Source organism: Lissotriton vulgaris, chromosome 6, assembly GCF_964263255.1.
Source record: "Lissotriton vulgaris chromosome 6, aLisVul1.2, whole genome shotgun sequence".
Taxonomy (NCBI): domain Eukaryota; kingdom Metazoa; phylum Chordata; class Amphibia; order Caudata; family Salamandridae; genus Lissotriton; species Lissotriton vulgaris.
In genome coordinates, this window is record NC_141694.1 from 1,129,721,815 (window position 1) to 1,129,793,903 (window position 72,089).

A 72,089-nucleotide genomic window follows, 5' to 3' on the forward strand; every position below is an offset into this window, starting at 1 on the left:
CGATCATTTTTCGAGGGTTTGTTAGGGCGGACGAGGTCACCACCGTCTATAGTCATAGTACATCTTGGGGGCAACGATTTGGTGACCACTGGTAGACGACTTCTTCTTGAGGCAATGCTTTCCACTGTAAGTTGGTTAGCGAGGAGAGTTCCAGGGTGCACAATTGCATGGTCCCATATGATCCCACGGAAAGTGTGGCGGGGGGCTCTTTCGGTTTCTGCTCTGAATCATTCAGTAAGGAAAATTAATAATAAAGTGAGTAGATTGTTCCGTTCAAGTACACTGCATTCTATTTCGCATGGTTGTATTAAAGGGGACAGTATGTATTTGGGGGATGGTGTTCATTTGTCCCGGGTGGGGAACGAGTTACTCATAGGAGATATGATAGCTTGGCTAAGGACTTTATGACATGACCTTTAGGCAGGAGTGTTGTGGGGGGTCCAGATAGCCGGTCAACTATCCGGCCTGTGGCGGTAAGGTCATGATCGGTGAGCAGTAATTGGAAGATCCCTATGGGTGGGCGTCACCCATTACGGATGGGAGCGCTCGAGGGAGGTGGCCATTGGCCCCTCAACGGGGAGGCGGTCCCTTCTAAGGATGGGCCGCCGAAAGGAAAGGAAAGGCGGTCAAGGCCCCTTCCTGGGTAGGAGGGGCTACAGCCCCCTCCTGGGGAATTTCCCGGGGCCAGGACATCTGCGACGGCAGATGTGGTAAGTTGTGTGGGGTTTGGGAGGGGGTCTACGCTACCTTCTAGATACCTCACACGAGTCCTCGGACGACCGTTAAATGGCGTCGAGTTTATTGGGGCCCCCGTCAAGTCAAGGGAAATCGGTAAATGCACTTGAGGTACGCCTCTGTGCGGTCGCCCCTCACAAGTGAGGGGGATATGTCTGGGTTAGGGATCTTGACACCGGTTACGACCTTGCCGTTGGCCCTTAAACGTTAGGATGTACAATTTCAATTTAAAGTTTTGTAGGATGTTAGTTCGGCTAGGAGAACCTCTGTATTAGAGTATATGTTAAGGTTAGCCAAACATCGCAAATGTGGAAATGAAATTGTACATTAATATGAAACTGTTATTTTTAACGTTTTAATTTTGTTTCATATTTTAATAAATACGGCCGGGAGGGTCACTCCCTCCCGTCTTCCAAAAGTTCAGAACGTTTCCGGTTTCCCATCCTTGGGGATTGTGTTGAGAGGGGGTGGCGGGTATCTCAGCCATATGGAAAGGGGCGACCATTCCGTCCCCCCGAACGTATGGCGGAGTACCACGATCCCCCCGGGAAGCCATCTTGGGCGGGAGGCGAGTCTCGGCTGGTATGCCCGAAGCGGCGTAGCCGGGGCGCGCCTTTTCCCGACCTGGAGTGGGCTGGCCTAGACACTGACGCGGCCGGCCACGCCCTTCGGGGCAGGCAGGGGCGGGTTTACGCCCGCCCTGAAGACGGATAAAAGGAGCAACAAGCCAAGAAAGCATCCTCTTGTTCCTGTGCTCTGAAGCTGCACCTCCTCGCTGCATGTGAGCTCGAGACGGAACGAAGAGCCAATTTTGACCCACCCACCAGCCCCTGAGGACAGCAAGTGGTTTTGAATAAAGTTTGATGTGATAACTCTAATTTTTGCAGGTTGTGATGATCATCGTGATACCTTTTTGAATATGCAATAAAGAATGAATAAATTGTAGTCTGTTTTGCAAATAAAGTAATTATGCACTAGTGTTGACCAGTAATCATGCCTTTTTATAAGTCGTAATTGTTACTGTCTTTAGTAATTTAGTCATTTAGTAATTTAGTTAGAATTGTCGTATTTATTTTGGTCGGGCGGTAAGGTCATGATCGGTGAGCAGTAATTGGAAGATCCCTATGGGTGGGTGTCACCCATTACGGATGGGAGCGCTCGAGGGAGGTGGCCATTGGCCCCTCAACGGGGAGGCGGTCCCTTCTAAGGATGGGCCGCCGAAAGGAAAGGAAAGGCGGTCAAGGCCCCTTCCTGGGTAGGAGGGGCTACAGCCCCCTCCTGGGGAATTTCCCGGGGCCAGGACATCTGCGACGGCAGATGTGGTAAGTTGTGTGGGGTTTGGGAGGGGGTCTACGCTACCTTCTAGATACCTCACACGAGTCCTCGGACGACCGTTAAATGGCGTCGAGTTTATTGGGGCCCCCGTCAAGTCAAGGGAAATTGGTAAATGCACTTGAGGTACGCCTCTGTGCGGTCGCCCCTCACAAGTGAGGGGGATATGTCTGGGTTAGGGATCTTGACACCGGTTACGACCTTGCCGTTGGCCCTTAAACGTTAGGATGTACAATTTCAATTTAAAGTTTTGTAGGATGTTAGTTCGGCTAAGAGAACCTCTGTATTAGAGTATATGTTAAGGTTAGCCAAACATCGCAAATGTGGAAATGAAATTGTACATTAATATGAAACTGTTATTTTTAACATTTTAATTTTGTTTCATATTTTAATAAATACGGCCGGGAGGGTCACTCCCTCCCGTCTTCCAAAAGTTCAGAACGTTTCCGGTTTCCCATCCTTGGGGATTGTGTTGAGAGGGGGTGGCGGGTATCTCAGCCATATAGACATTATGTATCACTCATATAGCTACTCACCAACACATGCAGCCACTTATACAGAAAGTGAGAGACTGATACAGAAATGTATATATTTAAACATTATCACTAACCCATGTATTCATTAAGATACACTTAATCAGTCAGTTATACAATCTATTTTTCACCAAAAAGCAGCCATTTATACACTTATATACCCATTTGTGGAATGGTGTGGCTCACTGGTTAGAGGCGGCAGACCTGGAATCAGAGGTCGGCCCAGGACCAGGGTTCGATTCCCGACACGGCACGGTCTTGAGCAATGGTCAGCAGTCTTGATAATTCTCGCCTCGGTGACTACTTCAACCATGGGTCCCACTCAGCAACTCTGGGCAATAGCTTGCTTAATCTCTACTAACGGCCCCATCAGCGCCGGGGATGCTTGTCTTCACCTTGGAGATGCCCAGGAGGGACCATCTCACAGGGAAAGCCAGGATGGGTTCCCCAGCGGTATACAGCGCCGGGACGCCCCTTTGCTGAGGCAGCTGTGCGCTTTACAAGTATACAACATTTAACATTTAACATTTCTTCTTCCATCAACCTTCAGATATACATATATAAAACATATTTAATTTTCAGAAAAAAACCCATTTACTGGATGATGTCATGAGTGATTTAATTTGAGATGTCACTGACCATGTGATGAGTGATGTAATATGTGACGTCATCAGCAGAGCATTGCGGGCGCGCGAGTGATAGTTAGCTGAACTAGTTATAACGGGGGAATTTCAATGATTTTATATGAGTGAAATGTCCAGCTAACTATAACATGTGTCAAACCTATGTTTTTTTCTGTGAATTTCAAAGGTTTTGTAAATGCTACTTCCTAACTATAACGTGTGTAAAACCTATGGTTTTTTCAGTGAATATATATATATATTCACAGAAAAAACCATAGGTTATATACCATATATAGTTAGGAATTTGCATTTACAAAACCTTGAAAATTCAATGAAAAAACCATAGGTTATAGACCATATATAGTTAGGGATTAGCATTTAAAAAACCTTATTTTATTTGCACAAAACCATTGAAATTCCATATATAGTTAGTTGCACTAACTGTATATCGCGGACCCGCAATCCACTGCAAATGATGTCACATATTACATCATTCATGACATGGTCAGTGACATCACTGATGACATCACTGATGACATCTCAAATGACATCACTGATGACATCACTGATGACAACACCCAGTGACTGTATGTTTCTGTAAAGTTAAAATATGTCTTACATATTGAAGAATGAGTGGATGTATAAGTGTCTGGATGAAGGATTTAGTAGGTGCATGACTGACTGTATGAGAGAATGATTAAATGTGTCTCACTGAGTGCATGGGTTAGTGATTAAAGTGTCTTAATTTGGCAATCATTATTTCTGTTGTTCTGTAAACTGCTGCATGTTTAAATCAGTAGCTATATCAGAAACTATATGGGTTATTGAATGGTTGCCCAAGTATTTGTATGGGAGACTGAGTATGTGTGTGGGTGGCTGGGAGGTGTATAACTCTGTGTATAGATGTGTGAGCAGTTGATTCCCTAGGTGTATGGGTTCAAAAGTGCATGTAGAAACAGCTGTATGGACAGTTGACTGTGTGCATGAGTATATTGGTGAGTGAATGGATATCTCAGTGCTACATTTCAAAGTAAGTACATATGTAAAACACACTCCATGTGAGAGTTGACATATATAAATAACTGAACATAAGAGCCAGTGAATGTGAGAGTGGCTGTATGAATCATTGTGAACTTGTATCAAGGATTGTATAAGAGAGTAAATATGTGTTAGTATATGTTTGAATAAGTAAGGTGTGTATAACTGTATAGTTGAGGAAATAGAGATGTGATTGATTCTTTGCATGACTGACTATGTGTGTGAGTAACTCCATGGATGTGTGACAGTCAGTGAGTACCTGTTTACACTGAGTGTATCTAAGGTTATATTAGAGTCTGAAGATGTATTATCACATAAATGATATCATCAGTGATGTCATCAGTAATGTCAAATGAGATGTCAGTGATGTCATCAGTGATGTCATTTGAGATGTCATCAGTGATGTCATCAGTGATGTCATTTGAGATGTCATCAGTGATGTCATCAGTGATGTCACTGACCATGTCATGAATGATGTAATATGTGACATCATTAGCAGTGGATTGCGGGTCCGCGATATATAGTTAGTGCAACTAACTATATATGGAATTTCAATGGTTTTGTGCAAATAAAATAAGGTTTTTTAAATGCTAATCCCTAACTATATATGGTCTATAACCTATGGTTTTTTCATTGAATTTTCAAGGTTTTGTAAATGCAAATTCCTAACTATATATGGTCTATAACCTATGGTTTTTTCTGTGAATTTCATTGGTTTTTTAAAAGCTAATATCTATAGCTGTAAAATATATTCTTTATTAAGTGACGTATCATGTAGCCCGTGAGACGCCTCATGATGCATCGCATAACCGTGACGTATCGTCTCTGCAGCGCAAACCAAACCCAAAACGTAAGCGCGCCAGAACACGCTTAAAGATATATATATATTTTTTTAACCTTAATTAGACAAAATCCACACGTGCACATATCACAAACGTTCAAAAAACACAATATGTCGGACTCCCGTTACGCTGCCGGTTAGCTGCCCGGTTAACCTACCAGGAAACACCTTTACCGCGAAAAATCGCAATTTTTTTTTCTTTTGCCCCGCAGGGAACTTTAATAGCCCCCTCATCAATCCTAGGGTTTCAGGAGGGGTCTGCCTTACCCCTTTCATTCATTCACACCTTTTTTTTCTACCTCTTGTCTCTCGATCCCACAGAGAGACAAGATGGCGGCCGCTCCAGACTGTTTACAATGATAACAGCCAATCAGCTTCTCCTCAGACTCCCGTTACACTGCCGGTTAGCTTCCCGGTTAGCTGCCCGGTTCGCGTACCAAGACGCGTCTCTACGGTGAAAAAATCGTATTTTTTTTTTTTGGCCCCGCGTGGCTTTATAATATCCCCCTCATCAATCCTAGGGGGTCAGAAGGGGTCTACCTTGCCCTCTTTCCTTCATTTCCCCCTTTGTTTTGGCCTCCTCTTGTCTCTCGATCCTACTGAGAGACAAGATGGCGGCCGCTCCGGACTGTTTACAATGTTGACAGCCAATCAGCTACTCCTCAGACTCCCGTTACACTGCCGGTTAGCTTCCCGGTTAGCTGCCCGGTTCGCGTACCAAGACGCGTCTCTACGGCGAAAAAATCGGAATATTTTTTTTTTTTTTTTGGGCCCCGCGTGGCTCTATAATAACCCCCTCATCAATCCTAGGGGGTCAGAAGGGGTCTACCTTGCCCCCTTTCCTTTATTTCCCCGTTTGTTTTGGCCTCCTCTTGTCTCTCGATCCTACCGAGAGACAAGATGGCGGCCGCTCCGGACTGTTTAGAATGTTGACAGACACCGGAGAGCCAATCAGCTTCGCATCGCAAAGTTCCGTTACGCGAAAAGTACGCGAACCGGAGCGCTGCCCGGAGCGCTGTTACAGATATATATCTTATTTTAAACGTTAATTTCTCAAAATCCACTGAAGCACATATATTGAGACCTAGCAAAGGCACATCGGGCTAACAGTCCCTACAATTTTGCCAAGTTTCGTGCAAATCCATTGAGCCGTTCGAGCTAAAAGTGAGGCCAACCGCCCTATGGAAAAATGAATGGGAAAAACGCGTTTTGGGACCCCCCTTTTTTCTCGGCCCCCCCCTTGACGGCCCCCCCCAAATTTTCAGGGGCTGCTCAGAAACAAAATGTGCCATTTTCCTGAAAATTTCAGCCAATTCCGTCCACAAACGCCAAAGTTATTAGACATAGAATTTTCAAAAGTTCCATAGAGAAAAAATCCTAACTAAATATACCTACTGGCTATCGCCAGTAGGTAATATATATATATATATATATATATATATATATATATATATATATATATATATACCTGTTATAGTTTGGAATTAGCATTTAAAAAACCTTGGAAATTCACAGAAAAACCAAAGGTTTCAGGGCTGTTATAGTTAGATGGACATTTCACTCGTACAAAGCCAATGAAATTCCTCCGTTATAGTTAGTTCTACTGAACTATTACTTGCGCGCCCGCAATCTACTGCTGATGATGTGACATATTACATCCTTCATGACATGGTCAGTGACATCACTGATGACGTCACTGATCACATCTCAAATGACATCACTGATGACATCACTGATGACATCATCCACGTGACAGTCTGATACACCTTATCACCAAGTAGTATAACCTTTATTCACTATAAAATAAAAAGTACAATTTTTTAAACCATTGACACACCAAAAAAGTTTCTAAAAACCCACTCAGTGATTCCTAGGTCTACACACACATCTAAACACTCATCTATAAATTGACTCATACATGATGTTACAAATTAATAGAACATTTACATTACATTTTATTATACAGATAGTAACTTCTACTTAGTGTCTTATAAAATCACCATTATAAGTGTACAGTCATCCATACAGTCATTTACACAATCACTGACTCTTATGTATAGTTTTTTATATACAACAAATGTCACATACACTGCCTTTTATTTTTTCTACTTTGTTGCACATGTATCACTAAGAGATATATTTGCTCATCAACACAGTCATAAACATACTCACTCACCCAAACAACTGTTTCCACATGCACTCTAAACCTCTTATACCTAGTGAATCAACTATTCATACATCTTTGCATATTCACACAACCCCACCCAACCGCACACACATTCACTGTCCCATACAAATACTTACCTAACTAATCACTAATATCTAATATCCTTTTTATGTAGCTAGTAATCAACTGATGCATCAGTTTACACAACTACTGACAGAGTGATACAGATATTCACAGTTTAGTCACTATCTAATATATTTAGTAAGACACTATAAATTAGTCACTTAACCAGTCAATCACACTGCTACTAAATCCTCCATGTAGATATTTATATGTCCACTCATTCTTCAGTGCAGATTGCTATACATATATAATACATATTTAAATATAAAACCAAACCTCATTCACTGGATGATGTCATCAGTGATGTCATTTGAGATGTCATCAGTGATGTCACTGGCAATGTCATGAATGCCCGATAAATAGATAGATAGATAGATAGATAGATAGATAGATAGATAGATAGATAGATAGATAGATAGATAGATAGATAGATAGATAGATAGATAGATAGATAGATAGCCTAACAGCTAGAGCGGTCAACCTCAACACTGGGGAACCAGGTTCAAGTCTCAGCAAGGACAGTCAGTATCCTGTGGTTCACGTAATCTTCTGTGCCTAACAAAAAATGTATGTGTCCCTCTGCAACACAACTGGTACTCATTTAAAGTGCTCTGATACCTACATGCCAAGTTTACGCTATATAATACCCTCCCAAAAAAATAGATAGATATGATTTGCAATGGGTGCAGAGTACTACAAAAAGAAGCTAAAGAGTTTGAAGGAAAACGTATGATGGGCCCAGCATGGCATCATACAAGAAAGCTATGAAAAGGTAGCAATACATGATAAGAGAAGCAAGAGTCTCTTATTTCAGTGCTAAAATAGAAAATGCCCCCAATTATTTAAAGGAGTTATTGGAAGAGGTGTGGCACCGCAGCTAGGGTGACTCCAGAATCTGGGGATCATGGTTCGATCCCTGGCACCGGCGACAGGTCAGCCCAGCACCATGTGACTCTGGCCAATAGCTTGCTTAATCTTCCCGATGGCCCCCAGCGCCTAGAGACCCTTACGGGTGATTGTGCGCTATACAAATGTGGATTATTTTTATTATTATTGAAAGTGGTACGCCGCCTAATGAAACCAGACAAGAGCCAAACTGGACCCCTGCTTCAGAGGATCACTGCAACATGCTTGCAAACTTTTTTTTTAGGAAAAGTGAATAACATTCTTCTCTTGCTACCTAAAGACGCCACTTTTAACTTAACCACTAGTGCCACAAACCCGGCAAGAATCAAACTGCTGACCTTCCAGTCAATTACCAAGGTGGCCACCCAGAAGATTCTTAGAAGTATAAAATCAGGGTCACTGCTAGACACAGTCCACCCTGATAAACTCAGAAAAGGAGGGAATACTATTCTGTCCAGACTAAAGGACATTTTTAACTAATCACAGCAAAGTAGTTAGGCCTCTTCTGAAAAAGCTATCAGCAGATCCCCTTTGTGCGGGGAACTATCATCCAATCTCCCTTCTTCCAGGGCTTAGCAAGATGCTCAAGAAGTATGTTAATAATCACCTGTCCTCTTTTCTGAAGACACATGCCATCTTACACCCAAATAAAACAGGGTTCAGGCCTAGCAGCAGCGGAGAAACTGCTCTACTAGCTGCCACTGAAGAACTAAAAGTAATCTTCGACCAAGGTGGCTCAGGAGGCATGATTTTGCTGGACCTGAGTGTGGTCTTTGACACTGTGTCACACCCTGTCCTAATTCAAAGGGTAGAAGCGGCAGGAATTGCAGGAATTGAAGGAGCCACTCTTAAATGGCTAGCTGCATTTCTTGAATACAGGAGTTTTCAGGCTCATGATAAATTGTTTCAAACTATACATAATCACAGTGGTGGAGATAGTGCAAGTGTATGGTCTTGCACTAGTATCCCACACAGATCACACATAGTTAGTCCTCTCACTCACTTCGGACACTAACAATACCTCCAATCAATTAAACACCTGTCTGAAACAGTTAACAAACTGGAGGCTCGCCAGCTGTTTGAAACTGAACTAGGAAAAAACTGAGGTTATTGTTGTATGTAACAACCCCTTCCACTAAATGGAACTTAACTGGCCTGGTTGCCTCAGCCGATTTCCTTCCCCTTCCTCCACAGTTAAAAGCCTCAGATTTTGGATCGATGATAGGTTATCCTTGAAGATTCATGCCAAGAAACTTGCTGCATGCTGTTTTGGAATTATCAGAACACTGATAAAACTGCTAAGTTGGATAACTGCCCCACTGCATAGAGTGGTTGTGCAAGGACTGGGCAACTCACGTCTGGACTACGTTAACTCCCTCTACCTCAGCCCCAAATATGTGACCAGGCCACTTAAAGTAGTCCCAGAATGCTGCTATGCAGGTTCTCCACAAAATTCCTCAGCAATATTCAGCTGCACCAGCATTTGCAGCCTTGCACTTGTTACCGATTTGAAAGAGAATCCATTTCAAAACACTCTTTCTGGTCCATCATGCAATTCACAAGAACGTCCCCAGCTAATTCAGCATCTGGTGACTCCTTATACTCTGAGAATACCATTAATCTCCGAGGGTCTCAAACTTCTGCAGTTACCAAGGATCAAGAGAGGAAGATGCAAAGGAATTTCCTTTTTCTATCTGGCACCCGAGCTCTGGAATGCTCTTATAGTGTATATTAGACTTAACCAATCTGAACTTAGCTATAAAAGCAGTTAAAGCCCTTCCTAATCTAGTTCCTTTCACGTCATGCAAGCAGTACTGTCGGCTAATGTTTGTTACCAGCACTGGGATGCCTATTGGGTAGACATGCGCTCCATAAATACCTAATAATAGAAAAGGATAGTGTTGAAATTGTCATCCTTAGGGTGGTCTTCCCCCATCTTTTTTCCGGCTTACCTCTACTTTTTGCTGTATCTTTTTGTTGTCCTTAGGGCTCTGAGCACTGCTCACCAGTGCTAAAGTGCATGTGCTTCTCCTCTAAAACATGGTAACACTGATATATACCTGATTGGCATATTTAGTTTACCTATAAGTTCTGAAGGAAATGGCCCTTCGGAGCAACCCAGGTTACTTACAACCACCTGCTATGCCTTCCCAAAAATGATGAGTCGGTCAGACAGTAGAGAATACAAACATACATTTATTAGCAATTACTCTGCAGAGGAGTCCAATCTGACCTGCACCCTAAGATGTCTGCCGAGGGACTAGCTCCCCAACACTCTACAACACATAATGAATCTTCCCAGAAGCCTCCAACCACGCCCAAGTGGTTACTGGCCTGGGCCAAACATGAACAAAGAGGGCACAGAGGAATGAGCTACCACTTGCCAGATGGGTACATGTTATCAGCAACTCAAGGTTACCGCGCTGAGCCTCCGCGTCACCTAACGTGGGAGCAGATCTACGCACTCAGATAGGTATACGAGGGCAAAATCGCCCATTCATTAGTAAGTCGAGAAACAGCCTTGAACTGGAAGAGAAAATAATAATGAAATACAGTGTTCTGCTGTGGTAATTAATACGAAATGAGGCTGTTGCAATGTAGCTTGTGCATCCTCCCTATGTTTGCCCCTGCTCTACTGCTTGGCCCTGAAGATGTCATCGGAATGTCGTCTATTTAGCCACACACTGCTAACCTAATATAGCATAAAACCAGTGCCATGCAGGAATGGGAGTTCCTTGTAAAGTGGCATACCATATGCCCAGGGCCTGTAATGTAAATGCTACTAGTCAACCCGCGGCACTGATTGTGCCACCCACAAAAGTAGCCTTTGAAACTTGTCTCAGGCCGGCCATTGTAAGGCGTGTGTGTGAAGTTTACTGTCACTTCAACTTGGAATGTAAAAACACTTACTAAGCCTTAAACTAGCTTTTTATTACACATTGGTCACCCCTAAGGTAGGCCCTAGGTAGCCCTATGGGGAGGTAGCTGTGTAACTAAAAGGTTGGACGTATACTTATATGTTTTACATGTCCTGGTAGTGACAAACAGCTAAACTTGTTTTTCACTACTATGAGACCTACTCCTTTTACAGGCTAGCACTGGGAATTCCTTAAAACACTTTTAAGCTGCAATTCTTGACTTAAATGGAGTAGCTAAATCATGAATGGTAATGATAAACACTCTTTAGTGGTAAAGTTGGATGTGACATTATTATTTTAGAAATGCCACTTTTCGAAAGTGGACATTTCTCTGCTTTAAACTTTGCTCTGTGTGCCTGCAGCCTGTCCCCAGTACATGTCTGAGATGCGTGAGAGCTAAACGTTGTGCATTCCCTCTGGTCAGCCACAAACAGAGGAAGGTGAGGCTCAACTGCATTCTCAGCACTCATCTACATTCATCTTCATTCTGATGGGGCTTTCTGGGCAGGGAGGATTGTAAGGAGCTGACACTTACACTTATATAGATAGTATCCTGTCCACGCACAAGACACTGATTCACAGTTAGCTTGGCAGACAGGACAGGGTTTAGTGGGATCGTTGTGCACTTAAGAGAGATCCTTTGAAGTCACCTCGCACATCAAATGCACTTTTGAGTATAAGTACTGAGGCCCTGAACCTACCAAATCATAACAATACTGGACGTGAGAAGAACTCAGCTGGAGCAAATAATGCTGTGCTGTAAGGATTGCCACTTTGCTAACTGTTCTGAGGAACTTCTTATCTGCTTTGCGGAGCTGTCCTGCTGCCTGCTGCCCGCTGACCTCTGGCCTGCCGAGGACAAGGACTGGACCCATCTCACTTGAATCCAGAGTGACTCCATGGGCTTTTGGGCTTCTCTCCTTTTTTCTGAAGTCCCAGGGATACAAAAGTCTTGCAATCTTGTGGGTGCTGCTGAACTCTGCCATCTGTGAGTCTTAACCTTGCTTGAGGTGCACCTCCAGTGCTAGGCCTCAGAAGTGGATTATTTAGCTGATTTCTGCAAAACCATCACATCACCCCAACTGCGTGAGAAATTCTGCCACATCGCCCTTCAATGCCGACGCAGAGGCTGCTTGATGTCAGAGGATCCACAGCCTGTGTGGTCTAATGATGACGTTGTTAGCGGCTCAACAGTGACGCATTGCATTCACTTCAATGGACCTTGACAAAGATGTTACACCCATTTGCGCGGCTCACCAATGACTCAGTTGGATCTAAACGTCAATACTTGATCCAGCCAAGGTATTTCTTCAGTAGGACCAGCCTGGGTCCTGTAGCTGGCCTGGCCTCCATTGCAGTCAGCCTGAACTTTGTATTGGTACCAGTCCCTCTCGATCTCAACTAATCTTTTGACCGTTAGTGATTTCTAAGCACTATTTTTGCATTTATTCTTTAGAAATTCATATCTCGACTTCTACTGATTTGATTTTTTGTCATCTTGGTTTTGTTTTACTCAGATAAATATTCTGTATTTTTCTGAACCTGTGTGGAGTCTTTCTGTGGTGTTTTTTCATTGTGTCACTGTGTGTGTTGCACACATTCTTCACACATTCCCTCTTAAATTAAGCCTGCCTGCTCCGTGTCAAGTTATAAAAGGGTGAGCACAAGTTAATTGAAAGTGTATATCTAGCTTACCCTGACTAGTATTGTGGTCCCTACTTGGATATGGTGTAAATCTCTGCTAACATTAGAGACCAAGTTCTCACAAATAAGTGTTATTATGTATAGCCACAAATAAAAGAACACAAGAAGGCACTCCATGAGGTAATACTCCTTTATTCAAACAAAGGAGCATTACCTCTTAAGTGCTGTAATTACTCGAAATTATGTGAAATCCAAATATTTTATTTAGTACTATTTTAGAGAGAATTGCATCAATTTTTGACATGAGGATGCATTTCGTGGCAAGAATAAGTTAAAAAACAAACAAAAGCAGTGCAAAGAACAGCTGCTCGTATTTTGTTATTCCCATGCATCACAGTAAAGTTTTACCACACATGGTGCATTTGTAGTAAATGTTTAACACACATGACACACAATTATGTAAAGCAGCATAAAGGCATAGTTTTATTGTAACAATTGCAATATGAAATTTCCGAAATTAGATGTATAACACAATGTATACAGATATACATCAATGATGTCACTGAGGGCCCAATTATGATGTTGGGTGGATCGCCACCGACAGGCCGTCGGTGGCGGTCCATCTGACATCAAAGGCTGTGTTCTGACCACCACATAATGATGCGGTCGGTCAGAGTGCAGTGAGCGGAGAGTCCAACCAACGCCTCCGACAGGCTCAAGGAGACCATCAGAGCATTTATGCCCAGATGCATCAACCTTTTTAGGAAGTGCAAACGGTGCGATTCGCATAAATCGGCCTTTTGCACTTCCTAAATTGGTTACTGGGATGCATCAAGCATTTTTTGGAAATCGCTTTTTTTGCGAGTTCCAAAAAATGCGATTGCTGTTAAGGAATCGCACATTTGTGATTCCTTAACAGCAATGCATCATCCCCAAAACATTTGCGATTTCCAAAATTGCAAATGCAAATTAACACGAAGTTGAACTTCGTGGTAATTTGCAAAAATGTTTAAAAACGCATGAAAATGCATTTTTTAAACGTGTACGTTACAGGCACACATGTCCTTAGGACATGTGTGTATGTAACTCACATGTAAAAGTGCATTTCATGAGTGCAGGGGGGGGTCCTTTGGACCCCCCTCTCCACCCTTGAAAGGCTTTGATGCATTCCGAATTGAAATTGCGAATTCGCAATTCCCATTCATTCCTATGGGCATTTCAGCCCATAGGAATGAATGGGAATATCGGATTCGCTATTTGGAACTCGCAATTTTATTGGAATTCGGTAAAAATTGCGATTTTTACCGAATTCCAATAAAATTGCGAATTTAATGATGCATTGCCATTTGCGAATCCTTAATTGCGATTCCTTATTTTTCGCAATTAAGGAATCGCAAATGACAACGTTGATGCATCTAGGGGTTTTTGTGGCGTATTCCATACACTGGGGCAGTGCCTACGGAGGAACCGCTTAGGGATTACGCTTTTCCCCTCTGTCTTTATATAGTGGTCCGACCGCCATGTAAAGGCAGATGTAATGGGACTTTGGGGCATTCTCAATGGGCCCAGGGGGGTACATGTGGTACCCCTCATACATCCATACACCATGTGCCAGTCACCACATGATGTCTTGCACATGGGGTATCTATGTTAAAAAACATGCCGGCTTGTGCTGCAAACTTTTTCGGATTTGATCCAAGCATGGTTGGCGCCCATAGAAACCTATATACCCAAGATATTTCTGAAAACTAGACACTAAGAACCTGATTACCAATTTGGGAGTGTGGCGACGAGTCTGCCCTACCTCTGCATTGCCAAAACAGTGATTGGGCCATCCGCCAGTTATGGAGTTTCCTCCTGTCTGGCAAGCTTTTTTTTGCATTTCCACTGGGGTGCATGTAAAAATGGGCACCACAATGGGAACGCCAAAAAAGGTTCCTGCACAGCATGGACTGGAAAGTCCATACTGTGCAGGACCTGGTGTGCATGCACACAAGGGGGCACATGTTGTGCCCGCATGCGCATCCACATGGTGTGAGGCACCAGTTTCCTCTCCTCAGTTTTCATGGAGAAGGAACTGTTATGAAAACCATGCAGAGAGGAATCTTTTAATATGCTTGTCAGGACTGCGGCAGTCTTGCAAAGCATATTACAGCTTCTACACCAACTCCGGGGAATGGCATTTTCCTGGTAGCTGTGGTGGAGCAATGGCAGTCTGAAAACCCTAATTGCAATTGGGAGGTCAGGACACCGCCACCGCCATGGCCCCCGGAAAATGACTGTCCGTGGACGGACAGAGTCGTAATCAAGCCCTAACTGCCTACCAGGGTTCTATAACTTTCATGAATCCAGCTATGCTTTCTCACAGAGAAAGGCATGTAAATATCAAAGTGTTGCTCTAACCACTAATTTTTTTTAACTTCCATGGAAAATTTCCAGGATATGCTGGGATCCTCAAAATTCTTTTTATTCAGTAATCCAATTTTTTCTTTGAAATATCCTCACTCTGGTGATGTTGGTAACTGCAGTATTTAGGCCTGGGATTGCTTGGAAACTTTCATCTCCAGACATGTCTGAAAACAAGATAGTCAGGGGGAGTCCGTGGTTGTGTGGTACACGTGGATTCCACTAAGTTTTCTTATGCACAATTGGTTGTGGGTGGCCCTATTGTCTGTGACAGGAAATGACTCAAAAGGCAACATGAAAAAACCAAGAATTTTCCCATGAAATTAACTGGTTCTGGTATTCTGAGTAGCTGCAGTATATGGACGTGGGCTGGACTGGCGTCCATGGCACCCTAATAACCCTAGACACTAGGGGGAGTCCATGTTTGTGTGGTTTTCATGGATCTCACCAGGTTTTCTTGCCCAAACTATTTTGCTATTGCCAATATGTGGCTAAAATCACAGATTGTTCTAATATTTCTGTGAGGTAAAGTTCCAGAATCTGTTGGAATCAAAATAGTTGTACCTACCGGCCTTCCCACATTTCTACCAATAAACATGGTACCAAACTGGAGTTCTTGTTAATGTTAATGTTAATGTTAATAGGTATTTGTGAGCGCTCGTACGCCCGGGGGCTTCATGGCGCTATAGAAAGGAACGAATGCAACAGTCACAGAAGAGGAGGAGCAGCTCAGCAATAAGCCTGAGTGAAAAGCCAGGTTTTCAGGGAATGTCTGAAACTGAGGATGTTGTCATTCAGTTTCAGATGAAGGGGAAGGGAATTCCAAAAACCAGCTGCAAGATGGTCAAAGCAGCTGCCTCCCAGACGTTTCCTCTTATAAGGTGGGACAGTCAGAAGGGATTTATGGATAGACCGGAGGTTGCGGGAAGGAGTGTATTTCTTAAACATGTCTCTGATGAACAGGGGGCCAGAGTCGTGCAGAGATCTGAAAAGAATACACCCTGTTTTAAAAGCCACGCGCTGCTCCACGGGCAGCCAGTGTAGCTGTTTCAAGCCAGATCTAACGGACTGCCTCTTAGAGAGGTTCAGGAGGAGTCTAGCAGCCTGGTTCTGGACCAGCTGAAGGCGTTTTAGCTCTCCAGCTTGAATGCCAAAATAGAGACTGTTGGAAAAATCTAGTCTGGACAGAACCAGGGAGATGACAATCTGAGTTAGGGCAGCTGGGGAGAAGAAGCTTGCGATTTTCTTGATTTTCTTCAGCTGGAAAAAACTAGCTGAGACAACTGCTCCTACTTGTTTTTTAAGAGAGAGGTCCTCGCTGATATATATCCCCAAACTCTTGACTGAGGAGGACTTGGATGGGGGGGCTCCCATGCTGGAAGGCCAAAAGCTAGGGTTCCAACTAAGAGCACTCTGCCCTGGCAGGACCAATTTGGTCTTGCCAGGGTTAAGTTTCAAATGACTGCAGTTCATCCAGTTTAAAATGTGGGACATAGTATTTTGAAATTCAACCACAGCGTCCTTGGTGTTTAAAGGAAAGATGAGCTGCAAATCATCAGCATAGTTGAAAATTGTCACCCTGGCCCTCCTAAGGGAGTGCAGAAGGGGACGTAAATATAAATTGAAAAGCAGGGGGGATAGCGACGAGCCCTGCGGGACTCCGCAGGTAGAAGGTATGGTGGGGGCAGTGTAAGGTCCCAGTCTGACAGCCTGAGTGCGCCCAGTAATAAATGAGCGAATCCAGCTCAGTGCCGGGCCCCTGAGACCTGCCTGCTCGACACGGTCGACCAAGATGTTGTAGTCGACCGTGTCGAAAGCAGCCGAGAGGTCCAATAGCACCAGAGCCTGATGTATTCCCTCATCCGCATTCCGTCTCAGAGTGTTCTGCACCGAAAGAATGACCGCCTCGGTAGAATGACATGGGCGGAAGCCAGCCTGGTTCGGTGCAAGATACTCTGATTCTTCCAAAAATTTGGAGATGCTGTTACAGACATGAGCCTCCAAAAGTTTGGCACAGTAGGGCAGCAGGGATATAGGCCTGTAATTTTGCAGGTCCTGCGGGTTAGCTCCTGCTTTTTTGAGTAAGGGAATCAGAAGGGCTTTTTTAAAGTTTTCGGGGACTTTACCCTGGGTGAGCGTGCCATTCAATAAAGATAGTATACCCTCAGGAATACTGGTTCCTATTTCTTTCAAAATAAAAGGGGGGCAGATGTCATCAGGGGAGCCTGATTTAACTTTGGCAAGGAGTTTGGGTAGCATAGTGCTGTCAACAGGGGGGAGCGAACTTAGGGTCGCAGTATTGTAGAAAGTATCAGTCAGTAGGAGCGGTGATTGAGTGATGGGGATGCTTTGTTTAATTATGCTAATTTTGTCAGAAAAAAATGAGTTCAGGGAATTGCAGAGCTCCTGAGTAGGAGCTACCGGGAGAGACGTTCTATCGCTAGCACTTAGGTTCTCGACAATGTTAAACAACTCTTTGGATTTGTTGTGGGCATTAAGGATCTTTTTTGAGAAATAGTCAGTTTTATGTTCCTGGATGAGTTTTTGGTAGTCCTTACGTGTTTTACAGTAATTAGCTCTATCTGCTTCTAGGTAGGCTGTTCGCCACTTGCGCTCCATTTGACGGACTTCTAATTTAAGGTTTTTCAAAAGAGGTGTAAACCACCTATGAGCGTCATTGGGGCGAGAGCGGGGGAAGTTGGTACAAGGAGCATAAGCATCAGCTGCCTGAAGTAACCACCTAGAAAATGCTGCTTCCATTTCTTCAGTATCCTGATCTAAAAGAGGACATGAAGATGCTAATGTGCCAATGAAAGCAGAAATATCAACGTTCTTCCAGATTCTAGTTTTGCCTCCTGTCTGAATCGGGTGTTTCCTACTGTTTTCGAGGGTTAAGGTAAATTTGATCATGAAATGGTCAGACCAAATACAAGGCATGATGGAATTAATAGTCAGAGGAATGTTCTGAGACCAAATTTGGTCGAGACTATGCCCTTTTACATGAGTAGGGAGGTGAATCTGTTGAATGAGATTCATGTCTAGGAGGGCATCTTTCAGAGCAGCTGCCTGAGCATCTAACTCGGCCGAATCCAGCCAAAAATTAAGATCGCCTAGCAGCACAATTTTTTTGTAGGAAATTATTAAGGGAGCAAGCTGTTCTGCTAAGGCTGCCGCAAAACTAGGCATGTTTTGAGGGGGGCGATATATGAGAATCATAAGTAGAGTGCCGCTACTGTTGTCCATTTTGATAATCAAATTATCTGAACATGTGAGGTCCAAGGACGGTAAAAGGGAGAATTTGTGGGACTTGCGAATAATCGCAGCGACCCCCCCGCCCCTTTTGTCAGCGGGTCTGTCCGCATGTAAGATGTAGTAGTCGGAAGGAACCGCTGCCAGTATATCGGGTAGGGAGTCAGCATTCAGCCAAGTCTCCGTGAGAAATAAAATGTCAGGCAGCTCAGTTTGTAGATAAAGAAAAATGTCCAAATGGTGCTTAACCATGGACCTGGTATTAAGATATGAACATTTAAAATCAATGTTTAGGTTGGGAAAGGGTGGAGAACAATTTAGAGGGCTTGGCTTTAAAGTTTTAGCGATGGTGAACTCTGGTCGCAAAATACCATGTGTAGCGGCGCGTTTTAGAACATAGGCAGGAGGGGCGAGTCCCGCACTAATAGAGGGTCTAAGTAACAGTAACTCAGAAGAGGAGTATTTCTGTATTTGACATGGGGTTGTGGCCCCGAGCCCCGGTCTGCCGCGGACGGGTGCAGACGGGCTTGACTTGTGCGCGACTTCGGCGCGCATTCGTCGCGCCCGCTGCGCTCCTGTATACACATTGGTTATAAAGCCTGCCTCCCGGGAGGACTAGACCGCTAGATCCGGTCCAGCCCCACCTAAGATGGCGGCTCGCCTCACCCTCCACACAAACGGCACAAGCCGCGATGGACCAGGGCGGGTATCAAGTGTGCAATCACTACAGTCGGTAAGCAAAGTGAAAATAACGCCTGTGATAGAAAATCCCCCTAAATCCAACATGAAAATATCAATATTTCTTCTTTTGAAATTACTGATTGTATTTCAGTTTATGTGAGGTAAAGTTCCAGAACCTGTTGGGATTAACACATTCCTACCTTTCAGTGTTCTCACACTTCTACTGATAAAAACAGTACCTCACTGAAATGATGAGGCCTATTATCTAGTAGACTCCAGGGCTGTGTGGTCTACCTGGATTCCACTAAATTGTCTTACCAAGAATGCCCTATAAACTTCAAAAATTGGTTACATCACAAATATTCCATGAATTTCTGATCAACTAGTTAAATCTCGGGCCATGTGAAGTCAATGTGGTGTCAATGAGGTCTTTACATGGTTATAATTTTAGTCCATTAATAGAATTTCCATTAGTCCCATCAACATATGGGGGGCTGGGTTTTAATCAGGAGACTTCTAGGAACACCGTGGTAAGATTTTGACAACTGGCTGAAGTGAGCAAGCGTTCTATTGCATCAATATAGGAACAATAGTGCTTCTTGACTCATACTTCGCAATTCGCAGGACAGTCTGTAGGAAAAACATTGTAGGTATCCACACGCAAGCTACACAATCCTGAATTCCGCTGGGTCTGTAGATTTCAAAAGTTCAAAGGGTTGGCAGCCTTCCCTGGATGCAAGGTGAAATGTTGCAGCCATTCCCCATAGAAAGAGAGGGCAATTGGTGTTTTAGCCATATTTTTAGCAATTATATTGCATTCTTTGGTAAGAAAAGATAGAGGTATCCACACAAGCGACACAACTCGAGATTCCCAGTGGTCTGTAGACTTTGAAAATTTTGACGTTTGGTAGGATTCCCTGGTTGTCAAATAACCTTCAGCCTGAAAACCGCAGATATTCCGAATGGCAAGTAAAGTGATAGGAAATCTGGATTTCCCTGAAAAGAGTTGTAACAGATGAGCTTGAAAGAAGTAGTAAATCTCACATTCCCCCTCACTAGGGCTAAAAATACTGTCTACTGCCTCGGGGACGGGTCTGGTGACAAGATGAGTAGTCAATCACTCCACCCATTCCTTTTCTCACTTTTTAGTGTAGTCTGATGAGACTTTAGAATGCGTGGATGGGCAAATTATGGTGTTTAAACCCTATGCACCCATCCCAAAGGAGGAATAGGGTGTCAGAAAGTTCAATAGTCTATCATGGAAAATAAGTGTGAAACGGAATGACTGTGGGACTTGCCTAATCTCGGCCTTCCACCCCAAGAACCAGTCATCAGAGTATCTTATGGCCCCATGGGACAGAAAGACCACTAGATCATAGGAATTAGTATAAAAATAGGAGAGGTGTGGGGTGTTGACCTGCCTTGGTATCTAGCACTAACACTGACTCCAAATACTCATTCTGCCTCAGGGAGGCAGAATGAGGGCATTTACTCACTCTCTGCTAGGCCTCTGACTTGCCAGTAGGGTGTCATTACCACTCTGGTATAAGGCCCCAACGGGTTGTTTGGGTTCCCTGGGGAGAGTGATTTGCTGCCTTTATTGTGTTTGCACTTGATATTTATCCTTTCCACACTCTGGAGATAGTGCAGTCGACAGGATTAACAGCAAATCAAATAGGTAGCGCATGAAGAAAAGTTACATAAAACATCAGAAGTATAAAACAAAACTTTCCACCAATGTGTCGATAGATTTAGCTATTTGTCCGTAGGCCTCTGTTGGAATAGGATAGCAGGGTGGGTGTGCAGCATTGTGGGGATGCTAAGGCCCTGATTTAAAGGTGTCTCATAACAGAACATCCACCTATTTTCCAATTCAGTGCTAGATAAAAAAAAGAATAGAAAGTCTACTAGAGGAATTTCCTTCACCATACTATTCATACGGTTGAGTAAATCCCTACAATAATTTTCCTCCTTATTTAGCATTTTCTCTATGCATTAGTGTATTTTTCATTACCATTCAACTCAAAATGCTGGTCCAAGTTCTGGAACTATTTTTTAGGGGACTATTTCTTGTACCCAATGCATTAGAATTACATCAGTCTTTTTTCTTTGCTTTTTTATTCTGTACTGTGCCTTGCAGCCACCTCCTACTTGTGCAACGGGTAACACTAATCTCCTTTTTTCTTTATTCTTCAGCAACTCTTCATTTGAGCTAGTGGTTGCACGTGGTTGGCACTGACGCTCATTTTTGGGACTTGGGCTTGTTTTTAATCATCAGGCTTTGACCGAAGTCAAGATAGAAAATAGGAGAAAAGGGAGAAAGAAAGACGATGGAGAAGATAGGAAGACAGTGACAAAAATATAGGCAGCAAGAATGAAAAAAGAATACGCAAAAGTGAGATAAAGAGAAGGGACATGTAGATTAGTGGTAGAATGGCGAATGAGGTGGACTATGCATCTTTAGTTCAAGGCATTCTATTGGTTGCCGGTTTACTCAGCTGATTTCTGCCTCTACATGTACAATTTCAGGACAATAATTATAAGGACAAATATTTACCCATAGGTTATTCAATTCACTGTGAAAGATTCAAGACTTTTAGCACATTTTTGGGATGCTCAGTGAGAAGAGAGTCGGGGGTATGATGAAGTTCAGCACCGTATGGAAGGGTTCTTTTTTATGCACAGACCAACCGTGAATGATGTCTGATAAGGTATTTCATTTGAAGACTTGGTTGTGAGATTCTGTTTGACCACTGGCATCTGAAAAGATTGAGGACCTGTCGACAATGCCAATATTGCTGGGTATAAACTTGGAGGCAATCACTATGTTGTTTTCAGGGACATCTTAAGGATTTGGGTGCCCTGGACCAAACATAATTTGGGGCCCCCTGCTCACAACAACACTCAATTTATTATCCATTTTCAGCTAATTCACACCCCCAGCAACTATTGTCTGATCATTAACAGCTCTCTTTTTTGCCCTCCATACCTTTAAGGGGTCCCCAGTCCTTCAAGTGGGCAATATTCAATGCAAAGCATTTTAATACTTGAGATATTAATGACCTGGGAGCCCATTTTCATGTTGTGCAGGTGGCCCCATAATTTTTGCTTCAGGCCACTGTCTGGGTCTTTCCTGAAGGCTTAGTGATGGGCTCCTAAAAAGGTGGGGGCCATGGGCCAGTGCCTCCTCTGCCCATGCCTTTAAACGTCTCTGGGTGTTATGGCCACCAGCTAAGAAACTGGAGAAGATCAGAGCTGGTGGAAGCGGGTGTAGCTTGATGTGAAGAGAGAGATGTGAATTAAAATTAGTACATCAAGCTCTAGACAGACCCCCCCAGGATTTTGTGGCATGGATTAGCAAATTTGTTGGCACAAATATGGAAATTTTACTGAGCAAATGTGAAAATGGTGCAGCATTTTTGAGGCATTTTATTTTGCTATTCTGCATAAAATAATGCCTCCTGGGCCCACCATGTGCCCCATGGGTGGTGGGCCACAGGTTTAATTACAAAATATTGACCCCAGGGCCCTCTGCGTGCCTGATTTCCCCTATGATCACGTTCCACTCCCTGCCTCCTGGCCCCCACCCCTCTGCTGACATCATTGCAGCCCTGGGCCACACCTCAGACCATACTTGTTGGCCCCTCGGAAAAGGTTTGTGAGTACGTGTGTAACCGGGGGTGGTGTAGTAACTGTGGGGGTGGGATGAGAAGGGAATTAGGTAAGTAAGATGGGGCATGAGAGGGTTGGATCCCGATAGGCAGGTATGTCTCATGTGCTTCAAACGGGCAGGGAAACTGAAAAAGAAGCTGTCTGGTGTGCACATGGCTTGTGCAACCTGTGGCCCTGCACCCGCTGGCAAACTTAAACCAGCCAGTTCTGGAAAACAAAATCTAAGCAGTACTGGTAAGTCCAAGGTGCTGCCATGCACGGACTATATCACGGCGGGGTACGGAAAGTCTGTATGGACTTTTATGTGGAAAACAAATAAGGCATAAATCCCACAGTATAGACACTGTGGTCAGATAAATATTATACGACCCACTAGCCAATTAGGTTATTCTGGATACAAGATGAAAACAACATCAAAATCCTGGTCTCGCATTTCGTGGGGTCTATTGTCTCTTTTTCATCATCTTAGGCGAGGGTGTCCCTGCATGCAACATTACTCGAGCTGTACCACAGCCCTAGCCGAGCAGGGGTTTCGTGTGAAATTTTCTATTATGGGTGGGCAGTGGGAGGGCAAATGCTTGAGCATTCTCCATATTTCGCAGTCACTTTTGTAAAAAGTACAGCTTTTTTACAAAAGTGCTGATTTTGTGAATTTCACGCATATCGCAAAGTCCTGGAGGGTCTGTCTAGGTGGTATAAATTTTGCTTTCAATTCAGCTGCACCATATTTGGGCACTCTGCACGCAAATTGCACCGTTTATAGAGGGACAACAAAGATCCTTCATATCATCATATTGACAGAAAGGATACCTGAGGCATGTTTAAATGACAACATATTTGGTTTAAATGCAATGTGCTGACAATTTTGCATCAAGATGATCAGGTTTCTTGTGATTGAACAGGCGCCCCCCACAACTAGGGGAGGGGTGTCCTTAGTTGCGCCGTGGGGCTGAGCCTCCTCCTTGGACTAGAGAAGGAGGTGGGCCTGGCTGGATACGAAACTTACCAGAAACGAAAGTTACCAGAGGCATTTAAGGCTGGGCTCCGAGGGTTTTGTTCTCTTTGTCCCCTCGGGCCACAGCCTGGCTACCGGAGCGGCGTCGACGTCGAGAGCGATGTCTGGTCGTTGACGGGTAGACTGTGGTGGGCTGGGTTGAGGGGGCCGTGGCGTAGTGTTGATTCGGTGTATTACTCAATTCAAATAAATTCGGCTGCCGGTTAAAGTATGAGTGGTCTGTGAGGAGTGGACAGTAAGAAACTCTTTACTGTAAGAACTCTGGCAGTTTCAAGGGAACATTTTCAACTTTCTGTTTTCAGCTGTGTCGGTCCAATCCATACTACACCAGTAATAGGCGTAACAAAATGTTTTACATAATTACGTTCTCGGGCTTGGGTGAGCTATTCGTTTAATTCTATTTTTAGAAAGTGCCAGGTACAGCCCTGTAAATGCTTCTATTATAACGGTTAAAAATAAATAAATAAATATATATATATAAAAACAAATATATATATATATATATATATATATATATCGAGGTGCTTGGACTCAAATGTCGGCACAGTAGAGGACGGGTGCGTAAGGGAAATTGTAATTGGGGCATGAGTCTGATGGCTAGGAATACGCACTGTACTAGGGCGTTACCATAGTGCAGAAATGTCCCCATTTCCCCCACTTAACAATACTGTTTCTTTTTCTCTTGCCGGTATCTGGTCCTCGCTGAGATGGCGGCAGCAAGGTTCATGCAGCATTCAGGACGTTCATCAGCAGCAGCACGCCTGGTATCCGGCGCACATTGGCATTGGTTGGTATCAAGCCGGCATGTTGCGCAGTTCTCCTTTATGCGCTGTACCATCCGTGGGCGGTGGTACCCAGTTGTTAAGTAGTGTCAGGGTGCTAGGGGTTTCTGGTGCTTCAGGTATTATGGTGCACAGGTATATACCATTTAAATAGAAATGAGTCGCCTCTCCACGGTCTGGGCGGTTGTCTTTGAAGCCATTGAGAACGAAGCACTAGGCTGGGGTTTCAATGTTGAGGGATTCGGGGAAAACACACTGGGGGCCCTTCACAGGTATTGCAAACGTTTTATGAGCTGTCTGCATTTGGTGGTGACCGCATTAACCTCAGTGGTTATTGGTAGAGTTAGAAGGAGATAACTCACAGACTGAGATAGGACACAGGGGGGTCATACAGGATCCTGGATTGCAGCCATGGGAGTCCGGTATAGGTTCACTCAGCCTTTCATCCTTCCAGGGTTGATTTAATGCCTACCGCTAGGGTAGTAACTCCAGGAATTACTGGGGTGTTTTAAAGCCCTAGGACTAAGGAGTAGCTTGCTTCTTCCGTTTGAATAACTATAAATTATTTACTAAGTGTTCCATTTTGCTTCACAAGTTACACAAGTTCCACCAAAAGAAACAGAAACTCTATAGGGACACATGGTCTCTTTGCAGTATCGTCGGCTCTAAACAAAAACTCAAAGCCTTTACTTAACACAAATGTAAAGCCTTTAGTTAAAGGTTCATAAACAGGGGTCTGTCAAACATTCAGCGCGTTAAATCCTTATAGTATGTAAAAGATTGCAAAGTCTGAGCGATTGGACACCTGGTGTGGCTCCGAACAGGCTTCAGTAAGGTACAATTGAGCTTAGTGGGCTCCAGGTGGGCGGGAAAGGGCACTGGCATGTCAGTGGTAATAGACTTTCCGACCTCACCTAAGATGCTCGCTGGACGGGCTTTAGGTGCATCCTGACTGATGCGGTGTGTTTGCAAATATTAAGGTCATAACACACATCATAACAAACATCAGGGGGTTTTAAATCATTTGCCTGCGCTAATGACTAATTTTGGAGAGGGTGCATAACAAATGCTAGGGCTTTAGATTGCCGTTAACAAGGGTAACACACGTTTCTTATGGTGAGGCACTGGAAACTGCTGTGTGGTGGGATAACGCTCACCATAAAGTAGCCAACAATAACAGATAGGGGAAGGGACCTTTTTAGTTCTTTGCAAACGTTTCCTGGGAGCAGTTATGCGGGGGGCTGTGCTTTCTTTGCAACAGTGATGGAAGATGCTCTAACTTTGGCTGCTCCAAAGCCCTTTATTCAAACGTCGGTGCCGGTATAGGTAATAACTTAGTGCACAGTACTGTTTTCTCTAATCTGAAGCCCATTATTCAGACATGAAGCCCCATGTACATAATCCTGTGCACAGTATGGGCTTGCTAAGGGGCCATTTATCCGCTGCGCAGGGGCCCAATGCGGCACGTAATGCTCCCCTCCTGCCTGATGGTGGAGGAGTTGGGGGTGAGGCAGACTTTTTTCTCTGCAAAATTCCCTTTTGGTCGGGCCAGATTAATCTTGGGTGGAACCTGGGATGAGGCTGTAGCAAGTATGTTTTCCATTAATGGTCGGGCCCTGCACTGGATGCCTAGTTGTGCAGCTGTTGGCTGTAGCGCGTGGAAGCCTGCGGACACAATGTATGCAGCAGGATAGTACATTGGTGGCCAAGACGGCCAAGGTACGGCCAAGTTCTAGGGTACGACCAAATTTAAAAGTTAAAGAATAAAATTCAAATGTATGGCAAAACTCCTCAAACAATGAGCACCTGGGAGGTAACAGTTACTTATCAGGCATTGCTATCAAAGTACATCGCTTGTAGATGACAGCACTCTTTTTAAAGTGGTCAATAATATGGGGAAGATATCCTCATACGTTCTTACTAGGAGTCTCCTCTAATAAGGTATTCCGGTGGCAAAGCTTACTTTGTGAAACAGTAAGGGCAGGTGCCCATGTTTCTTCTGCACTCTTCTTAGACTGTTCAACAATAACAATATGGGGAAGATATCCTCAAACGTTATTATTAGGAGTCTCCTCTAATAAGGTATCCGGGTGGCAAAGCTTATTTTGTGAAACATTGACAGCAGGTGCCCATGTTTCTTCTGCACTCTTCATAAAGTGGTCAACAATAACAATATGGGGAAGATATATTTGGGGAAGATATCCTCATACGTTCTTACAAGCAGTCTCCTCTAATAAGGTGTCCCAGTGGCAAAGCATCCTTTATGAAACAGGGAGGGCAGGTGCCCATGTTTCTTCTGCACACTTCATAAAGTGGTCAACAATAACAATAGGGGGAGGATATATACGGGGAAGATATCCTCATATGTTATTACTAAGAGTCTCGGTGGCAAAGCTTCGTTTGTGGAACAGTGAGGGCAGGTGCCTATTTTTCTTCTGCTCCCATGCCCACTATTCAAACATAAGTGTTGGTTCATGTGAATAACCCAGTGCACAATATGGGCTGCTACTGACATCAGTTAAAAAGTGCCCAGGGGGCCGATTGGTTCATCTCATCTCTTTCCCACCAGGAATCCAGTGGGGCTCGGTAACAATAAGGTTCATTGGGAAAAAAGGACAGAGGTTAGGGAACAGTGTCAGCGTCAGAGGGGGGGAGGGCTAGTGCGCCGGGGAGCTTCTCACCCTGTGGCGGAGTGCTGACAGTTTAAAACAAAGGGGGATGCACAACTATGGTGGTGCAGCCATTCGATGGACCCCTGGAAGGGGTAGATTCCACGAGTGCAGTGGGTAGGCAGGGAGGAGGGACTGACCTGACGGTAGTCCTGGACTCTACTGCCCTAACCCACCACGTTTGGACTGAGTATAATCTTTGGGAGGATGCCTATGTTCAGGTACCCCGGAAGGCCGGTGGGGTATGCGGTGCCCTGGATGTCAAGTAATGCAACCGTTGGCTGTAGCGCGTTGGGGCCTGACGCCGCAAGGTGCGCAGCACAGTGAGAAATTGGCAGCCTAGACGACCAAGTTCAAATGTCTGGACAAGTTCTTGTGTACGGCCGAGTTAAAAGTTAAAGTGTAGGTTTGAAATATACGGCCAAGTTGTTCTAGTGTACGGCCGAGTTAAATGTTAAAGACAATGTCGTACCTAATTCCATTACTGTTGTTGACATGTTGATGCAGATAAAGTGTGATGCTGGGAATAGTTTGTATATATCCAAGAAGGCTTCTTTTCCTTGGTAATGGTTTATGATGATTCACTTGCTTCATTGTGAATAAAAGGCTACGCCGTGGACAACATATCCTAATTCCAAGAGTTCTTGGGCGTAGCGGGTGGTAAGGTGAAAGAATTTGGGGAGGAGGGAATGTCCTGATGGCGCACACTATAGAGATGTTCTTGAATGCAGCAGGATCAATAGGCTTTGGACTGCACTGGAAGGGACTTTGCTGTGCTAATAATGTGCCGGATTCTTTGGGGACTAGGAACCACAGCATATACTTTCATACAGCACTCATAATAGACAACATGACTGGAGTGAAAGCAGTGCAGCTTCTATTCAGGCTGGCCTGTGTTTTGCAATTCCACAAACACAGGGACAGATTCTAATACAATTGAGGCACCTTAGCAGATAGTCCAAGGCTTTATCAGGTTTGCCCGGTACATAAATACTTAGATCAGACTTATTTTAAGCGATGAGACCCTTTAATATCACAATATCTATCTTTTCAATATCCTTCCTATGTTGCCAACTAAATACAGATGAAGCCTTCTATTTTGATTATAGTTTGCTGAACTCAACAGGTCAAGGAGACCGAGGAAACAAAAGCATTCTGCTACTAGTACTGAGCTAATGGATAACACATTTTACAGAAATAAGGGCATACATTTACTTTTATAATGGTATAATTAATAATAATCATAGGGCAATATTTAACATTATTTCACACTATGCAGGAAGATATCTGGCTGCGCTGCGTGAAAGATAAGGGCAGGAAAGCACTCTTATCAATCAAGATAGGGAAGGGCCGGAAGGCGCAGTATCTACCACGATATGGCATATTCCTGCTCTCTGCCTATGCTGGCTCACAAACGGCAGGCACACTGCCAACGTAATCACATTTGCACCATGGTGCAGGGGTGCCAGTGTTACAGGAAGGATTGTTCTTGTGAAGGAAGGGATACCTTCCTACACAAAGACAATCCTGTAAGGCTCTCATGTTTTTTTCTCATTCAACGTGCTGCAGAAGGGAAAATAAAGACATTTCTCTTCATTACACCTCCCCTGCGACGGCATAGCATTCTGACACATTCCCAGGTCTGCCAGTCTTTGCAAATCTGGGAATGCTTCAGAATCCATGGGTGGATGCATGAGAACAACCATGCTTCACCTATGGAACGCCTCCCAGGGGCAGAGTAATGCAAGGCAGTGACTTGCGTCCCTCTGCTTTACTCCAAATCAACCAAATCTCACTATAGGTTTTGAGTCATCCTGTGCCCCCTTCTGTGGCACAAAAGTGATACAAAACCGTATACAGTCCCTAAATTAACTCCTTCTCACAAACAAGCTCACCCAACACTGCAAGGGTCAAGCCCACAACAAGAGCTCTACCCTAGATGCTATCATAGCCAGAAGCGAAACTATAACCATAAATAACATTCTTCCAATCGACTGGTCAGATCACCACATCATCCTTTTCAGTATCAACCAAACAGTAGCTCCTCCAATCAAGTCTCAAATCACCCACCAATGGTCCAGAAATCTCAAAGACATCCCCCTCCCTGCCCTTCAAGAAACAATAACATCGCTGCTCCCAACCTGCTCAGACAACCTCAACATGGCCGAGCTCACCACTCTGTACAACAAAACAATGACAACAGCCCTTGACCAACTAGCCCCCTAAAACTCAAAAGAGTTAGAGACATCCCCTCCCGAGCCTGGTTCAATAACGACCTTTACTTGGAACGAAGAAAAGTAAGACCTGCTGAGAGACTCTGGAGAGGGAACCCATCCACAATCAACCTCTCCCAACTCAGAAAAGAATGCAACAACTACAAAAAACACATAATCAAGGAGAAAGCCTCCTTCTTCCGGAATGCACTAGACAAAGCCAAAAACCGCCCCAAAGAACTTTTCAACATCATCCAGAGACCGACCTCCAAGCCCACCAAGGCTAACCCCCCTTCCTCCAAACTGCAGTGTAAAAACTTGGCTAAATTCTTCGAAGACAAAATCTCCAAAATTGAGCTCTCCCTAGACCACCACCCTCAATCCTAACACAGTAAATCCACACCCCTTATAAATCCTCTCCCATCCCTAAATCACAACACAAGGCACTGAAGCCAAGACCACTCCTCCATCGACCCCCAAACTCATCCCTCAACCTTGCCCCATCCCCGCAAGTAATGGAAAGACTTCATCCCTCTCTCCGAAGGGGACATTTCCAATGTGATTGCTAACTCCACACACTCAAACCATTTTTCAGACCCTTTACCCGCCTCTCTGGCCAAGAACCTTAACCTCACCCTAACCCCACTGCGGACAAAGATTATCAACAGCTCTCTAATTAACGGACTGATGCCCTCCTAAAAAAGCATGAAGCCGACCCCAATGACCTCATAAATTTTGGGCTCATCACCAACCTCCCTTTCTTAGCCAAAATTCTGGAGAAATGTGTTCTCTCCCAATTGAACCATCACCTACAATCTAATAACCTACCCGACTCACACCAATCTGGGTTTGGAATAGGATGCAGCATGGAAACCGCTATACTGAGCATTACAGATGACATTCACAACTCCCTTGACTCCAACAAATGCTGCTTACTTGTCCTCCTTGACCTATCAGCTGCATTTGACACGGTTGATCACAACCTACTCTTAGACGCCCATCAAAAAAAATAATAGCTGATGGCAATGTCCTAAAATGGTTCTCCTCATTTCTACATAACCGCTCACAACTCATAAAAATCAAAAACTCGAAGTCCGACACAGCTCCCTCAACTCAAGATGTTCCTCAAGGCTCAGTCCTCTCCCCCACACTCTTCAACATTTACATCGAACCACTCGCCATCATTCTAAAACAAGCAAGCATTGACTATCATCTCTATGTTGACGACACCCAGTTGAACCTCGAAGTCTCTTCCATCAATGACATCCTCCGCCTAAACTCCACTCTCTCTAAAGTAGAAAATTGGCTAACTCTCAACCACCTCAAACTCAACCAAGAAAAAAACAAAATCCTTGTCTTCTCAAATCACGAGCAACTAGCTCAGATCCAAGAATAGCTAACCCACCTTACCGCTCTAAACTGCAAACTCACTCCAGCAAACTCAGTCAAATCACTAGGGATCTCTCTAGACCCAAGCCTCAACATGAGTTCCCACATCAAATCCACTGCAAAAGCGCCCTCTACAACCTAAAACTTCTCTACAAAATCAAACCCTTCATACCCCCCAAGGACCTAAAAACTGCAATCCAATCTCTAGTTCTTTCCAGACTTGACTATGATAATGGCACTCTAACTGGGTCAGCTAGAACACACACAGCCTTGCTGAGAGCCACCCTAAACGCCGCAGCAAGAATGGTCTCAGGGACCAGGTAATTTGACCACATCACACCTACTCTACAGGCCCTAAAATGGCTACCCATTGAAGCACGCTGCGCCTACAAAAAGGCCTGCCTCACACATAAAGCCTTGCACACAGGAAAACCGGATTACCTCGCTGCCAAATTCACAAAAGCTGGACAAACAAGAAACCTCAGAAGCTCCAACTCACTCCTCTTAATCCCCCCAAAAAGACATAAACAAAAAGCCCTCTCCTGCTCTTTCTCTGGGAATGCCCCAAAAATCTTGAACTCTCTCCCTACTCACATCAGGACTAATCCCTCCTTCACGATCTTCAAGAGGCAACTAAAAGAATTTCTCCTCAACCGCCACCTCTATGCTTCCAGACAATGACTTTGTTACTCTTGGTACCCAATATCCTTGTGATTCTAACTGTACTTTATTGCTTATGTTTTCACTTTTATGTATGCTGTAAAGCGCTCTGATACCCCTGGGTCTTGCAAGCGCTATATAAAACTCCTAATAAATAAATAAATGGACAGGATGAAGCAATATTAGTTCAATAAGATCACTCTCCCTTGTGTTTATAAACACCAGGTGTTGCCATTCCACGCTCCAGCACAGTATTCTCCAGTTTGTGAGAGCAAATACATTTTTGGGGGTCTTCATATTTTCCTGCTGATCGTCGGTTTAAATGTATTTCCTAGCTCACATTTCTTATGGGAGCTCTTTGAGAGAGGGCAAGAACTGTCCAAGGACTGTCACTCAGATTGTTTCACCCAAGAGAACATCACCTTCGTGCTTTGGTTCCTTTCTAAGAAGAAACCTTCCTTCTTCAGCAGAGTAAAACAAAATTAAGTGCCACTGTGAAATTGTGATAATGAACTACTAGGATTTCTGCATTTGACAGCTAGGATCCTGAATGGGCCCTCTCCCACTGCCCTCTTTCTCTGTGTGCTGTAGGGACTGTGGGTGTCTGCATTTAACCTCTGGCTATCTCTCTCTCAATGGAGTACTCAAGGTGTATAAACAGCACAACTACTTGTAGCCTGTAGTGCAAAGTGTCAGGTAAATTACATGAAATGATACATACCTTGAGCAAAATGCACTTTGGGGTATCTTGATTTGAAACTAAACAAAGGGTATATCTAACGTTCAAAAGCTACTCGAGATACAGACAAAGGGACTGGTTTGCCTCTCATGACATTTTCTGCTCGAAAGTGTCTCCCACAAGACAATTTTCTCAAATATATAATTTGCTGAAAAAATATTTGATGAAATTTCACACTGGTGTAATTTCTTTAATTTGAATTTGCATAGCCCCTGTGCTACAAATTCTAGAAGACAGGTGCAAGATGGAGGGGACAGTCAGTTAAACAGATGGGTTGGACGATGACTTCAATTTCACAGATGAAAAGAGTTGTGGCAGTGACAAGGGGTGTTAGAGCAGCAGATCTCATTGACTTGTAAAGGAGGGCATGTCACATTGACACTAAACTATGAAAATGGCACATGATGCACACTCAAAGGGTTGTGAACGACAAGTTACAAGACGACTGAGGAATAAGAAGGACCAGTCACGAGGATGCCACAAGGGCACGCAGATGATGACATGCCAGAAATACCCACACATGTATCGAAAGAGATTGAAAATTACAAAGATGGAGAGGAAATCAGGTCACAGTGACATAGAAAAATGGTTAGATTACAAGTGTATATCAGAATCGAACACTAAAGCACCCCGCCTCTCCTAGATGCATTGCTCTTCCCAAAGCCCTCCCCTCCTCACTATGTAAGTCAATATATATGTAAGTGAATAGAGGTTTCTTAGCCCCTGCTGCACTGGGATGATATTCTTAGCTGAGCAGTGGCAGCCGCCACAAACAGAAAGTGGTGGAGTGGGTGGAGGGGGCTGGGGGGAGTGTGGAAAGAGGAGAACAAGGGAAAGGTTATAATCATTTTTAAAATAGGAACTTACCTGAAGCTGCTGGCTGTGTTCCGTGTCGCATCACCTCTCAGTGTTCTTCCTGGTCCCACAAACTCACTCCCTGTACTATCCCAGCACTACTCTCATGCTATGAGAGCAGTACAGTGATTGGCATGAATGGGCTGATTTAATGCTCAGCTCGTGAGAGGAAATATGTGCTGTTTCTCCAACCCGGCTGTTCAACATAGCAGGGTTGGAGAAACCTAAGTGCGCATGTGACTTTGGCCATCTTAAAACGGCCGGGCAAACATACATGTGCACTTAAAGAAGTGCACCAAACATTCCTCCTCCCCATCCCATGGCCCGGCTCCTGCCCACCCTATGCACGGTGGCTCAGCCAGCAGGTGAAAAATAAAATGTTGATAGAATATTGTTGTATTTTTCACCTGCTGGCTCTGAGCCAGTGGTGCAACGCTCCTCAGCCATTTTGGAAGATCTTCCCCTGTAGGTGAGAGGATTCCAGACTAATTGCGATAAGATGGATTGGCCTGAGTTCTTGGAGCTCAAGATGGCCACCACACCCTTCTGGCGTTCCATAGAGGAGCAGAGGATGTCTGCAATCCAGCTCCTCCCTAATCCTGCAAACCCCTTGTGGGTAATTTTTGTCTCTTGTAGTAGAATAATGTCAGGCTTCAATTTGAATAGGCAGTTTTCTATTTTTTTGCATTTAATTGAATGGTTAAGCCCTTTGATGTTTAAAGAGAAAAATTGTAAGTTGCTAGCTAGAGGGGAATTATTCATGTCGTGGAGGAGAGACCAAGGCCATGTAGATTAGAGGAAAAGTTTGTACGTGGGCTGTCTGTGAGATGAAGGGAGCCAACTCGAAAGTGCTGCCAAGAGAAGGTAAGTGCAAAGTGGACAGAAACTGAACCAGGGATGCCAGCAAGGGTTAGACAAAAGCCTACAGGTAAGGATATAAAAGTAAATGAACAATAGGGAAAAAACCACAAACCCGCCCTTGACCCCCCACCCACACCACCCGGCCCACCCATCCCATACATTGTAAGTGAGGGAAATTACAGCAGGTGGAACCTGCCTTCACTGGCTCACGACAAACAGCAAATAGTATGTAATGTTAGAATTACGCAAACAGAAGAAAAGAGCGAGAATAAGTAACATATATGTGAACGGTGGAGGGCTGTAAGCCCCAACTCTCAGACATCACCGGGCACTTGGTCTAAAGTATCAATGGAAGCATACGCTATTTGAGTCATGTACGGAAGGAATAGAATTTGGAAGGTACTTCTATGCCAGCATCTCTCTGTGAATGAAAAATACTCAGAGGAATGGACCTTAAAAATGAATCAGTGAGGTTAATTGAAAGCACACAGAGGAGCTGTATAATGTCAATAACTGTAATGAGACCATGATGAAGAAAGGATTTCAAAATGTGGCATTAAGTCTGGCGGCACACCAGAGGAGCCATATAAGGTCAATAATTATAATGAGATCGTGTTGAAGAATGGGTTTAGAAATGTGACAGTAAGACTGGTGGCTGGAGTGGTACTCCATTGGGAGATATATAAATGGGTTGCACGAGGATTTCAGGGGGGCCAGAGACCACCCCTAACTGAGGGGCCAAGGAAGAGACCAAGGGCTCTATGCACTGAGTATAAACACGGTAAAGATTGAATATGCAGTAGGGTACACTGCACTGTCAAACACATTTTAATACACTGTAATTAGTTGATATTCTTTACTCATATGCAGAGAAGTAACAGGATGCGCGAGTGCGGCGAAGTATCTTAAGACTAACTAGATGCACAAATGTATTGACGTCTCTAGAAACTTTATTTCATGACAAACATTAGGAAAGGACATAAGGCCATAGCTTTAGCTTTGATAGAATCTGGACTAGGAACTAGAGGCAGGAGCCGAATTCTTGTCCACCATGCTCGTCCCCCTGTTCTCTAAGAACATCTGAAGGTCTTTTGGGTCGTTGAAGATGTGGAACTTCCCATTATCTGTAATTTTGAATTTTGCTGGGCCAATAAAAGAAAATTGTATGTTTGATGCTTTGAGTCTGGTTCGGAGGGCCTGGAAGCCTTTCCTTGCTTCATCAGTGGGTCTAGAATAGTTTTGAAAGATACATTTTTTGTGTCCCTTCCAAAGAATGTGGTAATTCTTGTGCACATGGTTGAGAATCATTTCCGCGTATTGGAATCTCAGAGATCCACAAACAATCTGTTGAGTGTTGTTTCTGCCCGTGGGTTTGAAGGAGGGGCTGGGTTGCGCTCTTTCCAGTTCAAAGTCCTTAAAATAAATGCCTGTCATTTGCAGAAACCATTTTTCAAAGAAGGCGATGAAAGAGTTAGATGAGTCCTCCCTTCCCTCCGCCATCCCAAAGATGTGCAGGATCCCACTTCAATTATGATCTTCCAACTCGGCCACCTCCTTTTGCAAGGATTTTGTAGTAATATGAAGATTCTGGATGCATCTTATTGAGATAGTGGACTTATCTTCTAGGGAACTGATGCGCCCCTCAGCCTCTGACATCCTGCTATTAATAGTCTTGATGGAACACAGATCTTGTTGCATGATATCTGTGATTAGTTTGGCCGATTTTTCTAAATCATGCACCAAATCTAGTTTCTTAAGAATTATGTCCATGGTGTTGTTGCCATCATTTTTACTTTTGATCAGAGAATAAGGGTGCAGAGGCTCCAATTTGATGCATTTTTTACCAGGTTTGTATTCCTGGTCAGCCATGGTCTTCCCGGGGGTGGAACAGGGTAGGTTGCCCGCCAATTTGCGTAATTCTCTATGAACTCAGTAGATAGTGATCAGAATAGAAGCGCCACATCCAGGTATCCTATGATAAATGGTAGTAGTTCCAGCTGAGCAAACTATGTGCAATCGGTGTGTGACTGCTGTTGGCCCAAAGTGCTACAAAGGTGATCACCCTTACCATAAGATCAATGACGTCCCTGCAAACTCCAAACTTGCAAACCTCAAGGAGCAGTGTGGTCGACACTTATTCTAAATGTTTTTATCTCCTAAATTGAATAATTTATTTGGATTTTTATACTGTACTTTAATGGTCATATACAGTGGTCGAATAAAGATATTTTGAACCTTGTGTCTTAATATTAACATAGGAAACAATGTTAATATTAGCGTAGGATATACATGTCAATAATAAAGGTTGGAGACAAAGTGCTTTTAATAAATATGCAAAAAAAGAAATATGCTGTTAATTTCTACAGAAAGCTTCCATTACTATTGCTCCTTCACTGCTAGGCCTCAATATTTTCAGTTATTTCCTTCCTTACCCTTTATTAAAAAGAAATGCCTAACATCTTCGTGAAATGTGCTGTTTGCTGCTTGCTCCTTCCTCACACCAGATGGCTTCCTCATATTTAAGACAGTTACCCTGCCACATGCTCATAATGAGCATTTACTTTGCTATAGATTCGAGTCTCATGATCTAACCAGGAAATGCTAGATATTAATGTTTCATTCATAGAGCAGACCATTGTTACACTATGGGACATTGAACAGCTAACAGAGTAAACTTGCAAAGGTTCTCATGAGAACCGTGCTAGATGTACCCTTTTATAATACAATGTAGCAGCATTCAAATAACAACATGTTGACATGGATGTTTATCATGGGAATCGAGAGAGAAGACGATGGACCTTTGGAAGATCCTTTCCTATTGGTTATAGATGATCCAACATTCAGAGTTTTGCAACATGTTTTGTGCTCTGTATAGTATGTGATCCTAGTTAAAGAGGCAATGTATTCTTTGCACATCATCCCCTGCCATGCCACTAGCACTTGCCTGTGTTTGAAATTACTTTGAGCTACTGCTAAAGTGGATTTTCTGTTATTCTGATGCCTTTATGGAGACTTTTTGTCCAAGCTACTGTTGTAATAATTTCGTTACACCTGTGCTAATGGTTGCTGCTGTAGCTGTTAGGAACCTCGGCTGATTTTCCAGAAAGACCCTTTATAAGACGTTTGACCTCTTAAAGGTCTTAGCCCATTGCTCCAAATTTTCTCTTTTAAAACTGAACTATTTATGGGTTCTGGCTAGGATAAATTAGGTCCTTTTAGATTAATATAGGGATTAATTTCTTTGTGGAACACACTGTTATTTTGACTGCTAATTTTAACCAACTTTTCTTGATATTTCTTTAAACTGACTTATTTGACTAGCCTAAATAAAAAGATAAAAGTACAGCCTAATCTCTTAAAGAGAAAATAAAACTTTTAAAACTTCCCCAAACTTCTTATCATTGAATGAACATTAAATACTATAGGTTGATAATTTATTAACAAATGTATTAAGGCTGTGCTCCGTTCTAACATGGTGGCAAAGATTCATCGACCTGCAGAGACGTGGAATCTCTAGATTCTCTTAGTAAATTTCATGGTGGAGCTGTTTATAAAAATGGTAAGAGGTTTTCGTGCTCTCAGGAGCAGATGAGGGATTGCTGGTAACTCGCATTCAAGCCAATCCCACTGCTTGACACTGGGACCATCAGTATTTCAGTGCAGCAGTACATGACAATGTCACAGTCCCTGTTAGCCTAGCAATGTGAGGCACAACAGCAACCCTTTGCCATGGAGCATGTATCCCCTCTTGCTAATCACCATAGACTGCACACATGTGTCACCTTAGTCACACTAAAAGACGTTGTCACAATTTTGCAAATACATATACCAGGTTATTTGGTGTGCCAAAGGATTGCAATTTTGACAAAAGTCAACAATATGACATACCATTAAATGAGAAATGCACCATGTAACATATTTTGCCCCTTGAGTGCCATCAAGACTTGGCACGAGTGCCAGTGCCATTGTTTTGAGCATCACTTATTAATTATCCAGTCTGACGTGCTTGTATTATCCTATGCTGACTGGGTGAATGGAATAAATAATTCAATATTAAATTGGCCAATACTTTGCAACTTGGATTTAACATGGATAAAAACGCATTTGGTCGACCATTTTGTTTAATTGGAAAATGCTGACACCCTCACATCCACCGTGGATACAAGTTGACTTGAGAACAGATGAAATTGAGCACTCAGGATTCTCACACATACATGTTAGTACTGAACTAGCAGTAAGGACCAGATACATCAGAAGATGTAATTTCATTAATTGTTTTTAAAGTGATGGACTCAGTTGTATCAATATTCAGTCTTTTTGTTATACAGCACAGACTTGGCACAAGAACATTAGAGAGCATTACATGAGAAATGGATAACAGTACACATTTTTCATCCAAGAGGACATATGTGATTTGCCAGAATCGCAGTACGTTAAGTTGTGGACAGGACTCAAACCTCATTCTCTAGCTCCAAGGTCAGTAGGAGCATCATCTCCAACTGCAAATATTGTCCTATTGTTATTAAGGAATGATGTCCCCAATTTTTACAAATAGCCCAATTCATATAACATTGGAATCCACATCTTTTTTAACTGCATCTGTAAGGTAAGCATATTCCAGCGGACTCCAAAGGTTTCAATGATTATTTGACATTAACATTTTTGCCTAATCTTCCACTTCTTTACGTTTTTCTTTTTGTATTTGAATGATTTTTTAAGTTGCTGTTTCGCCAGTCTGATATCTTCAACAACACACAGTGGCAACCATGAGCCTTAGCCATATGCAATATGCCCAACCATTGGTGGCACAGGTTGTTTGACTCCAATCCTCAACACCGTTGAGTACATGGGTGATTGAGTTTAGCCAGTCCATTCGTCTTAGTTCATGGATCATCAAACTTTGTATTAGATTTACGCCACTTGGGTGAGGTGTCGATTACTCAAACACTTGCCCTGTGATCTCCTCTGCAGATGCTGGTGTTCTTGAAAATGCTCCCCCATTGGAGACCCTGTTACATTGCATTTGATGTGGCTTCTGTGCTGTAGGATCCTGTTCTTAACCTTTTGTGTAATGTGCCCAATATAAACCTTGTTACAGGGGCAATTTGGTAGAGACCCCAAGACAAACCTTATTTCAATTAATAAAACAACCTTTGTTTCTTTACAATATTTAAAAGCAGTGCTACTGCCACATTTGAAATTGCCTTTGACAGGCTGTAGTGTCCATAGTTATATCAAGGCGGGAATGGGGGGCTTTGGGAAGGCTGCACTGACTATCAAACCTTTGGTATTGCATCCCCTCTTAAATGCAAACACCGGTTTCTCTGGTTTAGGTATCATGGACTTGACCAAGACTCAATATTCGCTAACAGTAGCCTTGATAGTATTACTGGCTGCGCTGAAAGTGTTATCACAGATCAGACAGTCTGTTTGTTCTGTTCTGGTACGTGGTGTCAGGATTTCCTCCCTTGGGTCATCCCAGACTCCCTTTGGGATAGTCCCTTTTTATGAGTCTGATAATAAGTGTATCCGTCTCCCAGAAGTATTCTTCGTTTCTGAAAGAATTCCGACTAATCCTAAGAAATAGTCTCAAAGGGATACTGTCACTGGGTTATGAGGATGGTGGCTACTGTATTGTAAAACAGAGTTTCTCAGAACAGTGGAGTCTTTTTTGACTGCTATACTGTGCTTCTACTCCCACAGTCCCATCTGACTCTGTGTCCTGGTGCACATCTTTCCCCTGGTATTCGGGTGCTGTGTTCTATTTTTCACAGTCATCTCCATCTCCGGTCCCTTTCAGGATGTCACAGCAAAATGAAACAGATATGTTCTACTCTAAGAACAGCAATACCAATAGTGACTCCCTGTCCTTTAGGAAAATCCAGAGTCATGGCTGAATGCAATCCAGAAAGGATTCACCTTGATTTGGAAACTGTGATCAATATGATAATCATTTTTTTAGGAAATATTCAGGTAGCATCTGTAGCCGTGAACTATTCACGAGACGACTCAACACACCACAGCTCATCATCCACCATGTCATCATCCAACATTCCTAAGGCCATTAACTTTACAATCTATCAAAAATCTATCATATACTTTTCTTGCACTCATCATAAAGCAATCAAAGCAAAAGACCTCCACCAAATAGACCCTTTGGGGGAACCTTAGGGCATTGCAGTGCCAGCCCGATGAGGTGCAATAGCCCTATGATGAAGCATGACAATCTTTGGGATGTGTGCGGGCAACATGAAGCAGTCTTGTTGACTATCACTCTACATGTGCCTAACCTGTGTTCAATCTTCTTTTGTTTTCCTGTCCTCTCCTAACTAGGACTGGTGACCCCAGTTTTTGCATTGACATTAACTTTACAACACAGGCCATATCAAAGCCAACCCAGAAGTTGCAAGTACTTCTACAGAGAAGTTTAAGACAATCTACAAAGCCATCAAAATCAATGCTGCAGATCCAAAAGCCTTGCTAGATAACCCAGCCCTGTATTTACCCACCTCTAAGAGTATTTTGCGCACCTTTCAAAACAAGTAATTGAGCTCTGCACCTACGTCACCAACAGAAGTGAACTGATAGACCTAAAATGCACCACTAACAACTTGAAACACAAATGGCAAACATCACAGTCTGGATAAGGTAAGATCTACTTTAAGTGGCACTGGAAATACTGGAAAGTCACCAAATGAGGCAGAAAGCCCTATTTTATAAAACGCGTCAGCAGGACCCCAGCGAAAAAAGTTAGCTGTTCACCAATTTCCAGGAATTATCTAATTCATACCCTTTTCAGGAATTATCTAATTCAGAGCCACGTAACCATCATTAAAACCTACCAGTTTGTTTGAATACACATTCCTAACATTCTACAACTCCATTTCCAACAACCATGAATTCTTATAGTACCAAGCTCCTAGTCAACCTTTGCTTCTGTCCTCTTTTACCAAATGCAAACCCCTAGAGAATAAAGTGTCAGCAAGGCTAAGGTTGAAGATAAGTGGATCTAACTTACCCGTGGTACATTACCCTGTCATATGCATGACATATGTCAGGCAATCACTCACAGGGGATATCACAGACATTATAGTTTAATAGAAGCCAAGGTCTAAGTATCTGTTGTGTAAACACCTCTAAATTGCACCCTGAGGTTGCTGCCTTACTTTGCATTATGCAAGAGCTGGACATGCCTTTCCTCATATTGGTTCCCAAAGATTCTTACTGTTAGTAACAGGGTCTTTAGTTGGCAGAAGCATGGACCCTAGTCCAAGTAGGGACCACTGCTTCCAACAGGGTAACTTAGCACAAAGCAGGTAGGCTAAACGCAGGAGGCAGTGTGTAAAGTATTTGTGCAACACACACCAACAGTAGCACAGTGAAGATACCAAAAAAAGGACACTTCACCAGTTGTTATAAAAATAAAAATATCTTTATCTATTTTTTCGGCAAGGTCAGCTCTGCAAAGTTTCCACATACACAATTAGTTTTCTTCTTGAACAGCTTCTTTGGAGTGTTCCTTACTGATCAAGATGTCAACATCGACACAAACACAGATTTAGTAGGTTCTGTAGGTCTCCTGAAAATGTACCCTGTCACAGATGTCTTGTTTGGTTGACAGGTCTGTGTTGGCCTGGAAAACATCTTGTCCCTGGTAGTTGGCACTTATTAGCGGGGTGTGATGACTTTTGTGGTTAATTATGGCCCCGTGAGCAGTAATGAGAAATGAAGGCACCCCTGAACTCAGAGTGGGCTATTGGCCCTGCTGCCTTGTGATGCGGGCTTTGTCATCTACAATACGTCCAAATACACTTGCCGGCCACCGAATCTCGGATGAGCCGTAGAAGGAACTTCAAGGTGCCCCTTTGTGGCTGGTACCCGCCTATGCTTTGGTGGGCAGGACCCGGTACCATTGCTCGTCAGCTGGGGCGGTAAGGGCCTTACAAGCGCTTGTGAAGTACAGGGGAGCCTCCAAGCCCAGGGTAAAGTGGCTTGTGCTGTCCCACTAACTCCCAATCCGCTCCCGGCCAGACGCAATGCAGGGCAGTGCAGCAGGAAGCATTTTACCTGCAGAGTCGGCTTCTTGCTGGCGGGTGTACGGGGGGAACTTCCATTGGGGGCCCCTTCTACTCTGATGGTGCTCCTCTGGGGGGAATGAGCCTTCCTTTCTTTCAGCCTGGAACGACGTACCACCAGTGCCGACTTCCCTTTTGTTGCCAGGGGACGCTTCTCCCTTCCTGTCCGCAGCAGGACTTCCTCCGGTGACAAACCCTTTGTTGCTAGGCAGCGGTGTTATTTGGATCACAGCGCTTTCCTCAGCAGTGCTCTCGGTGGCACACAGCGCGTTCCAGTAACCGGGCCAGTGGCAGTGTAATTTTCCAACACAGCGCAAGGTCCGTTTCCCACGGGGCAGTCGGTAATGTCGTTGACGATCCACACACACAGCACCACAGAGGGGATATAAATAATGCGCTCAGTCTGCGCTGGCAGCGGTGATGTTGGGGATATTACATAGGTTGTTTTCCACAGCAAGTGTTGCAGAAGGGCCAGCGAGGCTGCCCGCAGGCACAGCATTGTAGGGAAGTCCTTGAAATGTTGTTGTCCCAGAAAGGCAGTTCTTATGAATGCTGTGGAGACACTCTGGGGGTGGTATTTTCAGTTCTCCCCAGCAGGGCAGGATCTGCAGGCAGCAGGACAGCTCAGCAAGTTGTGATAGCAGATCCTGGGAACAGTCAGCCTCCTCACAAGTGGCAATCCTCCTAGTGCAGCAGTCCTCACTTCAGCAGAGGTTCTTCCCGGTCCAGTAGTGTAACAACAATGTGTGGCCAGCACCCTCCCTTTTATACCCTGCGGTCTAGTTACTAGAAGGGGGCAGAAGTCTCTGGAAGGGTCTGGGGGCAGAGGTTTCTAGAAGAGTCCAGGGAGTTCTGGGATGTTCCCTGCCTTCTCTGACCTGGCTGTCACAGTAACAAAAAGGCAGAGCCATTAAGGCTACAGTGGGTAGCCAGTCACAGCCCATTCAAGTGGAGAAGGTGTGAATCACCACTTCCACCTCACAGCCCAGGCAGGCTATCAGTATGCAGATGGGAGGGGGAGTCTGCAGTGCGCAGACTTTGTGTAGGCAGAGAAATATCTGCTTTGTAAAAGGGAGAATTCTAGGGTAGTAGTGCCCAAACCCCATAAATTATTGGAAAGGGTTCTAATGAGACCAAACATGACCAACTTATTAAGTCCCAGTCAGAAATTATCCCAGAAGGGGGTTCCCAATGTTAGCCTATGGATGGTTAAGCCTCACAGCAATAGAAGGGACTTGTGGCGGATATGACAGTGTCACAATTTTTTAGGGGAGAGCACCTGCACCTCAGCACTGTTTGGCAGTGCTGAGGCGCCCAGAGGCTTAAGTCCAACAGACAGGTACGATACACATGGGAAGGCTGACAGGTCCAACACGTACCCAAAGACACCAGGGTGGATATGTACAAGAAAATGTCAGAGCACTGTGTAACACCAAATTTGGCAACGCCATGCTCTGACATTTTAAAAACGCAGGGATGCACAGTCTTTTAAAAATATGTCTCACTCCTGCATTTTCCCTAGCTCTGGCACAAAAAGCTGCCTAGCACCAGTGCAGGCAGCTTTGCACCATGCTGCCAGGATGCCTGCGCTGCAGGGGCAATTGTTTATGTGCAGGAAGGGACACCTTCCTGCATATAAGCAATCAATAAAGGTGATTTGCAGTTTCTATCTGTGCTGCAGAATGCAGCACACAGAAAGAGCAAAATAAGAGGAAAAATTAATAATTTCTCATCGAATCACCATCCCAAGGCCAAGTTTTACCTGGCTCAAGTTTTTGGCACTGCCCCATCCATGTAAATCCGGGGCAGAGTCGAAAAGCAACGGGTGTTGCAATAGAACACCCAATGCAATACCCATGGACCAAGCCTTTGCCCCAAGCCTTTGCCCCAAGCCTTTGCCCCGGCGGGCTGCTTCAGAAAGGGGCATATTTAGAATGTGGTGTTAAGCCAAGTTAAGTGGTTTAACACCACCTTGTAAGTATGGTTTATGGAGCACCGCCACCGGAGCGTCAGAAAAAGTTGCCCTCTGGTGGCGTTTGGGGCTTGTAAATATATGCCCCAAGTTATGATGTACCCGATGTACCAACTCCAGACAATATCTTAAATTACCCATAAACTTTAGGCATCATGAGTTGCTGAGCCTGTAGGAGGTAATAACACTCTCATTTGGAATTACCAACTAAATCTGTTTATGAGAATTCCCATTGCATGCCCAATATGGATCCTTTTCAGCTCTCATTTACCTCCTTCCACGAGCAGGTGTAAGTTAGATCTGGGGCCGATGTGGGTTTATGGGACAGGATACTGGAGTCTGATTAAGTGTTAAGAGTCAGGGCAAGCTCGGCCATAGAAGGAGGAGAAATTAATGACTCTCCCGGGGTGATTAACGGGATTGGCCAGGGGTGGGTGGGCTAGACTTTGCCCACAATCTCTGCCTTGGAGTCACAGGTGGATGTACAGGTTTGCAGTGATTAAAACAGGCCCTAGGATTAATTGGTGAATAAAGACTGGCATTTCAGAATCTCAAGGAGCAGTATCCTTAATCCAGACAGTGGCGGCTGCCCCTGAGCAGGTGTGGTGAGGCGGGTGTGGGTGGTCGGGGGATTAAAAGAAAAATCAAACCTTCTCCTCATCCTCGCTCTTCTACAGCCTTGGAAGCACCCTGGCTTCTGAATTCTACCAGCCAATGACGACACTGCAGGAGCAGCATCATGGTTGGTCTGAGGATCCTGTTTGGCTGCTCAGGCAGTGCCTGGTGAGGCTGGGCTATGGGACACAGCCCAATTGAGAACATGCCAAGTGTGCATGACGGTTTGGCAGGCCCCAGAGAACTGGTCAAAGCATTGTTGCGCAATTAGGAGTGGGCAAACAAATCCTGCTCCCTCTGATTTTGGGAGCCCAGCCCCACCCCGTCCGACCAGGCTGGATTCTGAAGAAAAATTAAATGATAATAACTGCTTGCTATTATCATTTTCTTTTTCTTTTACACTGCTCAAACGAGCAGTGGGGCGACGCTCCTCCGCCTTAGCAGGGAGCTGCCACTGCACAGAGATATTACACCTCCTAATCCTAGTGTGCACGCTGCCCGCAAAAATAGTGAAGGCCATTGAGAGTTGTATACTCTTTAAGTACACATCACAATAAAATGTGAAAAGGCTACCTTTTCAAATGCTCAAAGAAAAAGGAATATCCCTGCCTCCCAACAAGATGCGGGTCCTTACAACCTGGACCTTGTATGGCCAATAACTAAGTTTTATTTCTCTCTTGCCGAAGAATTACACCTGGAACCTTTGACGAATCTAAGAGATAATGATTAAACAGTTTTGAGAGCAACCTAATACGCTAGTAAGTTGTTACATTTACAACATCAGGAATGCACAGACTTCTTTGTACTTTTGTTATTTGCTTAACTTTACTCAGTTTCCAAAGTTTCTTAGGCGGAAGAAATTAGAATAAAGGAGCAGTGCGATTTTCTACCTCACAGCCACTCTTAAAGCATCTTTATTAAAATGTATGTGGAAATCCAGGAACGTTGCTTTGTGATTTTGATCTTTCAATAACAACATTAACATTTCATGGATGAGGGTTGATGTAAGAACGCAGTACTCGTAGCTTGCAACAGTATTAAAAGTTTTTCCACATAATCATATTTCATTCTGTGAAGTTAAGAGATTTTAATGTGAATATTGATACCATACTGTTGCACTAACCGTTGTCTTATTTCTTTAAAGCATATATATTCCTGCAAGACCTTCTAAAATGGCTTACTTATTTCAATAAAATTAGCACCTATGAAAGCTTTCCCTTTACTGTGAGTCACGTTTGCCAGTCTATCATAGTAGTATTTTTGGATTAAAAATGCAAACGGACACATGCAGCTACACAGCAAAAGAAGGGCAAAAATGAAAGACAGATGCCAAAATGGTTTTCATGTATCCACCTGGATCTGTAATTACATCACCTGAATCCATCAAAAGTGCCCCAATCCCGCTCAAATTTGGAAATTATATGAAGACACCTCTTTAACTGCGGCCCTTTAAGACTGTTTAACCCTGTGAGGCAAGGGGAGTTGGTCATAAAAGGAGATGGAACCAGGAGACAGACGGAAGGGTCAAAAGAAGGGATGGGCTTTGATCCTTCATTCCCTCTTTGATCATGGCGGAGCAGGGCCAATAAGAGACAAAAAGAGCACAGAGTCCTGCACCAGCTAGGCAGAGATACCTACGCTCCCCCAAAAACCACTAATAAAGGCTACTGACTGTTGCGAGCCTCCAAAAACAAGCTGGAAACACACTGTGCCAGGTTTTCCATCTCATCTTGTCTTCCACAGTGTGATATCAGCTCTTCATGGGGAGACCGAATGAGGATAAATAGTATTGTGTGACACACTGTGGCATTGTGTGTTCTGACTATGCTTTAAAGAGCTCTAAAACATAATAGAGTAACAGTCCACTTCTGCTCACAGAAGCCTCCAACCACTCCTTGACTGCATCTTTACATTTAACCCTGTACAATGCTCTGTTGTCTTTTGTCCGGGTTCATACTATACAAATACCATAGTGCTCACATCGTCAACCCTCCCCCAAAGCATAGTAGAGTACTTAGTACACACTGCAATCAATAAGTATGCCACACAAATTTTGTTGAAAAACAGTTTGCTGCAGGTTTATTTCATACATGAAGTATGCCAATGTGGTGGGTTAACTTACGGGCGATCCACCGATGAGTAACATGAGCTGCCCACCCACGTGATGACCCAAACAGCAGTGTGGACAACCCAGTCAGTGCTACCATTTATGTGGTGATTATCTCCCCTAAACACCATGGACCACCAGTCCATCACTTTACTCACACCTTTTTAGAGGCAGAGCATTGCAAGATAAGCCCCCAGTTGCTCAGGCAGTCAACCACCCAAAGGACTAGCGGGGTGCAGACATTTCCATCCAGGATCCTGCTGTGAAGACCCCTGGGGTTTGGATTAGAGCAGCCTTGCTGTGCTCATTGAAAGGGTACCCCTTTAGTACCAATCAGCCTCTGGATTGCCCTGGAACTCTGTAAGTGTAGTTTTGCTGAGCTAGAAATTGTGTATTAGACTGTGTTCTCAAAAAATTGACAATGTGATGTGTGCCATAAGTATGTTTGTTTAGCTAATCTCCCTGTGTCGGTCCGTTTTAGGTACCTTCACCATGGCATCTTCATTTGGACATTTCAGAGTTGTGACATTAGTAGGTATAAGATTCTGTTCATATGTACAAACTAGATATGAATTAGTCCTTGGGAATGTCTGATACAGAGTTTGGGTGTACAAAGCTGGTACCAAGACTGCTTGCACAGTGATATGATGAAAGTTCCCTGGCTTACATTGGACTTGTTCCTTGTGGTGTGTTGATCCTAATGGAATATGTGTGCCATTATGTGATCCAACAAAATGTTGTGTTGGGCCAAATTCATGCTAGTTCCACTTCATATTGGCTAATTCCTCATTGTGTATGAACTGTATGTAGCTGTTGATGTGTCTCCTCTTTGTAGGCCAATGTGCTTGTGGCACATCACTGACATTTGTTTGTGACATTGCACCAGATGAAAGCAACACTGGAATAAAATTATCCTGTGGTGAGAAACTAAGGTACTGTAATGTCAGTTTATTTGCTGTAGGAGCCTTTTGTGATGTTCACAATATGGCTCCAGCTGATGGTAAACAACGTTTATAACGAAACGTTATCTCCGCGGGAAATCACAACCCGGCCGTTATCACAACCGCGTTTTGATTCCGCATACCATTAGACCACAAGTCGGAACAACGACTTGCGGAGGAGGGGGGAGGTGTTGAATTCAAAATCCAACACCTTCCCTAGTGTCCGCATAGACTGGAGTTGGAATAGTAAATTATACTATTCCAACTTCCAGCGCCCCCCCCTCCGCAAGTCGTTGTTATGACTTGCGGAGTAATGGTATGCGGAATCACAACGCGGTCGTGATAACTACCGCATTGTGATTCCCCGCGGAGAAAAAGGCTGCAGGATTAGATCATATATTCCATGTCAGCCTATGATTTCAACAATGGAAAAAAAATCTTGTCAGACCAGAAACTTGCATGTATGTGTTGTTGTGACATTATATGATCCTGAGTTTGGACATTGTTTACATACAACCTATCCATGCTTCCAGAAGTCTATAGGTTTGACATTGCAAGGTAGTACATGCAGATTGTTATATGTGGGAATTATAACAGGAGACAATGATTTGGTGGCATGTTTTTAATTAAGTGAGCAAGGATAAGATCAGGAAATTGAAGACAAATTACACAGTGCAAACAAAAAATAAGTCTTCAGTCATGGTTGATGAAACATTGTCGTAGTTTCCAAATTGTCTGGAGTCTGTCAGTCAGTATAACTTATTTTCGCAGATAAAATATCAGCATAAAAAGTATTCTGCAAACATACATTCATCAATAGAGATTTGGGCTGACATATAGTGAAAACATAATTTAAATCAACAGTTGTGGTTTTAAGGGTAAAAAAGAAAAAAATGTAAGAAACATTTCAGTAATTCATATATATGTATACAGATTTCCAACAGAGGCAGTTGTTTTAAAACATTTTAAAATCTGGTAATAAATTCAACTTCCTTCTATTTAAAACAGATTTAAAAACATGAAGCCAGACAGAAACAAGGGCAAGGGTCTAGTAATGACAAAATAAAATATAGGGCTACGCGACATTGTCTAAAATTAATTTTCCTGATGAGAGGGTCAATAAATCTTTTCCTTTCAGTTTCATAAAATGTAAAAAAAAATAAAAAATGCAGGTCATTCTGAGATGATCGCTTATCACAAGAGCAAGGTGGAAATGCACTAAACACATACATTTTGGAAGGGTAGGCTGGCATAAGAGGAATATAATTTAGGCAAAATCTCACTAAGATGTATCTGTGTTGGGGATGCAACACAAATGTTAGATATGAGGCCTTTGATTTATTTATGCTAGGTACTGTTTGATGGTGTCTTACTGTAGACAATTTGTGATTAGAATCATACCTCTTTGAATTAAAATAAGATAATAAGCGAGTCTTCGATGCACTTTTAGTTAATGACGTGCACAGTTTTGGATCCTCATATACGGTATATAGGTCAACAGCTTGCAAGATATTCCTGCTATATTTTAGCCAGCTTAATGTTCCTACACCATCTAAATTCTGAGAATTATTAACGGGAGAGTTTCTTTTTGCCATATTGCATACCACATCAGAATAGGAGCGATCCGAATCTTGTCAGTAATATAGGGAACACTCAGCTCCATGTAGCAGATATAATTAGAGCAAGATTGAGGAAGAGATATCAACATTTCCCCAAAAAATCCTCTATAAACTGTAATTTAGAGATGTCAGCTATACCCCAAACGGCTGCACCATAATATGCAGCAGATAATGTTTTTGCATCATAGACCTTTTTTATTATTTCAATTGGCTTAGTCTCAATTTTCTTCATCAATTCAAAAAAGGTCCCCAATGTTTTTTACATCAATAGTCCTCAATTGGTGACCATATTTTTCCAATTGTTATCTCTGTCAAGCATGGTCCCCAAGTAATTTAAAAAATCTACGACCTCTAACTTTAAGCCTTCAATATACAATCGAGGTTGTCTCTGCCTCTTTGACCCTGCCACAAGAACAAAAGATTTAGTGTAATTAATCTTTAGGTCCAAATTATTCATAAATTTTGAATACTCCTCTATTAATTGCTGTAACACATTACTGGTATGTGCAATGAGCGTAGAGGAGTATCAGGTAAAGTAATGAGTTAATATAGGGAACATCTATAGTGAAACCTAACAGAGTGGATTTGACAGCATTAGTATACAAAGCAAATAAAAAGGGTGCAAGAACGCATTCTTGACTCACACCCCTAGTAATTCTAAAGTGCCTTGTGCATTCACCATCTTTGCCGAATCTGACGCACGGCATAGCTTGGGCATATAAGTCACGAATAACATTGATTATCAGAGTGTCGATTCCCATGGCTTCCATGATCAGCCCTAATTTAGATTGTGCCACACAGTTGAAGGCTGATAACAAATCGATAGAGGCAAGGTATAAATGAGCATTCTTAGCAGCTGCATATTTTCTGATAACTAGATTTAAATTCTAACATTGGTCCACTGTTCCCTTACCTTTTCTGAAGCCATATTGGCTTGGCAATATTAGATTCTTATCCTTGGCCCATTCCTCTAGTCTATTTAAAAGTAGCAGGCCCATTAATTTAGCTGTTGAATCCAATAAAGTTATTGGCCTGTAATTTTGTGGGACCGACTTGTCTCCTTTTTTATAGATGGGAACGATAACTGTCTTCTTCTAAGAAGATGATACACCTGATTAGGCTATTTTATTATAAACATTTATAAGAAGTGGAGACCAAAGTTTTTGATTATCTAGGAAAATATCAATTGGTACCTCATCTGGACCATGTGCCTTTATTTTTTTACACTGGCTAAGAGCAAGCTGTGTCTCTTCCAGGCTAAAAATAATCATATCTTCTAAAATTGATGGCAACAAAGGAAGTAGCTGGGGGATTAAATTGTGTGTGTTACTAAAGACACCTTCAAAGAGTGTGATCCATGCCTTCTCATCCACATGAATATCTGTAGTTATCATATTATTATCACCCAGGAAGGGGGCATTAATTACAGACCAAAAGTCCTTTGAGCTATTTAGTGCTGAGGCATTTGCAATTTTTTCCACATCTCATCCTTTAGAAACTTTAGCCTTATTATCCTTGCTTTTTTGTATGCCTGCCATAATGGCTTCACAATGTTCGGGTCTCTGGGTTTTACCTTCAGAGCCATGTGAAGATTGTTAAGTGCGTTCACACAATCACTGTTGAACCAAGTGGAGGGCTTATGATTCCCTTTGTCTATAGAGCGTAGCAGATTATGATTAATTTCCAATAGGATTCATTCAAAGGCTAGTGGCATTTTGCCGTTAGTAATTGGGTCAAGACATATCAATATTTCTGATGCCTGCTTAGCTACTATATTCCCAACAAATGTGGCCGAATCCACCCTTTCCCACTTTAAAGCCATTCCATTTTTCTTTGCAATCAAAGGTTTAATCGCTAATTTAGCAGAAGGTTCTGGATTTTCTAGGGACTGAATATGACAAATAATTGCAGCGTCATCTCTAAAAGCATTGCATTTAGTGGTAATTTGGGTAAAGTAATTTCTGAGTTAGTCTGAAACCAAAATATAATCAAGAGTTGAAAAATAAAAACCAGAAGAGAACGTAAAATCCAACTGACTGGTAACAATATATTGTGGTTTAATCATTACAAGATTATTCGCTATCAGTAGCCCATTAAGAAGGTCGCCATACTCATTGTGACTAAAATGAGGAACAGAATGGCCTTCTGCATCTGTCAACCCACATTCAACTGTGTCAGCATGTTCTCCAATGTAGCATTTATTTTTAGAGAGTCCAAGATTTCTGCCTGATTGGAAACGAAATTATTATTATAGAAATTTATAAGAATCCAAGTTCAATCTTAAAAAGGCTCACAAAGAATGATATGGTAATAAGAAGATGGTTTTTGATTTTTTTTTACCTTTAGTGTAAGTGTGTTAGACAACAATGTTAGTAAGCCTGACTTGAACGACGAGCATTTGATGGCATAGCAGGAGACTGGAATGACCGAAACCCATTCAAATGAACCTTCTTAATTTCCGAAGTGTCCTGGAGACATAAAATATAAAAACCAGTTAAAAAAGATAAACAATTAGGTTTAGATTTTTTGGGCTATACCCACTATGTTCCATGAAATTACTTTATTGAACTTTGGGGTATTTACCATAGAAGCTGGTGTCTGAAAGGTAAGTGCACTATCATTCTGGATACACATATTTTCTTGAAATTTAGGCGATGACAATAAAAATGTAGCTTTTCCTTTAGGTGACGGTGCATATTGTGCTTCAGGCAATGCAATTTAAGGGTCAACAAGTCAATCACATTCAGACAAACCCTCCAGTAGAGCAAATCTTTTAGTAAGAGATATAGGTAGGCTAGTTTGGGGAGGGCACAGACTAAGAGAGCGGTCAGAGTGATAAAATGGGTTTGGTTGCGATGAGCCAGTTGGAATGGTCTTCTAGGTTTGTAGAAAAAGCCTAGCAGAAGAGCACAGATCTCAGAGTAAAGTAGGGAGTGTTTGGCAGTATTCTCAGAAGATCAGCTACGAGATTCTGATTATTAAAATGGATAACAATACAGTCTCCTTCTATAACATGTGGCCCAAACCCCACCCAGTTTACTCTCCTCGCCATGATAAGCAGTTTATACAGATTGCATTTTTCTCCTGTGTATTTGAAAAGCCAATGAAGGGCTTTATGAATTAGCTGTTTTGTAGTCTCTAACTGATTCAATTTTAATTCTCGGGTATTAGCCAATACTATAACTAAGGGGCAGGCTGCTGGTGGAAGATCCAATCTCGCTCCTGGCTTGAATGTCAAGTTCAATTGTTGCATCTTATGCTCGCTTCATGAATCACCGGTCAGGAGTCTAAAGTTGAACATACTCCTCATATTAGATATGGAAAAGTGGGCATGAATAGTCTACAACATGTATGCGTAGTACACACAGGAGGACATTTGGGCAATGGTTTTTTGGGGGGATGTTCTCTCTTTTTGCAAGAGCGGGGATCTGCAGCTGTTGCGAAAGAGGTGCATGCAGGTGTGTCCTCCTCTGACAGGGCCTTCCTTCCTGGATGTGCTTTGACCACAGGAAGGGCCAGATGTCGGCGGAAAAGCCCTGCAGAGGGTGGTGTCCCACAGCACCCCAACCTGGGAGGCCATGTTAGTGTTGAAGACGTCCACCTTGGTGTGTATGCTGGCCACCTCAGTGTATATGCCAGCAACCTCCTGGAATGTATCCCTCTGCAACTCCTTTAATTCCCAAATTTCTATAAATACCTGGCCCATTACATTTTAGGAATCATGGTAGACTCCATGGACTTGGGTGATGGCAGCCTGGGTGCCCGTTGCCCCAAGCAGCTCACTCCTAGGGCCCACAGTTACCCTCTACCAACACCTATCCCCACTGGGCTATAACCATGGCATACACTACGCCCTCCCAATGGGTCCTGGTTTTTTAATTGACCGTGGTGGTGATATCAGGCTCAGAATCCAAGACTGGGGGCCAGGATGGTACTAACTGTGCTAGGTGCACAGGTAGAAGGTGCAGTGGTTGGCTGTGTTGTAGCCACTATGGTGGGAGATATTGTTGTGGGTGCAGGGAGCCCCACTTTTGCCCAGGCTGACCAGATGGGCAAGAACCGTCATCCACCTCTACAGGAGTGTTGTCATTACTGAGGACTTACAGGGTAGAGAGGAATCCTGTTAAGTTTTCAACCTTTGTGCAGGTGCTTTTGCAGATCTACCTGTTGAGCGATAGAGAACATTGTTATTCGTGGAAGAGCGGTATCTACATCCACATTGTTTGTGTCAATGCAATTGGGGACCTGTTGTGGAACAAACTAGATAGAGATCAGTATTGTCATTTCAGTTGGTTACAAGACTTTCTAAGACATTTAACAGATGAAACAGATTTCATCAGCTCACTAAATGTGCAGATATGTGTCATTTTGGCTTTAGGGATAGACATGACATCTCCAAAACCTTCCTCCAAAACAGTGTAGCCATAACATTTGTATTTGTCCATTCCAAGGCTTATTTGTATAACATATTTGCAAACATGCAGCTTGGTTGTATATTTAGCATTGTTTATCATGTAAGGAATGTTGAGTCAAGGGCTCACCTGGTACTGCTAATCAGCTGAGTTGCCTTCACGGCTTACATATATTAGGGGTACACTGTTGTTAGGATGTCATTCATGCCGTCAATAGTTTCATTTGATTAGACGAAGACACCATGAAGCAAAGTATTCAGACATATCTCTGAGTGGATCATTGTCTGTATGCTGCACAGCTCATGATGAGTGAAGATCAGTTGTAACATGGCAGACAAATGAAAAGTGGCAAGAAGAGTTTAGCATCTTAGTTAGAGGTGCAGTCACAGGGCCTCATGGCAGTTGCAGTCACCTTAATCTTGCTTTATCAACTGTTTACAAACGGTTAGTGTACCACACCTATCGGCAACTTGCATTTGGGATGGACCATGCTTTTGAATATTCCCACATATCATGGGTTCTGAATTGTTATTTTTATGGTAATCCACTTACATATATCATTGCGATATGTGGCTTGTCATGCAGGTAGATACAAGTGCTCTCATATGCAACAATATGCATTGAAACAGACACACCAATACCTCAGCTACTTTGAATATTACATGGTAGAAAAGTAGAAAGAGAACTCATTAGCAACATCATAGTTGTGAGCAAACAGGACATTTTGATATTGTGCCAATTACTGAAGTGTAACTTAGCAGAGTCCACTCTCCCAGCTATTCATATTAATACCTCATAATGCAGGATAGCCACAACTTTCTCCTCTCAGGGAAAGAATAGAATAGTGCACTGGAAAGCCTACCACTAGTCTTGTGAGCCACCATGTGGCGATTGTTGTACTGGGTACACACCCACAGCCTGATGTTATTCCACCTCTTCCTAATGTCACTTTGTTTGCGCAGGGTGGTACTAACAGCATTCACTCTGTTGACTATCCTGTCCCACATTTCAGTTTTCCTACTGAGAAGAATATCCTCGACTTGGGAGCCTAAAATATGAGGCTCTCCTAGGTTGATTTCCTCCACCATAACTGTCATCTCAAGCTTAGTGAAGCCTGTTTTCTTTGCCAGGCACGATGAAAAAATTTAATGTGAGCGACTAAACAAAAGGAAAAACAAACATGTGATACACGTAAAAAGGTGCAAAACAAAAATCAAATTACAGGTGGTGGTTGTGTGCTAAATGGGAAGATGAAAAAAGGTGTGCCTTATCTCACAACGCACAGAATTGTGGTATCTGTCTTGTTCGCTTCAGCATGGAAGCAAAGAATGCTGGTTAGGGATGTGGTGTGTTTTATAATGGGATTTGCGGGTGTGTCCACTTCCCCAATGCACATCACATGTGCAGTTTTTAAATCCATCCAATGGTCACTGTTGTGGTGTTTTTTTGCAGGATTACCATAGCCGTCTACCGCCATTCGGTAGCCAACTTTTGTTAACCATCACAGGGAGACCGCCAGTATGACTGTGTAGTCTTAATACTCTCTGGAGGTACACCATGGACCTAATGTCGTCGGTGGACGCAACCCAACATTGCAGACTGCCGCAGTGCTGGCAGGTAAAGCGCCGTGGCCGGCTTTTCAGAAGCACAACTCGTAATACCCACGGGTACAGCAGTGTTGTACAGGACGCAGACACAGTGTTCGGGAGCTCGGACTGCCAAACTCGTAATCAGCCCTTAAATGTTAACATGTCTTACTTTGTAATACCATGCCCAAAGGGTAATAATGCCTGCTTTGGGGTAAACTAAAAATACAAAAGAAAGGTTTGGGGCTGTCAAAAAGGATTATTTTGATAGATCAAACCTGGATCAAACTTGGGGTTTAAAACCGCACACTCAGCGTATGGCATAATGCGTTCTGCAGTCCTCTGGTAGCATTTTACTTAATGTCCCTGGCAACGCTTGGTGCCATATACTTGGGTTTTATAGGTAAGTTAAATGAACCAGTCAGGTGTATCCCAAGTTTCTTCAGTAATAGGGTATCTTTCATAGATTCCCATGCTTGAATCATTCCCCGTCATCGAATTGGGAGTCCCACAGTACATAAAAAGCAATGAGTAATTACTCTCACACTAAAGTTGATAGAGAGAAAGCATTCACTTGATTATCTCGTCCCAGTCATTAGATATGGTTCAAAATCCAGCCAATCAGGTGACAGAACCCTCTAGAACCCTCTCCACAGAGACTCCAGGCTCTCAGCTTTTCTACCGCACATCGTGTGAAGGGAGTTTCGAAAGCTCTGCTCAATACTTTTATTTTGTCTTGAATTTCTTCAGATATTACTTCTGAACATGCCTTCTTGAGATGTTGACGATTCCTTTGATGACGAGAATTTCCGTTGCCACAACTACGACAACAACATCGGCTTTCTCTTCTCCTCAGACCAAAATTATTATGTTATCAGCATCTTCTCCATCGGCATTCGTATCCATGAAGGTGAGATCATCTGTTATGTCAACTTCGTCTTGATCTTCAGCGTAGTCGAAAAAGAAGCAGCCCTTGTCAGGACCTTTATCAATGGAAGCACCATCGCGCCTAAGGCTGTTGGCGGCTCTCAAAAGTAAATCTTTATTGACGGTAGCCTCGTCGATGGTAGCCTCGATGACGGAGCTGAAGGCCTCCGATACAGATCCTCGTTGATGCAGATCTGGACGTCAATGGAAGAACCATTTATAAAACCTTCATCTTTGACATCTGTGGTAGGCTTGACATCCTTGTCGATGCTTGTTCCATCATCAGTTTTAGCTACTTCTAGGGACAATTTAGGACTGCCTATAAGAAAAACTTCTCAAGAGCTTTATGCCTGTTCACACGTCTCCAAGTAAGGTGTCTCCTTGTCTTCCAGAAGAAATCTTCAACTATGGAGCAGATGAAGAAGAGTCAGATGACAATGATAGGTTTCGGGCTATTCACAGTCCTTCTGAACTCCTTATAAAGTGCCAGGACGATGAAGATGAAGTTACGTTTTTTACCCTGCGGTTACAAATCAAGAAAGACAAGCTGAACAGAGAGTACAAATGCCAATGTCTCTTGTCTCAAACTTGCAACATATGGTAGAGGATTACTACCACATATTTCTTCCCTCTGAACCGGCTTCTTCTGTTCCTCAGACACTTATCCTGCAGCCTTCTCGCTCATCAGATCTCCCCCTCCAGTTTCTCCATTACCTGCAGTACCTCAACATCAGGACCAAGAGATTCCAACTACTTATGAAGAAAGAGTAGAGGGAGAGTTGGACAAGATTTCCCTTGCTAAAGAATGGGATGATTACCAGATACAGACAACATTGCCTTCCACTACACCTCCTATAGATTCACCAGCTAAGGATATAGGGGGCTTCCATACCCTTATGGAGAGAGCAGCAAAGAGTTTTCAGCTTCCTATGGTCACCAAGAAAGCTCATTCTTTTTATATGGTTTTAAAGACCAAAGAATAGGCAAGTCAGGTATATCCCTGTTGTAGACTTCATATGGCAGGAGGGTTTAAAATTCATGGAGACGCCAGCCTCAATTCCAGCAGTCTTGTCTAAATTAGAAAAGAAACACAAGGCTCTGGATAGCTTTTCTGCCTACCTTATCGGGCAACCTTAACCTGACTCTGTAATTTCACAGGCAGCACAATGCCATGTCAGAAATCCCACATCTCCATTATCATCCCCACCTGATAGAGATGGAAGACGTCTTGATTGCATCAGCAAAAAAATTTCCACCATGGCGGAAACAGCTGTCAGAGCGGCAAATTGACTTGCTATCTTAGACATTTCACCCTTTATTGATTTGTTGCTGGAGGAAACCAAAGCTGAAGCATTGAAAATTTTACAGGAGGGAGAAAGGATCTTTGCTGAGATATTGACTGCGCTGTGGATGTTTCTTCCACAGGATTGCACCAACTGGCTGAGGCTGCAGTCCTGAGGCATTAGGGCTGGTTGAAGGGTACTTCTTTTGGACAAGAAATTCAAACAAAGGTGATTGACATCAATCAATCAATCAATCAAAGAAATTTGTATAGCGCGCTACACACCTGTAAGGGTCTCAAGGCGCTGAGGGAAGGGGGGGTTGCTACTGCTCGAACCGCCAGGTCATGAGTAATTTCCTGAAGGAGAGGTGATCCTGGGTCAGCCATAGGTGAGTGGGGAGGGAGTTCCATGTCTTGGCTCACAGGTAGGAGAAGGATCTTCCTCTGACGGTGGATTTCTGAATTCTTGGGACTGAGGCGAGGGCGAGGCTGGCGGATCGGAGCTGGTGGGTGGGTGTGTAGAAGGTGAGGTGGCTGTTGAGTTACTTCGGGCCCAAGTCATGGAGAGCCTTGTGTGCATGGGTGAGGAGTCTGAACGTGATCCTCTTGTTGACGGGGAGCCAGTGCAGGTCTTTCAGGTGGGCGGAGATGTGGCTGCGGCCCGGGATGTCCAGTATGAGTCGTGCTGAGGTGTTCTGGATGCGCTGGAGTCTTTTCTGGAGTTTGGCCGTGGTTCCAGCATAGAGGGTGTTTCCATAGTCCAGACGGCTGGTGACGAAGGCCTGGGTGACTGTCTTCCTGGTTTCGGTGGGGATCCATTGGAAGATCTTTCGGAGCATGCACAGGGTGTTGAAGCAGGATGATGAGACTACGTTCACTTGCTTGGTCATCGCGAGGGAGGAGTCCAGGATGACGCCCAGTTTGCGTGTATGGTCCATTGATTTGGGTGCACTGCCCAGGGCAGGCGGCCACCAGGAGTCAGCCCAGGGAGAGGGCGATGATCCCAGGATGAGGACTACCGTCTTGTCTGAGTTCAGTTTCAGGCGGCTGTTCTTCATCCACTTGGCGAAGTCTTTCATCCCTTCGTGTAGGCTGGTTCTGGCGGTGGCGGGATTGTTGGTGAGGGAAAGGATCAGCTGGGTGTCGTCGGCGTAGGAGATGATGTTGAGGTTGTGTTCGCTTGTGATGGCTGCGAGAGGGCTCATGTAGACGTTGAAGAGAGTTGGGCTGAGTTATGATCCTTGTGGTACGCCGCTGATGACTTTGGGGGCCTCTGATCTGAACGGGGGAGGTGGACTCTCTGGGTTCTACCGGCGTGGAACAAGATGATCCACTCCAGTGCCTTCTCTTGGACTCCGATGTTGCTGAGGCGCTGCACTAGGGTGCGGTGGCAGACAGTGTTGAACACTGCAGAGAGGTCCAGGAGGATGAGGGCCGCTGTTTCCCCATTGTTGAGCAGGGATCTGATGTCGTCGGTGGCTGCGATGAGGGCGGTCTCGGTGCTGTGGTTGGCTCGGAAACCGGACTGTGAGGGGTCGAGGGATCAGTTCGTCTCAAGGAAGGCGGCATGCTGTCTGTTGACGTCTTCTCGATGACTTTGGCGGAAAAAGGGAGGAGCTAGATGGGGCGGTAGTTCATGAGGTCGGTGGGGTCCGCTGCTGGTTTCTTCAGGAGGGCGCTGAGCTCGGCGTGCTTCCAGATCTCCGGGAAAGCGGCGATGTTGAAGGAGGTGTTTATGATGTCCCGGAGTTGGGGTGCGATGATGAAGTCGGCCCTGTTGAAGACGTGGTGGGGGCAGGGGTCAGTTGGTGATCCGGAGTGGATGGTGTTCATCGTGCGGGTGGTGTCTTTGGTGCTGATCGGGGTCCAGGTGCAGAGGGTGGTGGTGGGGGGCGTTGGTTCGGTGGTTGGGTGCGTGGTAGGTGCGCCAAAGCTGTTGTGTATATCGGCGATCTTGCAGTGGAAGAACGAGGTGAGTGAGTCGCAGAGGTCTTGCGAGGGGGTGATGTCGTTGTTTCCGGCGCAGGGGTTGGAGAGCTCTTTGACGATCCTGAAGAGTTCCTTGCTGTTGTGGGTGTTGTTGTCCAGTCGTTCTGTGAATGGTGTCTTCTTGGTGGTGCGGATCAGCTGGTGGTGTTTGGGGGTGGCGTGCTTGAGTGCAGTCATGTTGTCTGTGGTCTGGTCGTGACGCCAGGCTTTCTCGAGGGTGCGGCTGTTCTTCTTGGAGTTCTTGAGTTCGTCGGAGAACCAGGAGGTTTTCTTGCTGCCGAGTCTGCTGGGAGGGTTTTTCAGTGGTGCGAGGTCGTTTGCGCAGTTGGTGAGCCACTGTGTGAGGTTGCTGGTTGCTTCGTTAGGGTCCGTTGTGCTGGCGGGAGGGTTCTGGTGGAGGGAGGTGGTGAGCTGCTCGGTGGTGATCTTGCTCCAGCTCCTGCGAGGAATCTGTTGTGGGTCGTGGTGGGTCATTGTTCTTCTGAAGCTGAAGTGGATGAAGCTGTGGTCAGTCCAGTGGAGTTCGGTGGAGTGGCTGAAGGAGATGTGCTTGCTGGAGGAGAAGACGGGGTCAAGCGTGTGGCCGGAGTAGTGGGTGGGGGTGTTCACCAGTTGCTTGAGACCGAGGTTGGCGAGGTTGTCCAGTAGGGTGGTGGTGTTGCTGTCCTTGTTGTTCTTCAGGTCCTCTTCCTGCTCATTTAAAGGAACTTTTGTCCCAAATAAAAATAATGTTAATGAAAGGAGCGATCGCAGTGGTGAAGGAAGTGGCCTTTGGGGCCACCCGGGTTATCTACAATTACCTATTTGCCTTCCAAACAAATGAAGAGTCGGGCAGACGGTAGAGAATACAAACCAATGTTTTATTAGTAATACTCTGCAGAGGAGTCCAATCTGACATGCACCCTTAGATGTCTGCCGAGGGACTAACACCACAACAATCTGCAATGCATAATCATTCCTACAAGAACCCCCAACCATACCCACAGTGGAAAGTTACGGGCTCAGGCCGAACATGAAAAAAGGGGACACAGGGAGATGAGCTACCACCTGCTAGATAGGTACATGTTAACACAGACTCAAGGTTGCCGCGCCGGAGCTCAGTGTCTCCTAACGTGCGAGCAGAGATACACACAAGGATAGGTATGCAAGGGCAGAATGGCCTATTCAGTAGGGAGACAGGATCCAATCTAGAGCAACTAAGAAAAATAATCACTGAACACGAGGTTCTGCTGAGGCAAGCAATATGAGTCATGAGGCCTAGTTCAGACACAGTTAGAGAGAGATTACGAAATACAAAATGGAGTCACATTCACTAACTGAAGCTGGCACATTACATGGATAACTCAGCGGCTGCACGCAGTGAATACAAATGGCTTCTATTTAGCCACACACTGCTACCCTAATATATGTATATGTGTGTATATGTATATGTATAGGCATTTATATAGTGCACTACTTACCCGTAGGGTCCCAAGGCGCTTCGACCGCTGCGAAACCCTTCCTGGCTTCCCTGAGAGATGGTCCCTTAATGGGTATCTCCAGGGTGAGACCAGGCTTCCCCGGCGGTCTGGTGGGGCCGTTAGTGAAGATGAGGCAAGCTAATGCCCAGAGTTGCCGAGTGTGATCGCTGATCAGAGTGGGCACCGAGGCGAGAGAATTATCGAGTCCGCTGACCCTGGTCCAGAAACCTTCCGCGCCGGGAATCGAACCCTGGTCCCGGGCCGTCCTCTGCTCTCGGGTCTGCCGCCTCTAACCAGTGAGCCACACTACTTCACTAAAGTATAGCATATATAACGGGTGCATAACGATAATGGGTTTTGCAAACCTAACAGAACCTCCTTTGAGCAGAGGTCGCTAAATGCTTTATTGGTGCTATACAGTAGGGTCATTACAATTCTAAGCAAGGGGGAAAATAAATGTATAGCTTAAAATGACCATTAATTAAAGGACTCTTGCTTATTATGTAACGGGCACCTTATTGGTGTGATCATGAAGCCCTCACCCACCAACCTAGTTGATGGCATGCTTCATCATCGAGTCCACCCACTGACATCTAGTATGTCCCTGGTGTGCTACGACGCCTGATTACAGTGAAGCTGGTATGTTACTGAAAATGCAGTGTGCGGTGTTTGGTGAGGTGTCGGTTCAAACAGCTTGGAGATGGTCCCAGTACCCGAGGGTAAATTAGACTTTAATGACTGGGCCGCCGTCAGCGGTTAAAATTAAGGCTACAGGATGTTATAGGGTGGCGAGTTACTACCACCTAATCCTTCAGTTGGTCGACATGTTTCAGCCAGTGCCTTAAATTATTCTGGCTTTTCTCAAGACCTTAAAAATGATTGTGGTGGTAAATAAGTAAAGTGGGGTGTGTGTAAGGCAGACTATGTGTTACACTCCCTAAGGTGTTTATCTATGTGCAAGAGGGGCATTCCCTTCTCATGCATACCTGTACATACAGAGATTTAGGAAATGGACAAGACATGTACATAAAGGAGAGTCAAAAAGGCGTTTCATGCACAAGGTCAAATACGTAGGTGGCCGGATCTATAGTGCATGGCGGGTAGACTATAGTCGGCTAGAGTGTAATGGTAATGGTGGTACCATTATTGTGAATTTCGCATCTAGGTCAGACGTGGTGTGACTAAAACACGGATATCACACTACTATAAAGTTACAAAGTGTGGGAAAGCGTAAGGGTACTGATCTTACGCTTTGATTTAGCAGCTGGTGCTTCCTGGAGAGAAGCGGTAAGGGGATGACCCCACGGGAGAAAAAGAGAGGGTGGCCACTGTGGTTAGGAACCTGTAAGGAGGGAAAACGCTTACCCCGCTGGTTGCTTGGTGGTTGTCATACTCACAGCCTTTCTAGACAGAGCCTGCCTTGTACCTGTTGCACCGCTGTCGTTCTCCGGTAGACTGAGCTGCTGGGATCAAGCTAGTTTATATATGTTGGTTAATAAGGAAACTATCGGCACCTGGGGAGGGTAATAAGCATGGAAAGACTTCCCCGGTAGTTGCGGGAGGAAAGTGATCATGCCTCGAGGTAGAAACACTATTCCTTGCGCATGCGCATGCTCTGTTATGCCAGACTTGCAGCGCTTTATAATGATTTCATTTCTAGTGAGTTTGGTTGCAATTAGGCGTTATGTAGGCAGGCGCATGCCGGAGTGAGCATTGTAGGAGGTCCCTAGTGTGTCAAGAGTCTCCATTATGGGAGAGCAGTGGCGGGACGTAAGGAGGGCTTTCTGTGCATGCGCACAGTGATGTGTGCATGTGCGGACCATGGACGTAGTGTGTATGGAGCATAGTCAAGCCATGGGCTAGCGTTCTATATTATCTATGTGTGAACACATAGGGGAGGCCTTCTATATCGATGTCCTGATTATGTGTGACCATGAACGCTGTGTTTGTGTGGAGTATTAAAGAACACACACTTGCGTTCATGCCGATTCCTCAATTAAGTGTATATATGTTGAAACACATATGAGCGAGTAGCCCCACAGTTTGGGGAAGGGCCAACATAGGGCTATGGCAGGCTATGTCAAGCAGTTACCATAGAGGTAGGTAATGGGGGGAAAAGGGTCTATAACTGTCAGGTGGCATAAGTCAAGCAAGCAGCTGTGTCTATGGGCAATGAACACAGGGCAGGAAATTTCTGCTTATAAGTGTCAGTATGAGACAGTCTTCCAGGGGGTGGCATGGTCCTTTGATAAAGGGTTTGGGAAGAAAGAATACAGGATAGTCAGTGTCAGCATGTAACCGAGTTCCAGGGAATGGCGTCATTAAGGCCATTGGTTTGCGTGGATAGGCGGTAGATCCAGCGTTGTTCTTTGCTGAGAAGTCTTTTTTCATTGTCGACTGCCAGCTCTGGCAGGCAGTTGACACATAGGCAGCATGTGAAGATGACACCTGCGAATATTACTAGAAAAAGTATCTTTCAACCCCAGGATGATAATAGACCCAAAAGCTCAGGGTGGGCGGCAAATTTCGCTCCGCTCAAGGAGTTTGCTAAATTTCGGCGATACCACATTCCACGTGGAATGCAGAATTGCCGAAATTTTCGCGATCTGCGGAGTAGGGGAATTTGTGAGCACAGTGAGTAGAGGTATTGCACAAAATGGTGGTATCGTCTTGGATAAATATGCAGGTCAGGATTCATTCTTTCATGATGCTCCTGTCACAAAAATTAAACCTCAACAGTAAGCACTTACAGATATACATAAAGCAGGTGCGTAAGTTGAAGCTCAAATTCAGTAACTCATTAATCATCCCAAAAAGTTTGCGAGGACGATCGAGGCTGGGCATGTGTGATTTCTCCCCGCATCTACCATCAAAAATTAGCTGTGATCCTTCATGGAGGTCTTTGCATCCATGAGTTTCTTGAGCGCAATCTCCATGTAGTTCCTGTGACCAGGAGGTTTTTTCTCCTCATCTGCTGCTCTGATCGGTCTATGACCTTTTATAAACAAGAGGCATGTGAACTCGCATAGAAGCCCTGCCCATATGGCCCCACCCCACATACACCAGTGTAATGCAGCGTCTTAGTGCCCTCTACCCACTATGATGGACAGCTCTCTCAAGGGACCCTGGCACCTTTAGGCACGGTGGCACAGATACAGACACACATGGTCACTGGAAACAACTCTTCTTGCTCTTTAAGCAGCTGTAGTGTAGGAAAAGCACTATACATTTACCCAAAAAGGTAGCACTTACTTATTAGCCAGTAGAAAGTGCTCCCGTTGAGTAGAGGTATTTCACAAAACTGTGGCATCTTCTTGGACAAATATGCAGGGCAGGATTCTTTCTGGTAGGATGCACCTATCACAAAAATTAAACCTCAACAGGAAGCACTTGCAGATATAAATAAAGCAGGTGACCAAGTTGAAGCTCAAATTCAGTAACGCATTAATCAGCCTATAAAGTTTATAAGCACGGTAAAGGCTGGGCTACTAGTAGTGTTTAATCAATATGTATAATTACAGCAGCTCTCTCCCAGCAGAATACTCCCAAAGCCTTCGACACAGAAACTAGCTGCAGTTTCGATCAAGGGTACGGGCATAACTGTGTCTCTAGTAATTTTTTGTGCATGGAAACAGAGACATTCAATCCCTGAAAATCTAACATTTCATCTTGCAACCATGTGACATTTTTATTACTGTTGTATACATTCATGCAAGCATTGGGATGTAAAGTACCCTCCTTTCCATCTGTTCCCGGAGTATAACCCTGGTGTGCTACTATATATTCCAGAACTGTCTCCTAATCGGATTCCATTATAATCATAGCATCAGCATGATAATAAATACACACCATGGAAAGCAACTGGAACCGCACCTCACAACTACCTAAGTACGACAGGGGTAAGGACACTAGTCAGTTATTCTTGTGCAAAACAAAGGGGAGTAACCCACACACCCAACATTTCATTGTATTAGTCGTATTGTGAACCTGATGAAGCATCTGTACGAAGGCATTTTAAATATGTGTCTCTCTATGTCTTTCCTTATGCGGGCCATTGTGACAAACAGGCGCTCTGGTGGAACTGGCGTAGACCCTTTCAGACTGTAGCCTGGATGGTGTTCTTCTAAATACCACACCACCCAGAACAGTATGATCATTACAATGAGGAGGAAAGTCAACACTACTATCTTAATCCTAGTAGACCAGCTAGACCAACTAGGACCATTCTGCTCCAGTGGTGGGGCCACTAGGGGCTGCTCCTCCCTCACAACTGCATGAATCGGAGCCACAAGAATACAACAGACCAGAGTGGCACAAGTCGCCGAGTGTCTGTCTAGAGCCTTGCTGGCAGGCTCCTATTGTTAATCAACGATGGCCGCTATGAAGCACTCCCTTGAAGGAACTGTGCAATCACAACCCTTGCGGGAAACAAATCCTTCTTCTTTCAAGATAGGGTACACTCCCTCACTGGCAAGTACCCTCAACTATCCTGTCCAGTGTCCAGGGCAGTGCACCCGTTCAGCTCACCCTTCTCTATCGCAGACAGATACCGTATCCTTGGCACTAATGTGGGCTGGGCAATGGGCCATGGTAAACACAGGGAGTGCATAGGAATTGGGAAGCATCCAGCGCTGGTTCTTGTACTTGTCAGTATAACAACCATCGTCATCTAGACGCCCTATACTCTCCTGTCATTTTGCCAATTCGTCTAGGGTCGCCTCACTTTGTATCTCGTTAATGTTTTCTAATGTGTTTTCAAACATTCCATAGTCTGGTACCCACCAAGCAGGACCTGCCACCAAAATCTTTTTCATCTTTATCCTAGCTATCTCTTTAGCTATTTAGTCTGCAAATGCTTTTCCTCTTCTGACGTAATCTGTTATTACCTTAGGTGCACTACATTTTAATATTGCTAACTTATCGTGGAGCATTAGAGCTGACAAAAGTCTATGTATCAATGGGCCATTCTGTATTCTCAGTCCATGGATGTCAAAAACCCTCTCTCCACCCAGAGGTGCCCGAAATTATGGGCTACCCTGAAGTCATACTGGCTGTCATTATAAATATTGACAGTGAGTCCCTTACTCAGCTCACAAGCCCGAAGACTGGCAACCAGCTCTGTATCATGGGCGGATTGAAATGGAATACGGGATGTCTCAACTACAGTGTGTAATGCTGTAACTGCATATGCTGCAGTGATGGTGCCATCTGATAGTTTGAAACAAGGGCCATCAACACATAGCTCCCCTTGGGGGTCACATAGGGGAACACCAGTCAGATCTACCCGTCCCTTTGTCTCCTCTTCCCTTCTGTACACACAATCATGTGCATCTGTGTCATTGCTTGTCGAAGGGAGTGGTAGTAACATGGCTGGGTTCAGAGTGGTATATCTTTTGATGGTAATGTGTAGAGCGAACAGAGTGAGCTCATATACTGTCAGATGCACACTAGTAAGGTGTTGCGTCTTTGTCTTGTTCAAAAGTGTATCCACAGCATAGGGTACCATTACTGTGAGGTCAGTGTCAAGAAGGAGCCCCGCCGATTGTCTGATAGAAACCTCCAAAGCCGCAGAATCTATCAGGCAGCTCGATAGGGCTCTGGCGACATTATCAAGAATGGCAGAAAAAACTATGTGCTAGAACAGAGAGCGTGCAATCACCGCCACATGTACATAGAGCACAAAATGCTTCTGGTAGTCAGGAGTACCAAGCACACGAGCAGAACAAAGCGCAATCTTAAAGTGCTCAAAAACTTGATGACATGCAGATGTCCAAGGCAGGGGTTCATGCACATCTTTGGTTGTCAGGTAAAGGAGGAGTTTTGTTAGTAAGGAATAATTAGGTATCCACTGGCAACAATATGAGGTAATGCCGATAAATACACATACTTCACGTTGGGTCCTAGGAACAGGCATATTAGTAATCGCAGCTATGCGATCAGGTGTCAATCTGTGACCCTCCTTTGACAGGAGGGGTCCTAAATAGGTGACCTCCTGCCGACACTATTGAAGTTTGGAAAGAGACACCTTATGCCCATGGCGTGCTAAATGTAACAACAATTTAACAGTGGAATCTTTACAACCATCCTCCCTATCAGAAGCCACAAGGAGGTTGCCAACGTAATGCATCAGCACATTACCAGACGAAAGTACCAGAGAATCCAATTGAGTTTTTAGAGTTTGACTGTAGATACTAGGGCTTTCTGGATAGCCTTAGGGAGCACAACAGCATCTAAAGCTCCTGCCGGCTAAGGCAAATCCAGATAGGTATCTGCTATCTGGATGGATTGGAATGCTGAAGAAAGCATTCTTCAAATCAATTACGGAAAAGTATTTTGCTGATGGGGGAATCATCGTCAGTAACAAAGTAATGTTGGGGACTACAGGATACTGGGGCACTACAATTCTATTAATTGCTCTGAGGACAAGTACATAGCAATAAACATCTAGATGATCATCAGAAGAATCCAATGGAGCCTTTTTAAGAATAGGAAGGAAAGGGCTATTACACACATTTGCCACAGTCTCTTCAACCACACCAGATGCAATCAAGTCCTGTATTATGTGCAATAAAGCCTTTTCACCTGCTTGGGAGATTTTGTACTGTGGAATATGGGGCAATATGGCATTGTCTTTGATCTGAACCGAGATCAGCGGGATCTGGAGCAACCCCACATCCGTATCTCCTATAGCCTACAAGGTATGTGACACAGCTTAAAACTCAGCGGGTAGGGGCACATCTCTTGCAAAACCCTGTGTGGCATGGGCTACCTTTGGCCCAATGGTCATGTAGACAACATCAGGAGAACCAAAGATAGTGGCATGTAATCTTTTCAACAATTCAATCCTATCAAATTCTCCCCGCAATTTGACGTCAACAGAAACGGCGAATCTACCGTAAAAGGACCAATAGTCAGAGCAAGGGGCTTAGAAATAGGGCAAATAACCGGCATGCCTGAAAAACCTACCAACAAAATATTTTGGCCAGACAGAGCTGCACCTGGGATCAGCAAACGTGAAAGAGAGCTATTCATAGCACCCGTATCAATCAAAAATGTCTTGCCCGTGCCTTGCAAATCTGCATTTCCATTGGGTCCGCGCTGATCCAGAGGCACCAGAACTGGTCCCTTACCCTGTTCCTGGCTGTCCTAGCTTTGGGACAACCCTGTCACTTCATCCATGTCATAGTCGTCAAAATAGTACTGTCTGCCTCGAGGGTCTTCAAAATGGTTCTAGTTCTGATGAGAATATGAGGTATACTCTGACTGCACCACCCCGACCTCCTCCTCCTCTACCATGTCCTCTAAAACCCCGCCCTCTTGAGGCCTCAACTTTCTGTAACAATTCTGGACACTCACTACGCCAATGCCCCTACTTTTTACAATATGCACCTTGGTTGGGCCCAATGGGCACACCCTGAGTACTGTTGGCCTGGGGAAACCGCTAGCCGGAACCTCTACCTCTTCCATTTCCCTTTGTTACTTGCTGCAGTAACACCCTGGTCTTCAACTCCTTCAACTTTTTATCTACCTTCTCCTTCTCTTTATCGTCATTCTTCCTGTGCTCATAGTACTATGCCATACTCAATATTACTGATTGGGATGAGGTGGGTCAAGTACTTTCTGTGGCCTGCAACAGAGCTGCAATTTCGAGAGGCAAATTAGCGACAAACCTGTTATCAAACAGATGGACACCACCCTCCAGTGACAGATCCTGGCCACTAAAATCCCAAAACACCCCTTCAAATCTAGTAAAGAAATCAGACACACTTTCATCCTTCTGACAAAACGCAGTCAACTCATCCAAGTCCACTTGTCTCGGTGGGATGAGGGAATGCATATAAGTGATGATACGCCCCGGTAAGGCTAACACCTCCACCCTCGTCTTCTCGCCAGGCTTGCGTTCCTTATCCCACACAAGGATCTCATCCCACGTTCCACCCAGCTCTGCCACATGATTCTGTGTATGTACCTGCCTCCATATATCTACTGGTACCAATAGACCGAAAAACAACTTAATATCAGCTAGTGTCAACACTGTGGAGGAGGGCGCCTCAGTCAACTCTTTATAGTATGCAGTTGGATTTTTCCAAGGGTCTGGAAAGTGACCCTTTATGGAAAATACCTCACTCCTCTTCCAAGAAGTGTAAATCCACTGTTCCTGAAAACGGACTTTCACTCGTGGGCGAGTAACAATTTCATGATCATCTCACAACTCTGGTATTTTGGGGTGGTAAATGAGATGAACTACCCTCATGGGAAACTGCGTCACCGTCGGCGGGACCTTCGGAAGCAATATACCTCGATAACCCACTAATGTCCTCACATTACTATAAATCTCATTCGGGGCAATATCTGTAGTATATACCCTGTCCCCAATGTCATAGATAATCTAAGGTGCAATACCCTTGAAACATCGTTCCTACAATCCTATCAGCATAGCCGACATATGCTTAAGAGCATGTTGCTGTATAAACAGCTCATAATCTTTCATCACACTCCACATATCTTTCACACTATATAACGGGATCCAGGACCATTTTGCAGCCTGGTCATCCACCATCTTCTTTTCCTCAGTACTCACAGCAGAGCACACCAACACTCTTTACATGCGGGCACTCGCTGCTACCCAATTTGCTTCATGCATTCCATTCAAAGGTATTTCAGCAGTTTGCAGAGACTGAGGTAACACACTCAGAAGTGAAAGAGCAGATGTGGATACAGGTACCATCGAAAACAAAGACTGTGTTGCAGGAGTAAGAGAAGGTGAAACCACAGATGCAGAGCCGAGAGACGAAAGAGGAGACCTAACGGCTCCCGCCTTTATGCCTGACGAAAGTGTAGAAGAAGCAGGCAGGGTCGGGCCAAAAAGGCAGTGCTAGAAACAGTATGACTAGGAATAGCGGATCTAGAGGCTAAAGACGGAGGTGACGGAGACGTTGGAACTGTAAGATATATCCGTTCAGGGGCATATGGGGGTGGGGGTCGAGAGTCCAACAGCTCAATGAGATCATCACCTTCCTCTCCAGCAGCATAACACTTATCACTTTGTAATTGAAGCTACTTATCTACAGATTCTACGCCTTTCTTGATCTATTCTCTATCATAAGCCATTGCTTTCTGCGTTGTTGTTTCTGTCTGCCCCCTCCTAGCTTGCTTCTGTGCCCTTATTCATCACTGTTTGGCTTCCTTCTGCCATACCCTTAGAGAATCGAACATTGACTGCCTGCTCCTCTTCCCAAACAATTTGTCCTGCAAGTAGTTCACCTTCTGTTCATCAAATGTGCCAGTAAGTGGCCCCTGTAAATCAGCATTGTCTCTCATATATTTATTTTACAACATGCTAAACATAATAGGACCAATACCGTGCTTGACATATACATCAAAGTTTGGGGTACCCTCTGGAGGCATAGGCTGTCTATTTTCCAATCAAGCCTCAGTAGAACAACACCGACATCCAAAGAACCCTAACTTACTTAGACAAGGCATCGTAATATAAGACACATGCACTGCCCCAAACGGACAACTATTTCACCAGCCATCAAAACAAGACAAAGTTAAACCAAAACCTGCCCGAGAACCGCACCATCCGGTCCGCGGGCTGCACCAAGACAAGGCAGTCCAATAACTGCACTGAGACAAGAAGACAGGCTCTAGCACCAGGCCTTTTCAAGAAGATGCCGATTTGCTACTTGGCCTGGCAGAGCATTCACAAACAATCTGTGCCTTTTCAAGGGTCCGCAAGCCCACCAAATCCAAACCAAGACAGTCCATCGACTGTTCCAAGCCACAGCCCATAGTCAACCACAGCGCCACATTATTTCAAGAATCAAATCACTCACCTGGTACACTCAGGTCAAGCAAGATTATTCTCCACTGCCACTCTTCAGACCAAATGGTCTAAACCAAGGGTTCCGCATTCTCAGGACCCCAGCGTGGGCATCCGCTAGACAAGGAGCCACTCAATCAGACAGGTGGGCAGCTGCAAGTGCAAAACGCGATCATGTAGGGTACCCTGCTCTGCCCATCCGACCAGATACAACCCATCCCCCTTACACCCAATTACGGTTAAGGATGTGGCACCTGATGGAGTGGCCCAACATTGGGCACCAACTGAAGGAAGCGGCCCTTAGGGGCCACCCGGGTTATCTACAACTACCTAATTGACTTCCAAAATTGTCGTACGGAAAGTAGACAATACAAATCAATGTTTTATTAGTAATACTCTTCAGAGGGGTCCAATCTGACCTGAACCATATGGTGTCTGCTGAGGGACTAACTCTGCAACAGTCTGCAATTCATAATCATTCCTCCGAGAACCCCCACCACGCCCACAGTGGAAAGTTACCGGCTCAGTCCGAACATGAAGAAAGGAGTCACCGGGAGATGAGCTACCACCTGCTAGATGGGTACACGTTATCGAGGGCTCAAGGTTGCCGTGCTGGAGCTCAGCGTCTCCTAACGTGGGAGCACAGTTACATACAAGGATAGGTATGTAAGGGCAGAAAGGCCCCTTCATTACTGAGACAGGATCCAACTTTGAGCAACTAAGGAAAATATTTACTGAACCCGAGGTTCTGCTGAGCCAAGCAATACAAGTCATGAGGCCTAGTTCAGACACAGCTAGAGAAAGATTACCTAATACAAAATGGAGTCACATGCGCTAACTGAGGCTTGCACATTACATGGAGAACACAGCGGGTTGCACGCAGTGAATACAAATGGCTTCTATTTAGCCACACACTGCTAACCTAATGTAGCATACAATTGGTGCATAACGATAATGGGTTTTGCAAACCTGACAGAGGTACCACATCTAAAGAAGGGAACTGGGTTCTATTCAAGGATTTTTCTCATAAAAAAGAAATCAGGAGAGCTGCGTCCCGTTGTAGACCTTCATTGCCTCAACAAATTTCTAAAAAAGCAATACTTCCGGATGTTGTCTCTTCAGGAGGTGCTTCAGTTGATAAATCAGGAGGATTTCATGACATCCCTAGACCTTCAGGATGCCTATTTTCATATCCCTATCCTTCCCAGACACAGTAAATTCTTGCGC